Source organism: Macrosteles quadrilineatus, unplaced genomic scaffold (genome assembly GCF_028750875.1).
Source record: "Macrosteles quadrilineatus isolate MER2022 unplaced genomic scaffold, UCM_ALF_1.0 Scaffold_8__2_contigs__length_117827958, whole genome shotgun sequence".
Taxonomy (NCBI): Eukaryota; Metazoa; Arthropoda; class Insecta; order Hemiptera; family Cicadellidae; genus Macrosteles; species Macrosteles quadrilineatus.
Genome location: NW_026542601.1, coordinates 77,258,889 through 77,330,977, shown reverse-complemented (window position 1 = coordinate 77,330,977; position 72,089 = coordinate 77,258,889). Strand labels below are relative to the sequence as shown.

General features: G+C 35.9%; 2 protein-coding genes and 1 long non-coding RNA gene across 3 annotated transcripts; all 3 read right to left on the bottom strand.

Annotated features, from left to right (window-relative positions):
- Positions 1-29,271: 29,271 nt before the first annotated feature.
- LOC128999866 (annulin-like) lies at positions 29,272-65,198 on the bottom strand. The gene is made up of 15 exons (XM_054426592.1): positions 65,039-65,198; positions 47,862-48,083; positions 45,113-45,240; positions 43,384-43,513; positions 42,138-42,367; positions 40,611-40,785; positions 39,550-39,688; positions 38,776-38,914; positions 37,963-38,096; positions 37,146-37,225; positions 36,730-36,874; positions 36,156-36,301; positions 31,556-31,716; positions 31,001-31,140; positions 29,272-29,773 (listed from the first exon to the last, which is right to left on the bottom strand). Exons 1-15 carry the CDS (start codon positions 65,178-65,180, stop codon positions 29,587-29,589), a joined length of 2,298 nt encoding a protein of 765 aa, XP_054282567.1. The 5' UTR covers positions 65,181-65,198; the 3' UTR covers positions 29,272-29,586.
- Positions 65,199-66,683: 1,485 nt separating this feature from the next.
- LOC129000491 (uncharacterized protein DDB_G0271670-like) lies at positions 66,684-67,875 on the bottom strand (the record flags this gene model as incomplete). Its single annotated transcript, XM_054427452.1, has 1 exon — positions 66,684-67,875. A coding segment is annotated over one exon (828 nt), but the record flags the coding sequence as incomplete, so codon positions are not given.
- Positions 67,876-67,975: 100 nt separating this feature from the next.
- LOC128999210 (uncharacterized) lies at positions 67,976-71,591 on the bottom strand. Its single transcript, XR_008491249.1, has 3 exons — positions 71,499-71,591; positions 70,777-70,879; positions 67,976-68,201 (listed from the first exon to the last, which is right to left on the bottom strand). It is a non-coding gene; the product is annotated as an uncharacterized LOC128999210 (long non-coding RNA).
- Between the last annotated feature and the right edge of the window lie 498 nt (positions 71,592-72,089).

Genomic DNA, 72,089 nt, shown 5'->3' with positions numbered 1-72,089 from the left:
TAGTATAAATCTTGCGGGGAACAAAGCTAGTCCCATTGGTGGTAGATAATGGAAAGCACATTGTAACGTAAGGAAGAGCAAAGAGTATGTTTATAGTGATTTTTAAAGTGTTTATTAGGCCTAGTGTTCCATACCTCAATCTATCAAACTTTCGTTGGTCAAATATGAAGAAATAAAGTATTAAAAGTATTGCAAGTATAACAAGTAAGTAGGTAGAGATTAATTTACCTGAACCAAAACTGGTTATAAAAAAATTATTGGGTTCCATCTAAATAATAATTGTTTTTACTGTTAACGGTTAAGCTTGGATACAGATTGTTTTGGTAGTGAACTAAAAAGTACAAGGCCATAGCATTTGTAATAAACCTTTGAGAACTTTAGCGATGTCGGTGCCTATGACGCGACGCATCGACGGGCGGTGCTGCGCTGCGCGGAAGCCTGCACCCGGTGTCTTTGCCGACAATGCCGACGCCCCACACTACATGAGTTTTTTTTCAGATGACTAATCAAATATATATTTATAAAGCTTAAGAAACATACTAAAGTTTTTGTTTGAAACATTTTGCGTATTTTATTTGGGAAAAAATATATAGAGGGTAAAACAAAATTGTGTACTCTTAAACATGAACATTGTAAAAAAAGTTTAAATGTTATATCTCTGTGGATATAGTTTTATAAGAAAATCTTTAGTACAACAGTTGTAGATAAACTAATTATAAAAAATACAAACCAAATTACACTACGATGGCATGCGTAGAATTTGAATTATATCCAGTACAGTGAGCGACTGTAATTTCCAGGTTTTGAAGGGGGGTTGGGAGGGGTGGTTGGGGGGGGGGAATCGGGAACTTTTAGAAAATACACATCTTAAGTGGTTCCATCACATATATCAATCTCAGCTTTCCACTATTTAGCTACGAAAAAAGGCAGTTGGTGCGTTTATTGGCTGGGCTAGATGCGATGACGCAGCGCAGAGATGTTCAACTAGCGCGCACGCGCTCACTTTGCCGACGCTCAGCTCATCACCCGGTCACCTAGATGACTAACCAATAATATATTTGTAAACCTTGAAAAACGTACTAAAACTTTTGTTTGAACCATATTTGCGTATTATTTATATTTAAAAGTATACATAGAGAAAAACAAGATTTTGCACTCTGAAACAAAGCTTTTAACGAAGTTTAAATTTTATATCTCCCTAAGTATTGGTTTTAGAAAAATGTTATAAATACAAAAGTTGTAGGAAAACTAATCAGAAATAAAACAAAACAAATTGCAGCTCGATAGCTTACATAACATTCGAATTATGATCAACTAAGTAAATCACTGCAATTTCTATGTTTGGAGGGGGGTGGGGGGGAAAGCTCAAGGGGTAGAAGTGGGGACTTTTGGGAAAATACACCTCTCATGTGGTTCTATCACATATAAAAAATCCAGCTTTCCACCATTTAGTTGCGAAAAAGGCTGTTTTATTGCATTCATTGACTGGGCTATTCGTTACCAACATGACAGCCCATAAGTACAATTTTTTAAGTAGTTTTTGTTATTTTAAATTCATTTTTTGTGCTTATTTTTGTGCCTATTTTAATATATTAAGGGATTCTGCAAATCTACAGGAAAATATCTTTCATTTGGTACCAATCGCGTGTAATTAGGTCCAGTAGTATGATCACTGGTCAGGCTACCTGTCATAAGTTTTGCAGAAGTTTTTTTAGTATATAAAATGACGGGTGCACAAAAACATGGAAAATGGAATAATTGTTTTCATAGTATGTTTTACTGATGTTTTAGGGAATTTAAGCAAAATATTGCAAGGTAATTTGTATAAAATATAAAGAAAAGATTTTATGTTTTCATAGTATGTTTCATTAGTATTAGTAATTTGACTAAGATGCCCAGAAGAGATTGCGAACGCAATGAAAATAATAAGACATTTAATGCAATTGTGATATAATGAGAAATAATCGTTTTCACCCTAATAAACTACATATCAAATATTACGGATTTTGAAGTCACGAAGTGACGCAGGCTGCTATCCATTAACAAGCAAATTCCAATTTTCTTTTTCTCCATAATAACATAAAAACATGAAATAGGGACATTCTAAAAATAAATGAAGCCATAAACCCCTGTAGAAAGCACTATAACCGGCGTTGTCCACGTCCCAGTGTCGTACCCACAGCGCCGCCGCCCGACGGACTACTTACTCATTACCGATTATCAATGCTGCCGGGGCAGTAGTTGCAGGGTAATTTGGCCACAATAATTAATCGGTTGGCGGCACTGTTTCCCACGCGTAGGTGTTGTCACCCGACTTGTAATCTCGGCGCCGTAATCGCCGACGCCGAGACGTGACTTGGAATTATACTTTTTGCGGGACCGAATAGACGTGCGGGCGCGCTAACTCGTGGGTCGCGCCTATAGCGGCTCAGATCTAAATACCATCCTGCTCTAGTTGGCCGTGGGGAAATGTCGAGGAATTAACCCGTGATTGGTTAATACTATGGTGCATTGACATTAACTTGTATTTCTATGTGTTTTCATGGGGATGACTAAAGTGTTAGAGTTCCATTGATTTTTAGAGACAAACTGAACTTTGAGATTGATGGGAACTCCAGTCACACTGAACTTAAGGCCATGATTCATGATGAGCAAGAAATGTAGAATCAAGATTGAGATAGTGACGTGAAAGAAATTACATTGGATTGGTATTTTATAAACACCACGATTAGATATATGAAAATATATATGAAAATAGAATTTGGTCAGTAGTTGAACTTTTGATATCTTTTACTAGTACTAGATGGAAAAATATGTATACACCTGAATACAATGCGATAAGAAACCCCCGAGGATGCATAAATTTTTGAACGTACACTACATCGATTGAGTATTTTAAAATTAGATTTCAGTCAGTAATCGAGCTTTTGAAATCTCTTACATGGGTTTATTGACAAGTATGTGGGGAAATATATGTACCCGAGGCGATAGGGAACATCTAAAGATGCAAACCAATCTTTGAACGCCACGACTTTCAAAATTACCCTCCACCACTTAAACTGCATACACAGAACAGACTAAATGCGTACCTCGATCTCGCCAGTGTTTCTGCCAGACAATAATTCTTGCCGCTTCGCCAACTCGCGCTTTGTTTATTCCCCTGGATTGTATAATTGCATGATTGCGGTTTCCGGCGTCATGAATGGAACTGCGGTTTCCTTGGAGATGAGCGTCTGTCAGCTAAAGGAGCCGCTAGGACCAACAGCTGCGAGACCTCCTGCGAACAATGCTGCAACCGAACCTGTCATAACATTCGGGAGACACTCATTGTAAAGCGTTAAAGGCAATGCGCTTGTCAAAGTCAATCGGGTTTTGTACGGTCGTCACTTAGCCAACAAAGAAGGTCGTCTCCTTGGGGAATCAGTGTAATGGAAAGATGACACTACCAAGGCTGTGGGTGTGAACTGTAGGGGGTGCGGGAAGGACTTGTAATGTTACTCGGAATCATGAAAAAATCTCTTCATACTAATAAATATGTTAAAATGAAACGCATAAAACAACTGTTTCGATCGGTTTGTTACGAGATCCTATCAGTTCCTATCAGGCGAAACTACTCTAGCTGGAGCAATGAGCTCCGATCTTCCTTTTATGAGAGGTAAACTCTATATAACCCAAAGTGACAATCAGAAGTCAACAAGAAAGTCAAGCAAGTATCTCAGATGCTAAACTTGAATTATTTTAGTGAACGTCTCAGGTAGAAACAGTTCAAATATGCCTCTCAAGCAGGCTATCCGAGAGGTAAACAACAATTCACTCTTTCCACTCTCCGTTTTTCACGAAGACACACATCACGAGTAGAATGATGAAGCCTGGAAGAGCCGTCATAAAAGTTCCAAAAAGCGTAAAGACCAGAGAAGCAGAGGCAACCGCCCACATCGTCGACCACCATAACGAAACAAATCTACACGACAACAAGAGTAAAACTGGAGATGAAGATAAGGAGACGGGGAGTCAACTCGGTAGCGGAGCGACCTTCAACAAATGTGGTCCGTAACCAGAGGGGCGATTTATCAAGATGGCGGAGGGAAGTGGTAACTAGCCTGTCCAGTCGCTACCTGTAGGTCCTGCCTCCCGCGGTGACTCGTTTAACTATGCAAATATCCAACATCAACGGCAGATAACATCACGACAGACGCTTCAATTGTTGGAAGAAGGCTAATTTGTCACTGTCCAGAGCCGAGGTGGTGGATGGAGCGAGTCGTCTAGGAATGTTGAGTAAATGTTCAGCTGCGACCAACGATTCATGAATTATTGTTGTACGCACGTGGAATACGGATAAACTTCTAGTGGGCATTAGATACTTCAGAAATGGTTGATTGGTTAGAAGATAGTCACTGAGTCAGCGACACATGAGTTGGAATCCTAGTTTAGTTTCTTTTCTGAGTGGTTATAGTGCTCATTTTATAATCAAAAGGTCGACGGTTCGATCCTGACAAAAGTCAGCAGCTTTTTGATGACTTGAAACTCGACCCAGCTGTTCCTGATCACTGGGCTTTAATTAAATGATCATGACTAATGAAACGGCTGATCTTAGTCCGTAACGCAGCTACACAGATCATCTCACTCCATTCTACAATCATACTTCACACATATTAGGGTTAAAATACTCACCAAGATGGCATCCCCATCTCTATCGATAATGAAGTGGTGGACCTACCTATCTGTAAACCATAGTTCATTTTGTATTCCTCCACAACCTGTTTTGCTTACAGTGCCATACGTGTTAGGGAGACAAAGCGAAAATACTACACAGAAACATGTATCCATTCCCAGAATTACTATTTCATGGTCCTTTTCCTAAAGGTTTCGTGTAGTTGTTTTCTTTTATTACACTTGTCATATTGGTAAACTCTTTTAGCTGAATGCATTTAAATACTGAGAACATTCCAAGCTATTCCCAACAATAGAGTATTATTGAGTTGATTGAGGTTCAGATTCAACATTTGATTTTAACTTTCAGAAATTTAACTTTTCAGAATCGTGAGGCTAATGTTGTAATAATTCTTCACCGAAAAGTAAACACTGTCGACAGCGATGGTAAATATTGTGAATATTGAGGTTACGCTTTCAACCTTGAATGAACTATTCTCCTATCTCAAGACTGAGGATTCTCCGCCAGACAGGGATGATCTTGAGCATATTTGTGCGATGCGGTCTGGGATGAAGAATGTGCGAGTCATTGTTGATAAGATCATGGTCTCCGTCACACCTCTAGCCTCGACTCCTGGCAATCAAAAATGGAAACTAGTCTCCCCGGACACGTGAGAAGAAGGCAAAAACTGCCCTGACAAACACCCAACCCATTGACGTTCATCCTTACTTTGATGATAAACAGTGGCCAACTGACAATGGAGTTGATAGTGACAAACCAGTGTTTAAAAAACAGACTTTCATGTTTAAAACTGTTTTCGTTGTTTCATCTGAGTATGTTAAGTTATATTTCAGTGAGGGCATAATCAATATTCAACAACATTCCACCACTAATAACAATATAGGTGGTGATGATTTTTTTTTTTAAGAACAAGAGTACAATCATTATCAATCGACTCAAGATTGTTCATCACCACGATTACTGTAAGTACAAGAACATAAATGTACAGTGCAACCTCAAATTAAGGTAACACAGGAGTCAGAAATAAAAAAAATATCTGTTATCTACAATTAAATCTAGTTTTAAATTTTATCCTAAATCCATAGATACCAAATATGTTATATAATAAAATTTATTTGATAGATCTTTTTGTAATTTATTATAAATCTTGCACAGCTGTTTCAGTGATCGCATGACAGCGACTAAGGCTTTATATGCGATTTACAGTAAATTTACTTTTTTCTTCGTCCGGTACATTTTTTTGACAAATTTATGAACCGATTTTAATGCAATTTTTTACAGACCTTCTGTGTATATTAACAAATAATAACAGGGAGTGAAATTACAACATTATTGATACAACCCGAGTTTTAATTATTTTTTAATTAAAAACGCGATAAAATATTTATGTTTAAAAAAAAATCACAAAAAAAAATATTTTTGACTTTAGAACAAAAGTGGTTCCTATTATCGTTGAGAAAGGTGTGTAAGACAATGTATAAAAATTTCAGGTTGCTAGGATACTTTTTAAAGAAGTTAAGTGTACCTAAAAATGATGAAATTAACATGGACGAGATAGGGACTACTGTGTTACCTTAAGACGACCCATATTTTCAGCAATGCATTTTTCTTAAAATCAACTGTTACAATTGAACACAACTAATTTTGAATGTTTGTTGATTACATTTCATTACATTTGGAACAGTTGTTGATTACATTGTCGATGGCCATACTAAAAGTTACTGTGACTCTAGTTGGCGGATTGACGGATCAGATCAAATTGAATGTTTCCAAGATGTCCCTGAACCGTTGTGATCATACTTTGATCCCCATCATTTTTTTACAAAATCTATTACTGTGTAAAATCTTGTATCTCGCATGTCTGTTATAAGCATGTTAACATGACCAGTCCCCTAAGTCCCACATGGGGGTGGGGAAGATTTGAAGGATGGAGCGTAGGTAAGTCCCATTTCACCTTAACTGAATATGAGAGGTGCACAGAGCAGAGCAGTGCCATGTCCAGTTAGAGAAGCTCCATGTCACAGCGGCACAGCAGCTAAGGGATCTTGGGCAAATCACATTATGCTGTGACTTGGCTGAAAGTCAAACATTGTTGGTACTCAGCTCTTCAAAATGTTTTATTGGAATTGCCATGAAGAGGTTTAACCACCTATGGAAGTGGAAAGTTAAGAAAGATTGACAAAGTAATGGTGTAAGAGGAATTGTGTTATTTTGTGAAAGGAGTAATATCTTATGTTCGACATTTACTGTACAGTTTGATTTACAATTTGGCAGTTTTGTAAACGTGAACGTCAACATTTTATTGATTGTAATTTCTTATTCTAAGTAAAAATTGATACATTGAAGTACAATGTCTATGTTCGAATAATTATTTCAAAGGTTTTGTACCTAGTGACCAAATTAATTTCATTCATCTGTTATACTTGAACTTATATAGCCATCGTTGAACTTAAGAAATACATATCTTAAAACAAATGTAATACCTTTCCTACAACGATACCTACTTCAAATAAATCTCTTGTAAAGAAGTGCTTTGATCCACTAAAACATGTTTTTTTAGTATACTGGAAAAAGTAGTCCTTTATCTCCGTAGTCCGTAGTCATATTTTCAAAACGTTATATACTGCTGACATCACCATTACAAATTGCAAAAATAGCCACCGTGTTATACAATACTCCTAACATCACACTCATAAACATTGCAAAAACCCCATCGATCTTTACAAAATGTTTCATGGATGCATAGAATCACCAATCAACTCTTGATGTTTTACCCAAAACAAAAGAGTCACAAAAAACTATTCAAAGTCTTTTTCACCCCTGCTACCTCCTAGGCATCGCTAGTAGAAGTAGAACGGAGTCACATTTGGCATAAGGGGTCTTTGGATTTTCATAATCATAGCAGAAACCCAACGCTGACCCTTGATTTGATAGAGTCAAGGATCTCAAGTATAACTTATTTTGGTTTGAATTCACACCCCAATAACCTGTCAACCTATGATACCCATAAGAACTGCGTCATTTCCACACTAGATGGGGCGTCTCTACGTCACGTCTGGAGCCTGGCTGCAGGTTTTGTCAAACTCAAATAGACACATCAGCACACCTGTGAGGGAAGATGCCCCAGGGGCCGGCGGCGCTGATTACAGGCCTCTCCCGTTTCAATTACCTGCCCGGTCAATTACCAAACCATTTTTTATCGCCGACGTCCGTGTAAGTGTTTTACACCAGGATGATTGTTCCACTTACATGAATACATCATTGTCATGAGCGCCTAATTGAAAAATAATCGCATCACCCGGCTATTGTGAGCCGCCGCTTTCGCAACCGTCGCCCGTTCAGCGGCCGCCGTGCGACGAATAACTGCGTGAGGGTGTAGGAGAATACAGTGATGTGTTGATGAGCTAAGGGTGGGGATATTTTGGTTGCAGATAAGTTTAAGTGGTAGATTAAAAGCATATGTTCACACCATTGATCTCTATAACTTCGATGGTACATGTGACACTCGAGTGTCTGTGATGCTGCAGTGTGTATCAAATTTGAACCTCAACAGAACACATGCAATTGTATAATCAATAGCTCACGATACGTAGACCAACATTTACAGGGTCCGTCCCTCCTTAGGTCAATTAGCAACAGTCTATGTACACTTCTGACAAAAAAATAATTCCCTTAAGTCAACTCTTAAACTGGTCAAAATAAAAGCAACTTTTAGGAAAATATTCCCTAACCTAAAATTTAAAAAAAACTTCCTTTGAAACTCTAAGCACCCTAAAGCAAGTGAAATAATCTTCATTAAATTAAGCAGGCTTCAAATCAACCACGGTTCCTATTAAAAAACCCCACTCTTTATTGCAAATTAAAAAGTACTTCCATAGAACCACCCCTTTTAATGTAGCCTGTCAATCAAAATATGTAAACTTTTAAGACCCAAGACTGTGGCTGTACCTTCCTCTACCCATGATGGGTTTTTTGCATGGATATGTGTTATCTTTAACGCTAAAACTAGTCGAAAGGAAGTAAGAGGTCATTCTTCTCTAACTTTATCATGGCGTAGAACGTTTTTAACTATGCGTTGACCAAAAGTGCCAATGACTAGCAAAAGTTGTATCTTCCTTAACCCTTGATATGATCTCTCAAATGAATTCTGAGAACCCCGGAAATCCATTCGATTACATCTGGGTGATGTACTATTAATAGCTGTCTTTTTTCTTTTATCTGTAATCACAATTACTTTGCTTGATCTTTCTCAAAGTCACCAACCAAACGTAGCCCAGGTAGTAGTACAAAGTACAATCTGCACCTTCATCCGTGGTAATAATTGCTCACAGAAATCCTCTGATGTTTCGAGACCAACCAAACGTTGCCCACACAGTAGGGAGAGTTGCCGCGCGACCTCCCGCCATAAAGCCTCTGGATGTATTGTGACTTCGGGCGTGTATGCTAATAACCCTTCACATTAGCCCATTTATATAAATTGTCCATAAGAGTGAGCACGGCCAAATGACTTCCGTTGCGGGTCTAACATCTCACAGCCACCGCTCCTCAGTCTTCGCCCCTCTCATCTTCTTACACGACGTTCTAAAACAAAACAATGTTGACTTGTCACTTAAGTTTGGACCACACATTTACCACATCTGCACCAAGGCCTCAGGCATGCTCAAAATGATCTGCTCTGCAATACACTGTTTGAACATTGAGCATGCATGCCTGCTCGATCCAGTGTAGTCCTTTGTGCGCCAACCTAGAGTACTACGGTGTAGTCTGGTCGCCTTTACTACTATGAGCTCAGCCTTATTCACTACCTTCATTTCGTCCACATAGGAAAAGAATGAGCGTGCACCTAGTTTAAAAACTGCACGTAACAAACTATTTTTAGGCACGGTAAGCACATGCCACGCCTTAGAGAAATGTTCCTAAAAACGTCTTTCAGACACTATACAACACGTTTTTATGATAGGTTAAACCAGTTAAATCCAAGCGTTGAATGAATTGAGAAACGATGCACCAGCTGATCGTAGTAGTAGTATCTTTAAGTGTTGCCAACAGAGCCAAGGTTTTTTCTAGTGGTGCCTTGACAGTGCATACACGTATCAAGTGCCTAATAAAAGCTCAATTTGTTGGGTTATTTGGTTGGAATACTCTGGTGTGTGACAAGTAAAAAGTGTGTGGCAAAGTAAGTAAATGCAGCAATTAGCAGCTTTCCGTACTATAATCAGTGCAAGGAAGCCCACTTTGTCAAGTGACCGTAGGAAAACTAATTTGTAAACAAAATGCCAACTTGGTGTGACAAATGTACAAAAATCTTGCTAAGTAGCCTGAGTAAATTCTTTACCATGAAAAATAAACGTAAAAGATTCGAAGGAACATCGTCCCTGAGGCCACAAAAGCAAATCAATCATTCTAATCCACAACTAATCCAAACTTATTATTTACAATAACACTAATCCAATAACATCATCTATCTATATATTAATAGGCAAGCATGTTTCTTTAAAACCTTTTTTCTCAGCTCGTGTGCATCGTAGGGAAAATCTACGCATACCGTTAGAAAGCTATTTTCCTGTAGGTGTGCAGAATCCCTTTATACATTTAAATAGGCTCAAAGATAAGCGCAAAAAATTAGTTTAAAAATTTGAAAAAATTTACATGGATCTTATGCGTTGCCATGCTGGTGACGAAATAACAACGAAATATAAACAGAAAATCAAAACAAATGGAAGAAACTCCAATCACATGTTTTATTTACAGTGTGGGGTGAAACATTAACATAAGTGAGTACATTACATATTTGTGGTCGAGTTTCGACCACTGGACGACCTCTCGTACTATTAAACTTGTAAAAGTACCTCTTTCAACATTTTGTTTTCAAAGAGAAAAAAATTATTTTCATTTTGCAATCGTAACAATACAAATAACAGTTGAACCATCGGACCATTACTCACGATCTTGGTTCGAAGCGCAAATCGAACGCGCATTACCGAGACTGGACGGACCATCAATAAACCAACTAGAGGCTGAGGCTGGGTCGGAAATGGTTAAACAGATTTGTAGGGTGGTGTGAACCACGCCGACTCATTGTTATTTGATGTTAACCCTGTTAGTAGATGGATCGCCTTCTCCCCAGCGTCCGTTTGTTCAACTGTTTAATGTTTAACACGCTTCCTTTAACCCAATCTCTGGGAGAAAAGTTTAGGGATCTTTAAAACTTGGACGAATCGAGAACGAAATTGTATCACAGGTTTGTGAAAGTTTTGCGCTGTGCAAAGTTGTGAATGTGTTAATGTTTTCGAGCTGTGGATAGGAAATTATTCATTTTGGATTCATATGTATAATCAAACTCATTTAGGCGTGGAGTTGATGAATTTGCTAATCAAAGGAAGGATGAGTATTGATAGTGATGATTAGGTCATATATGGATAAACACACACTCACATATAAGGATAAACTACATACTAAGGACCATTTACTAATCTTATCACTGTCACGGTTATAGGATTTTTGTCGTAAAAGTTACTGATGCCGTTTAAGATTAAACTTTAGCTATTTAAGCTAATCCTTCGTGGAAACCGTTTCATCTTCTTAAAACATTGTCTATACACGTATATCTGATATTTTTGTGTTTGAAGTTCACTATTGGTGAAGTTAGGTTTATGTTGGTTAAAGGGTTGCTGCGGACACTATTAATCTCAATTAGTAAACCACGAACTTTGTATGACCTTCCTTTCAAGATCAGGAACCTAATCCCGTCCGCAGGGGAGCAAGTGCCTAAATAAAACATAGCAAGATTACTGCACAAATCCAGCAAAAGATGGAAAATTCCATTGAAAAATTATTTTTGTCTTAATTAGAAGAACAATAAAGTAAATTTTCGATAAAAAAAAGGAAACACTAGCAAAATACACACATAAAACGAGGATTAAAATTTAAGACGCCAACCGACCCCAGTTTCTGAGTATTCCCCATTTTACTCCCATCCCTCACCCGCCCCACTGTTTATGCTACTTCTGGACCAACAAAGCATAACATCATCAATGACTCAATCACACAATACTTCCCCACAGCAGTGTGGTAAAGCCCAGATAATTTAACGGGTTCTAACTGACCATTGACTCAGATTTATGTGGTCAAGGTTGATAGAGTCGCTGGACACTATAGGGCAGCTGCTGGACACGGGAGTGACCGGTCCTGGAGGACATCTGCCGGGCGCCGCCCCACTGGGTACACGCTCCGAGGAAGTGATGGTAAAGTTGAATAAAACGTTCTGAGACAATTTAGGGGTTGACTTGTGTAGTGGGACGTCTCTCCTGGAGGTCTAGATTCAAATGTTTTCACTTCCAACTTGGAAATCCTAATGGTAAACTAAACTTTTAGAACTGGGTTTGATATGTTGTTATTAATATGATTGGTGAGTCAGAAACCTGAACGTTTTACGGAAGCTGTTTTGATCCTTGAGGGGTATTTATTTTTACCTTTAGGTCCTAACTGTTTTTAAATATGTCCACACTTTGTGCATGTATTTTTGATCGTCAATGGTAAGTGGTGGTTCCAAGGAGAGAGGGCTATAGGAAATAAATCCACCCCTTCCCCCCATTCACCCCTGGAAATATATGTAACGTATACATTTCGCCCTAATGCGTAACAGAGGTTTTTGGACACAGTTGTGGACGTTGAAAATAGCTTTAAAAATACCTAATTTTGCGGGGGAGTACCCCTGGACCCCCTGCTGTATTGGGGGGGGGGGGGGGGGACGCCCCCCAATAGCCTCACTGGCAAGGTCCTAGTACCACCAATGTCAATGGTAATTGAATTTACTTAGTGCACATTATTTAGTGCATTTTAATTCATGCTTATCTTCTCAAACTTATTTCGAATCAATTTTGAAGTTAGAATAATTTTTAATTTTAATTTGGTTTCAAGACGACCACATTTTCATTAAAAAATTACATAATCTCTAAAGTGCGATAATACCTTTTTTGGGAAAAAATCCAGAAAGTAAACATTTTTATATGGAAATTTGTACACCACTCAGAGGTTCTTAAACATCATCTTGACACTATGTCAGTGCCACCCTATTGTTATTGTACAAAAAAATCAAAAAAGTAGAAATTATTACTGCTTCTCTCAATATTTTACACTATTATCAATTACATTACCTTTATGAATACATTTTCACGCCCAAAGGGTGGTGTTAATTCCTCACCTAGAGCCTCTCAAACATCACCTGGACGCCCTGTCAGTGTATGTGTGTGTGTGTGAGTGTGTGTGTCACCCTACAGCAGACAGATGGCGTCAGTTCAGGGGTCACTTGGATTGAGATATACTCTCTAATGTCACCGGCCAAATTTATGTCAGTCGCTTTTTACATGACGTTATAATCTGTGGAAAAACTTAACGGTCGGTTAATGCGAATGTAAACGCGCCATGGAGACAAAAAAATGAGTACAGATTTTATTGCATTCAAAAACATACTTCTTATTAAGACTGGCTTACTTTTATTTTTATATTAACTGGGTTCTTAAGGTTCTACCCGAAAGCTCAACAGCCTGAAGTTCAATTCAAGATGGTGGATTGTATGGATTGAGATATAGTTTCAGATTGAACATGCTTCTATTGTACAAGCTCTCAACATGCTAAAACTAATTTGTTCCCAATTAATGTGTGTTTGTTGTGCTCTTAACATATCAGAGCTTGCAATGGATGCGGAAATAGTATATTTCATTACTAGGGCCTAAAGTGACTCTTTTTGACCCGAGGTCAAGTTTTACGATGGAGGCGAAGACGAGGTCAAAAAATGAGCGAGGGTTAAAAAGTCACTAACGTCACTAAGTCATTAAAATTTGCCCGTGTGGTGAACTATATTTTTCGTCATATTACATCATTAATTAACAAACAAAGCTAGAAAACTAAATAATTTTTAAGTAAAGATAACCTCTCAAAACGACTTCCAGTTTGTTTTCAATTATGCTAATGCAAATAAGCAGCTGTTTAGCAAGTGATTCAATCATTTCGTCTATTACGATTGGTACATTATACCATCGATATGTCGGACAGTCGACAGCAATAGGCTAAAACATTATCTAAAAGATCTATCGATAAATAACTTGGATCGATACGATTGCCACAATCGAAATTTAGCTCGTATTTACTCCCTAAAGACTAAAAATGATACTACTTTAGACCCGCAACGCGTGCTTTAAAAACGGCTGTTTTGCTGCATTATGATGAAAAATTAATATTCAACTTTTATTTAGAAGCTAAAATCACATGTGAAAAAGACTAATTTACGGATCTTCAAAGTTATTTGGTAAACACTTAAAGAAGCAATTACGAAGTTCCAGTTCATCCAGGGCATAGTTTGGCTCTATGTGAATATGTTACAGTATATTTCAACTCTATAAACACTTTAATAATGCCACGAGGTTGTTTTTTGTAGCACCATGCTTACGCGGTACCCAGCAGGCGGGTGGAACCACTAAACATTAAACATGTTTAACCTATGGTGGAACCCTCTTAACAGTGGTGCTAGATAAGTGACAATGTATGTTAAGAGGCTGAGTACACCTCAACTGATTACAATTGAATTGATTCACTGAGTTGAAATGAATTGCTTTTTGAATTTGACGTGGCTCCTCTTGACCACACATACGTGGTTAGGTTATAGTAATGTTACAGCATTTACAATTTTTACTGTATAAATATTTGAATTTATGAAAAATATACTCTAAATCAGGAATTTGGAACCTATCTTAAGGTCGTCTTAGGTATATAGAAACAAATAATGAGTTCCTGAAGTAGAAACTAGTACTGTTTATCGTCCGGCATACAAAATAAAAGCTGTTTTAAGTTATAGTACACAAATATATAAAGAAAGTTTATTTATACCAACTACTGTATTTGTATTAATTTTTACCTTGACTTGAAAATTTTGTGCCTTTATAGATTTTCGATAATATTTATTTAAAATTGTCCACTCCAACTTCACTTCACGTGGATTGTTCAGTAGCCTATTATTTTGTGCTAAAATTTTTACTTTGTGTTTACATAGTTAATGAGTTATTAGTGGTTTAACATGCGCACTACAACTTCATGCTGTGCACATACACCAACAGTGTGTATATTACGTGTTTTATTTTATCTATAGTCTGTATATTGCTATGGTCATCATACATTTCTTTCTTATTTTATATAGTTTTACTCATAAGCTTTGTAGCCACAAAATGTATAACTTTTGGCACAAAAAAGCACAAATATATTACTTCACAGTCATGTACTAAATAGATTTGGTTTTTGTGCACTGAAGGTGTAGTGAGCACATTTAGTCACTATATAAGCACTATGCAAACATATGTAACCATATAGGCAACAAATTAAAAATTGCTGTGCACAAAGACAATAACGCCACTAAAACGCTTATCAACTTGATTATAGCCTCTATCAGTGTAATGCCCTACACCACAACTCGTGCTAAGCCATAGTGGTAGCCTGTAGTTTCTAGAAAAAAATACGTAGTTGGGTCAGTCGAAGAAACAACTATTTTTTATCACCATCGTGGACAATAACTCTTCTAAAACTATTTAATCTCTGCGTGTATAGAGAGTAGGGACACGGCAGTGTTCGTTCCCTAGGGACGCCGCGTTGTCCCGAAGGAGAAGGAGGATCTTCTGGAGAATCAATGCTCGCCGGAGGGGCGAAATCTCAATTACATGCTTCATATACGCAATGATCGTCTCTGTGATTGTTGATTGTTGATTGCTGATTGTGATTGTGAGTGAACTGTTATAATGGTGACTGATACGAGGACACGTAGACTGACTTCACCATGGATTTGATGTAGTTTACGCTGTTCGTGGCTTTTATCAATAAATGAGTTCATATTTCAAAAATATATTAACCTGTTTGTTGTTGGCCATAAATCTAAAGGTTTTTTAGTTATCTACTCTATTGGTAGTTTTAACGTTTTTGTAAGGGAATCAACATTTTGGGATCGAACCACCGACCTTCACATTTGAAGGTGAACACAATTGGATCCTCCAATTGACCTAGGGTTTTGTTAGTAGACTGAATGATGTATACCAAAGTGTATAAGTGGGTTTTGTAATGGGAAAATCAGAATGACAAATCTTAGGATTAAATTTTACTAGAAATTTGGCCCGAACTTAGCACGGGTGAACTTTTCAATTTCCCCGTACTTAAGTTTCGACTGTTAAACAATTCCTTTCACCCGAAACCATAGATTAAAAGAGTAAACCTTTAATCTAATATGTATACTACTTTAACTATGACATAACTTAAAGTTTTAATTTATTTTTAATTTATTTTTTGCATGGTTAACCTTACATATAATCTACGACAATGAAATTCTAAGTTTTTGTATTAGTGAACTCAATTTTGTGAAATATAGTTTTTTTTTATTCTAAATTTTACAATCTAGTGGTAAAAATTAGCTATCGGGGTAAAAGAATGATCATGCTCTTGAAATTTCAACAAATCAAACTCTAACCTCCACCAACTTACTGCTCATTAAAGTTATATGTAAAACGTTCAGTGTTACCAACACAAGGGATGATAACTGGTAACCTATACAACATATGGTATTCTATAACAGGTAATTCTTCTACTTGCACTTCTATGGCACAACACAACTGGATGACAATCTTCTGTGTGGTTTGACTATCTTGTTTACCAATTTTACAAAGATATTTTATAAATTTTTACACACATTTTACAAAGACATAACACGCTTTTATTCCGGCTTGCTAAGTCGCCCACGCTTCTGCCTCCGGTCTTGTTGTAAATTCCCAATCTATTTCCATATTCCCACTAATTGTACATGATTAGCATGGCGAGCTCCAGGCATTCTCTAATGTGCTAATGTTGGACTCTTTCTCTCCATTGGCTCCGTTTCAGATAAACCCCATTAAAACTCGCATTACAGCTCTTACCGGTGCGATAGCATTTATGCTTATGGATTCGCTAAGAGGGCGTCGCTGAGTCCGAATATAGCCTGTACTTAGTGATATGGCAGCGGATTTAACGATTCTCGTTTTTATTGTGTGTGTCACGTAATTCTGAGAAAGTCTGAATCGAGTGCTATTATTGATAGAAATTGCTGTAGCGCCTTAAATGGCTTTCGTTCGTAATTTCTAATACGAGAGTTCAAACTTGGGTTTTGGAGATAGTTATGATTGTTGTAGTCGCCATTATTCATTGTATGTTTTCAGTATTGACAAATAAATTGTCTATTTCTAAGTATTAGGCACGTATCATTTAAATGTCCAGGGTATTTAAATGTCCTAAATTTTGCTAAAAAAGGTCTGTACACGTGGTGTAACCTGTTTTGTGTTAAAAAATTTAATTCAAAAGCAACCTGCTATACATTTTCATCAAAATAACTGCAAAAGTCAAGAATCACTTTAAATGTGCTGCAGCGAAACGAAACGACGATTAACGTATATTAACCAACCACAGATAAATTTACTGATCAGAAACCTTTAATACTCAGTTATAGATGAAAATAGATTTACGTAGGCCGGAACTTGTAAAAAATTACTTTTTTTGACACCTTCAGGCCTACCTAAGTAGATTTTCATCTATAACTGATAACTGAACTTCATTATAACGTAAAACATAACGTTGTACAAATGGTTATAAGATGAAAAAAGAAAGGGCTTTTCAGCTTTGCAATCTATATAAATAAAAAATGAATCCCTTTTTTATGGTATTCCATAACTTGAGAACGAATGCACCGAATTGGATGGTTATTTTTTTGTTGTGTTTCTTAGTACCAGGGGAAGGGTGTTTATGCAAGAAAACTTATAATCCATCCAACCATCATTTAGTAATAATTTGATTTAAAAATTCCAAAAAAAAACTGCCTTTACATTAGCATTGGAAAAAATGTTTTCATTAAACTATGGGGTACAATAACATTTGTTAATTTTTAACCAAAAGGTGAGTGAGCGTAGCGAACGAACTTCAAACCCGGATCATTTGTATAAACATGAGTAACAAAATGATGATTATATCGATCTGTTATGTACATATTGAGTATTTCCATAATCCTTGAGTCGAATCTTTTAAAGTTATCAGAAATTATGGTAGTTACTAGGGGAAACCCGTCGAAATCGACGGTTACTTTCAAGGCTTACGTTAATTCATCTAACTGCGACGAATTGGGTGAAATATACATATTTTGAGCATTTAACATTGTTCAAAGAGTAAGTGTAAAAACAATAACAATATTGCGTTAGTTGCCAAATTTGGTTGTTCATTCAATGATTAAAATATTTCCTATCCTGTACGTCATCGGAGTTATTATTAGTATGTTATATGGTATCTCTTCCTTTGGTAGAACCTTTAAATAGTATTTAAATCGTATTGGTGGATCTTTTGTAGCTAAACACTTCCGTGATTTCATCAGTGTTTGAGAAAAAATATATGTTTGTTGAGAAGACACGTTCTAACTTCAAAGGGAGGTATATCCGTTACAGTGTAAGTTTGATTTTCCTTCGTCACGTCGCGTCAGTTCATATCGTACTTCTGTGCCAATGAATGAACCCTCTAGCATAGTTTTGAGAAATTGACTGTGGGGTTACTGATAAAGCTAGAATTCCTTGACATAGGGGATGTCAGTTAGTTGTCTCGGCCTCGGCCTTATCAATAACATAAAGTTGTCAATATAATCTCTCTACGGAATGTTAGGTGTAGTGGAATACATGAAGTAAAGTTGGCTTTTATTCTTGAACTGTTAGGGGCCTCCTAGTTCATATGATCTTGGCGGCTTCATTGGCAATAAATAATGCAAATGACATAGCAATTGAACATTTCCAAAAAGCAAAAATACTGTAAAATGGCTGTTACGTATATATTGACGTTTACATATTGTTAATCAACGTATATGATAAATACTTTAATCCTTTAATACGTTTTTTTTATGGCGATGGCGACCATTCATAGTAGGTAAGCCAAGTATGAATGGAGATGAGTGTAGGAAGAGTGGCGCGATCTTGAAGTCTTGTTAGTTACTAAGGCCGACATTCCTTAGATACAGCTGTTAATAGCCCATACAGCGAATGGCAACCAAGGGATCTACAGTTTATAGTTGAATTGGAACCAATTTTTACTTTCTCCCCCTATACCATAGTATATGGAGAAAGTATTGTTTTCGTCAAAATTTTCGAGTTTGAGTTTTGAGTGGATATATTCGTTTTGGGTCCCCCTGGACCCAAAAAAGTGGTTTTCGAAGTGATGTCTGTGTGTGTGTGTGTGTGCGTGTGTGTGTGTGTGTGTGTGTCTGTGTGTCTGGATGTGTACAGAGCTAGAGACCACACCTGTGGTCCGATTTCGATGAAATTTGGTATGTAGGTTCTAATCCATGGTATCTCCAGGCGTTTTTTTCATTTTTTTGAAATTTTTATTTTTAATGGGGATTTTCCCATAAAAACCCGGAAAAATCGGATTTTCTCGAAAATGGCCCGAACGATTTTGATAAAAATTTAGTATGTTGTAGCCCTTTAAATTCTAAATAAAATGGTACAAATCCCATATCTGTAAAAATTACGGTTCAAAAGTTATGGTCAAATATGTTATTTTCCCATAAAAACCCCATAAAAAAACGAAAAATAGGATTTTTGAAAAAAATCCGGTTTTGATTTAACATAGTATGTCATAGTCTTTACAGTTTTGATAGTTTTTTTTTAATTTTTTAGAAATTTTTATTTTTAATGGGGATTTTCCCATAAAACCCCATAAAATAGTGGAAAAATATGATTTTCCCAAAAATGGCCCGAACGATTTTGATAAAAAAATTAGTATGTTATAGTCCTTTATATTCTGAACAAAATGGTACAAAACCCCTTTTCTGTAAAAATTACGGTTCAAAAGTTATCGTAAATTATGTCATTTCCCCATAAAACCCCCATAAAATAACAGAAAAATCGGATTTTCCCAAAAATAGCCCGAACGATTTTGATAAAAATTTAGCATGTTATAGTCCTTTAAATTGTGAACAAAATTGTACAAATCCCATTTGCGTATATTTACTCTCACCACTTACATATGATAAAGGTTTTTGACAAACTTATGGGAGAAAGTATGTGTCAGAATGCTGATACCGTTTATTTTTTTTTGCATTGGTATTTATGAATTGGTATAATTATCAGGATAGCACTGCGGGTACCCCATTACTACTCAGGGGGTACTTAGGGGGTTTTTGGGTAGTACCCACTCGTGTGGACGTTAATCCACACCAGGGAGTATCGCATCCACAGTGCATTCCTATAAATATCCACAATTTGTGACCTCCTAGTAGCTGGATTACAGGACGACGCCACCCGTCCCAGTCAAAGGATTATGTGATCTAGTTTAAAAGGAATATGACCTTTCTGTCATGACAGTAGCTGCTTAAATAGTATTTTCTCTTTGTACCATATTTTACAGCCAAAATGTCGTGTTATTTTCAATAATGTTACTAATTCAGTGTGCCAAAGTCCGTAATATAGGCAGGTGCAAATTATTTGTCAAGATGGGTACCATTTTAGGCAATGTTTCTAAGTTTGGATTTTATTAGACACAATAAGAGCAGATATTTCTACATAAATATTAGATATTTTGTAGAATAATATGATAAAATGTAGGCAAAAGTGGCGAAAAAGGCACATACCAACCCGTACAATAGATATAAGATAGTTCAATAAGATATAATTTAAGAATTGCTGTGATAAAAGGATTTTCCACTGATTTCGTAATGGAACGTTATATTGCAAAACATGGCATGATAAAGAAGAAAATCAATTTTAAAATCAGAAAATAACATTGCAAATACTTATTTGGTAGAATTCAACTCCCAATAAATATGTGTTGTTTGAAATACAATTTAAAAATGAACAGCTGTTTCATTAAAAAGTATTATTCTCATGGCCAAAATGTAAACAACTCTGTGGAGGGATCTTTAAAGGCTTCTGGGGCAGAGTCCTAAGGGATTTTGCTTAGTTTTTCTTTTCATAACTCATCTACAGACCAAGACCTTTCTTTGGACACCTCTACCAAGTTTCTACGCCCAACCGTTCTCTCAAATTAGTGGGGACAAAGTTTCCAATCAAATATTTAGATTCCCCCATGTTAATCTTATGGGAGAAACTCCAACTTTGATGGCCTGTGGGGCAAAGCCCGAGGATTTTTACTACATGAATTGGTGAAAGGGGGTGTCTACACAAAAAATATTTTATTTTGTCACGTCGTTTGTAAAAATCCGTCCATTATTAACGGAGGAGTAGTGTTTTCAAGAAATCGCCTTCACGTATTATATATAAGGATTCCTTTTAAAATAACGCCTGTTATAATTAGCAATTGCTCGAATTCGAGCAACAGGGATACTAGTGAAATATTAAAACGTTCAACTACGATAATGTACTCTTTTATCTGTTGCTATATTGTTTTAGTTACCGATTCACAAACTGAGTCATGATTCCCTATTCCAGATCATTGACACTGCACAAAGTTGATTTTAAACAGAAACACAATCGCTTGCAACTCATTTTTGTAACAAAACTAAATTATTTTGATTTTTAGAGAATTACACGGCATTAAACGAATATCAAGTAACCTACTTAATCCGACTGGGTATGAATCATTAAGCCATCCATTGAATCAGTGGCGGCGAATTAAAAGTATGATTGCGAGATTGCGCATCATAGCAGATTATTGGGGACCAATTTATTGTGAAATCCTAAATTAATCGAGTTTCATCGGATTAGGAAAATGTAAAACTCAATTAGTTTTATAACACGTCCAGGTTTAAAATGAAACAAGCCAATTATTAGGAAATATCTGCCCAACACAATCAGCTAACCAGGTTAACCAACTGACGCTCGCCGAAAATAAAATATCCCTAATAAAATGTCTCTGTTAATATGGCAAAACTATCGATATAATTGAATTGTCTTTTATTGGCTATGACGCGATGTTTTGCAAAGCGTGGTGTAATTGTAATTTGTTTATTGTCAACTAAATGGAAAGATTGAAATTGGAAATTAAGTTATCTTTCTGTGTTTTACTAAACCACGAGAGTGTTTATCTATGGTTTTACTTTTCGAATAAGCTACTGTTTTGTTTAGTGCCAGCGTAGGCCTACGTACTAAAATGTAAAGACATTATTGTAAATCCCGAAACACTATTAACCCTTGAAATACACGTGATTAATACATTGATAAAATTAATGGAATTTTATAGGTAGTTTTTCATTCACCATAGAAGCTGAGTTGAGGTGGGACGTTTTTTTTTATATCTAAGGAAATAATAAAAAGTATTTACGTATGCATTATTACCATTCGTTTGGAAAAATACCTGCGGTTAAGGAAATTTGTGAATAATATATAGATATTCTCAGGGTATAACATGTGAGAATATGTAACAAATAAATACAAGTTTGCTTTACATTGAAACTTAACAACCATGATATAAAACTGGATATGGTTTAAAATGTGTGGAGTTTTCTCGTGTTTTTTTATACGTTTGTAGCACACACGATAAAATCTTCGATATAATATTCTGTACTGTATACAGGGTGTACAGGAAGTAAACAGCCAAACTCTGGGAAATCGTTCTTTGGGTGAAAATAAGAAGAAATCAAGAATATATATTTTCCCAAAATTGCTTTGTTAACCAAATATCCTCAATTTTTTTTTACAAAAAAACATTCATAATTTTTTTTACAAAAACATTTTAATCTGTGGATTATTTAATCAACAGTTATTGAACTTGGTAATTTTTTTTATAAACATTGTTTTAGGAATTTAAATGATAACTATTAAAATGGCTGCCATGTTTAAACTTTGTATTGGCTCAAAATAATTTTACTCATAACTCATTTATTGAACCAAAATAACAAAATACAAAATTTGCATTGGTCATGTCAAATAATAGAACTAAAATTACTACTAATACTTTTCTATCATAAGCCTTTTCTACCTTAGCATACATAACTAGTTTTACTAAGATTGATTTTAACAATTCAAAGAAAATAATGCTTATGAAAAAATACAATATGGTAAACATTGACTAACGAAGCGTTTTTAGAAAAAAAAAAACCTTCTGAATTTCTCTTTATTTCGACCCATAGAGCTATTTTGCGAAGATTGACTGTTTACTTAACGGGATCCCTGACTAGGCTTGCTAAAACATATTTTATTTGTCAATTATTAATAGGGGACTCTCTGTTTCCTATATTTAGGATAATAATTGGTTTGAATATCAAATAGTTTTAACTGAATTTTGTTAGCTGTCGATTAAATTATCAATTTATTTATAAGTTATTCTTAGATAATCACATACAAATTATTAGTGACGCAGAAATAAACTATGAGATATGAAATTTTTATTTTACTTCCTCAATTCGGCACGTATAAAGGAAGTGATGAACGTACAGAATATACATTACTTGCTATTATTTCATCTATGTTTTAGTTTATTAGTTTTGATTTAAGAACAGCGTAGTGATCATCAGCATGGGATTTCATAATCGAAATATGTTGGTTTTCTCAGGGTCGCATTTTGGTACCGAGCTAGGCAATTTGATCATCGACGTTCCTCTTTTAATATTTTTGTAATTATAATACAGTAGTTTTTTTGGTAGCCTCTATACTACCTACCATACCTAATGGGAAATATGACAGTAGATGAAGGACTTCATCTGGAACCTTGAGTTTACTTATAATTTCGTCAACATATTTTTCAACAAGTTTGCGTTTGCATTATAAGAGAATAAAGGCGGTGACACACTATCGATCTTTTCCCCGATCAAGACCCCGAACCGAGCAGGGAGAAGGGAGAAGGGAGATAAATATCAGCAAAATTTTACTCCGAACATTTCCCCGAACATGACCAAGACCAGACGAATTCTACCGAGCGCGGCAAAAGGAAGTTTGGAGAGAGATAGAGAGTGTGCGAGTGAGAGCGCGGAGGCAGTGCCGTGGAAGAGGGAGGGGGGTGCTAATTTCTATAACATAAAAATTATTGTTAAAAGTCGCATTTTGAAAACTTGTCGCAAAAATGAAATATTCTAGAAAGGATGCTTAGTTATATCTATCGATTTCTATTGGTTTTATTCATTGAAATAACGTTACAGAATGATCATTTTAATTGCCTTTAATAATATTAATGTTTATATTATTTTTGAAAGAATTTAAGTCAACATCAATTACTTAATTCAACCTTAATATTATTGATATAATTGATTTAACGGTTTCTACACTTTCAACCTTGACCAAACAAACCACAAACATTACATCTTAAATGATTATATAATATATAACGGCAACATATTACCCAACATTTATTTATTTTACCAATTAAAGAGTTTAATTGCCATATTAAATCAGAACTATCAATGCTAGCGCAGGCGGCCGCTCGGTGCGGCGCTCGCGACGATGTACGGGGCAAAAATGTACCGTGACACACTATCGTACATCGGACCGATCTTTTCTTTGATCTTTCGCCAAAAAAACCGCCTCCAGAGCGCTCGTCTCCCTGCTCGGCCTGATGTCTTGTTCGGCGTCTTGATCGGTGTACGGACCCGTGACACACTATCGAACATCCTCCCTTCGACCTCCCTTCTCCCTTCTCCCTGCTCGGTTCGGGGTCTTGTTCGGGGTAAAAGATCGATAGTGTGTCACCGTCTTAACGCGAACCAGATGCTGTAGTTACCAGATGAGCCAAGCAGTTCGTAGAACTGCCGAGCAGCAGCACCAACTAAGGTCGGCGTAGAAGAATTTCATTATAAAAGAGATAATCTACGTTACCCACGAGCTTTTCTTAGTTACCAAGACCAGTTAGTAATGGATGAATGGAACACTTTTTTCCTGTTTTCTTTCTTCACAGCGTACAATTCTTCTGTCACACTAGTTCTTCAATTTTTTTAACATCTTCTGTTAACACATACAATTAAATAATTATTACAATTGCATCAAGTAGATACTCTGTTAGTGTTTTATGTTACAAGGCTGGGAAATAGGTGTTTACCGGACGGGTGTAGTAAACACACATTGGACGAGTGACTATATTTTTTCTCATACTATTACTACTACCTAATACTACTAACTACCCTAAATAAAAATAAACTAAACTATAGGGGCGAAACGTGTGCTGGTAGGCAAGATACTCAAGATCTATAATCGACTATGTAGTTTATAAAACCGCCACAAGCTCCAGTGGCAGCAGCACTATACGGTGTCGGTAGTGTAGATCTAAGAGAAATTTATGTCCTGTACTGTATTGATCCACACGTCACAAAACAAACTCATTTTGCTATTGAGAATTTTTTTATAATATAACCTGTAAAAATAGGTTAATTTTTAATTACTTATATGCATAGACCAGTTTTTGCTAAGTTTAGCTTAAACACCTAGTGATTTATTAAGCGTTTCAGTTGGTTTGAATACGAGGCATGTTTTTTAAGTAAGTACCGTTTTTAAATTTCTCCGTTGCAGTGCTGCGATTGGCATTTTGTACACTTTCGCTGTATATGTGCATCTATTGGCAAGCCCTAGCCGGAAATTCGACAAAAATCGGCCGTGTTTACATCCGGTATCGAGCATTCAAAATGGTGCTGCCAATTGAGACTGCCGCCGACTGTGAAGTGCGCGCTGTAATTAGGCCAGGCGCACACAGGCGATTTTGAGTCGCGCAACAGTTGCCCGACTAAAATGTTCAACATTGTTTTAAATTGGAGTGCGCACACGAAGAAAACAGTCTGGGGACAGTCGCGCAACTGTTGCAACCGATGTTCCCGGACCCAATTTGCCAGCGACTGCTCTGCGACTGAATTGTTGCGGGACTATCGCTCCAGGTTTGGTATCCATTGAAACGAGTGTAGATGCGCACACATGCAACTAAATAGTCGCTGTGTCGCTCAGTCTCACCCCAGGAGTTCAACTACTCGTGGCCAGAACTGTCACTAGTGTTTGCTCACTTTTTGTGTGTGTGAAGTTTTTAGAAAATTACAAGTATGAGTGTGCGTGATGAGGATGTTGATCAATTAATTGATGAAGTTTAGAAGAGGTTGATACGAAGTTGCTGATCTCACAAGTGTTAATAGTTCATCAAAACTCCCGACACTCATTCTTGAATTTTTGAAAAACTTCTCTGGGTGTTCTCTTAAGTCATTGTACAAAATGGAACTGTCCTTTCACAAGTCGCTCACTATATATGGGATGAACCCAGTATCTTCTCTTTTTCTTTCTTGCGCGAAACTTCAGCAACAAAGCACATACTACGGCTGTATCATTGAAATCCATTCGGAACGCTGTAACGAATGTATTTCCAACACGTCTCAAGACTAGATTCACGACTAAAAAGTTGCCTGTGTGCGCACTCCAGCTCAACTGTCGCTAGACTTCAGAGTCTCCGAGTGAGTCGCGCAACAGTCCCCCGATTAGTCGGGCAACTGTTGCGCGACTCAAAATCGCCTGTGTGCGCCTGGCCTTAGAGTTTTAAGTGCTAAAGGTGTGAAAGCCATTGAAATTTATCGAAAGATTAGTGAGGTGTATGGCAAGAACATTTATGAGTGATGGGTGGGTAAGGGCCAGCGAACACAGAAGGGCATCTAAAGACGGTCCCACCAACGTCCATCATGAGCAACGCACTGGGCAGCGTCACTGTCCCCAGTACCGAGTGCGTTGCTCATCATGAACGTTGGTGGGGCCGTCTTTAGATGCCCTTACCCACTTTTGTACCATTCCGTCACTCATAAATGTTCTCGCCATACACCTCACTAAGCTGTTGACAAATTTCAATGGCTTTCACACCTTTAGAACATAAAAATCTAATTACAGCGCGCACTTCACAGTCGGCGGCAGTCTCAATTGGCGGCACCATTTTGAATGCTCGATACCGGATGTAAACACGGCCGATTGTTGTCGAATTTCCGGCTAGGGCTTGCCAATAGATGCACATATACAGCGCAAATGTCCAAAATGCCAATCGCAGCGCTGGAACGGAGAAGTTTAAAAACGGTACTTACTTTAAAAACATGCCTCGTATTATTAGAGTCACAATGAATAAATGCACAATCTTTCATAGCATAATCATCTATTTGTTTTTCTTATTGTAAGGAGAGTTCTATTATTTCAATTATTTCTAAAAAAAATAATGCCAGAAACGGTGCAAGCCCTGTGGGCTTAGGTCACATGTTGGCCTGACTTGATGTAATGTGACAAACAATTCCAGGTCTGTGTCCAACAGAGAAGAGGGGGTTTTTTAGTGAGTAGTCTGATAAACTCAGGAGTCTCAGTCTCACACTACAGGCTGGCTACCTGTGTGCGTAAAATCATTTTCCCTCCTCACCCTAAAAAAAAATTATTTCACCATAAAAAATTTAAATTTAATGGTCGTTAAATTAATATTAAACTTTTGGTTACTTGTGGTACAGTAGCACTTTCTGAAATATGACTGTTTAACTTTATAGGTCTTTACACACAATCTTGGTTCTGTTAGTAGTTTATTAGTTTGCTTGGAAACAAAAAAAAAAATACCCCTGTTGGAGATTTCCTGATTTGAACCTTCCAAGTTAACATTAGAGCTTGACAAACTACACTACACCAAACAAAATCACTCCCTTTATTTTTCTGATCTAGGGCCTATATGAGAATATTTCTAATACTAAATGGTAAAAAAAATACCTTTGGATAGTTAAATGAGAATCAATACAAATTTAGTTTGCCTTCTGTGATTAACTTCTAAATGGTCTGATGGAGGATAAAAAAAACTAGTTATGATTATTATTTTAATTACACTTACAAAAATCCATAAAATATGTAATGCAAGTACAGTTTTGGTAATGCTAAACTTAATATTGCAGACATTATTATCATAACTATTAGACAAAATAGAAAATTTTGTTAATACGATGTTTTAGGGGAAACAAACTCAAGCGTAAATAGCTTTAAACTGTGTGTTTAATGAAATTGAATTACAAAACAACGACTTTACTAGCTAAAAATAAACTCAATTTATAGGAATTTTTAACTATTAATAGCATAAGAAGAATTATTAAAATAAACTGAATTAATATGAATTATTGTTCAAATATATTGCTCTTTATTTAAACAATTATGGACGCAAATAAGTTAAAAGCTAAAAAAAATAGCTAAAGCTAATGAATGGCAGATGTAGTAAAACTAACTATACAAAGTTAACTACTACGGATGTATACAATATCGTATTATACTTGATGTAAAATAACAAGTAAAGGACTAAGACAACTAAGGAAACAAGTAAACTAAAAATTAATAACAAACTGGGGTGCATACGTAAAGCTGTAAAAAATAACACAAAGGTACAATAATAAGTATTAACATATTCATAGTTATTTTTATTCATTTAATAACAAATACAAACTTATACATTTTGTAAATACATTAAAAACTAACATAATGGTTTAGTGAATATATAAAATGTGATGGCAAAGTAAGGCCATAAGGCACTATTTATTATTTGAAAATAAAAATGAATGACAGGCATACAACAGAAGAAAATGTATTAATGAAGTTCAAAAATGCAATGATTAAGACAATTCTAATTATGGCACTAAGTATACAAGTATGATAGGTCTAGTTAATTTTATTGTTGAATGAACATAAGCTAGGCTACATTTTTACTGCTAAATACTGAAAACATTGGCTCATAATGGTAAGGACCTGGGTTAATAAACTATACTTGTTGATTCGATGACAACCATTTTCATTTTCACTATGGTCACCACTGACCTCTAGCTTACCAATGAGTCTTTCGCCACAACAATTTTTCAATGGACAAGAGATGAAGACAACAACATCAATAACGTACATCTGAATATAAAAAATACCCCCGCCGCAGCAAACCTGCAGACTAAGCGAATTTCTATTTGACTGATTGGATTTACACTGAAATGTCTACTTAAAAATATAACATTTATTCCCGATTTAAATAGAATTAGTTTAACAAGTACTTAGGTTTGCTGCATCAGGGAGGGTAAAACTGTTTTTTTTTTGTAAAATGTTAATAGTTAGTAAGAAATAAAAAAAATTTCCAAATTTGATCAAAATATGTTCATAAACAAGCAAACTACAACAGTTTACTTATTCTCCATAAGAATAACATGGGAATTTTAAATTTACAATTTTTTGGAATTTTCTCCGTAACCATTAGGCGCATAATAACGCTTCAATATACTAAATTATTTGTTTTTTTAAGCTCTACAAAATGGTTTGAAAATAAATTGCTAAATTTTATGTTTTTTGGGTCAAAAATGGGAAAAACCTATTTTTACCCCATAAAACCCCCCGTAAACACCCGTTCCCATGGTCCGATCATGCTGGATCGCGAACTCGTTCGAATAAACGTAGGTTTACACGTTTGTACCAAATTTCATCAAAATCGGATCATTTTTGCTCGAGTTATCGTGCTGACGGACACATATATATATATATATATAAATATATAAATATATAAATATATAAATATATAAATATATATATATATATGAATTTGAACGGATGGTGTTTTTGGCCTCTAGGGACCTCAAAATGAAAAAAAAAATCGGTCCCGCGTCCAGGTCTTACCATGAGTACTACGGTAATAGCTTATTCCCTATATGGGAAATTCGCTAAAACACATGGTTTTATGTTATTTATAAAACCGGTTCGGTCAGCTGTGACCCTTTTGGAATAAACATTTTAGAGTTACTACTAAAAAAAGTCATTATTTTACCTTTACTGAAATAGGGTTCCAGTATTGGTGTAAGGATTTTATTAAGGTTATTCTGATATGACAAGTCAATAAATTTATTTTTGACAACTGGTAAATCCAGGTGACATCATTTCCAGACGTCTTGTCCTAGGGATTTCTTCAGCACAATACTGTGAGCTCCTCTTCTTAGGTTATGTTGGGATGTTGTTACTAATCCCGTTCGTATCTCCCGGAGGCTTCTCTCCCACCATGAACACAGTAAACCCATCGACATCCTCCAGCTCGTTGGAGTAAAACTTGGCAGCGATCGTAGTCTTCCCTGGGAACCTTGGCCTCCCCTTGAATGTAACACTTGCGTCTGCGTTGGGCTCAACAGGGCTGTAAATCATAGGATATTAAAATTGTTTGAGAGCTGTGGTATTTGTATTTGTGTATTTTATATCAAAACAATGTGGCAATAAGTATAGTTAGAGAATGGTTCAAGCGGTCTAGTTAACTATCTAAGGTCAATCTTATTGTAGAGACCATCATGAGTGATAGCCCAAAAGAGTTACAGACAGACCAAACCAAATCAAATCAAAACACACTGTAATGTATGAAGTTATATGTATACCAGTTTTATACTCCTTTGTGAGTGCTATATTCATGGGGCCATGGTCCCCACCAATACTATTGTAACTAACGTTGATGAAAAAAGCCTTCTATGTTGAACCATCACAAGATGCACTCGTAATTATTTTGCCAAGTTCTAAGGTGATAAATTATGTATGGTATATAAAGGAAATATACAAATATTTAGACTATAAAAGGAATAGGCATACACAATACACACCATTATTATCAACTCTTTGCAGAATCAAACTAAAGAACCTTTTTATGCATAACACTCTAGCTAAGTACTTTATACCGGGTGTCCCATGCAGAGGTCTCTATTTTTTATTTGATATGACAGACGTATTGAGTGCGCTACAGACTTGAAATCCTACAGTCGTGACTAACACATATGTAAAGGTGTTGACCCCAAGTCTCAATTAATTCTGACTGATCCAAAGAAAATGGCAAAATAAAAACAACAACAAAATCGGCAATTGTATTTTAGGGTATCGAAAAGATACTATTTTTATTATATCCCGTACTTGTCATTTTGTCCTAATTTGTCAGAATTAATTGATACTCAGGGTACTTTTACATATGTGTATGTTTGGACTGTTGAGTTTCAGGTTTGTAGAGTGCTCGGTGCGTCTAATATATTAATTCAAAAAGGGGACCTCTTTGTAGAACATCCCCGGTATATTAAGCCAATTATTTGAAAACCTCTTCGTATAATTTAAAAGTGACATATCTAATTTTACATCTTCTTTTTCAAACAATGTAAAAAAACTTTTATGTGATGTTTACAAAAATAATTAGTAGTTGAATGGTAAATATTAGATAAGAGAAGAGGCGACCCTGAAGAATCAGGGTAAATCATATTTTAATGCAAAGATGAGTTTTGATGAATCAAATGAAAGACCATTTATCAATGATCAAGGAGAGTAGATCAGTGTTTCGTAGAAATGCATTCAGAAGACAATTGACAAGACAACATCGTAAGTCTATACATACCTCTCAAGTTTGATCTTGATGGGAGCCTCAAGGCTGGGACCCTCAACCACAAACCTCCCCCTGGTGAGAGCATGGGGAAGTGGATTGTGAAATGAAGCTGTGACGGAAAACTCCTTGCCTTCCGTGGGACTGCCTTCAATCTGGAATGAGGAAGTTATAGCATTGTAAGTCTATAACAACTTTGACTTGTTTTAAAATTGAATAAGACATGTATATTGAAAATCCCAAAGTTCTGAGATGTTACTTGATTGAACAAAGTTCTTTTTTATGTGACTATACTAAAAGATGCCATACCATTTTCATAGCTGTTGCTAGTTTTTGTAGTCAAAGAAAACTTAGTTGAGTAAACCTCTCTCATGAAAACCTTCTCATAGTGTGACAGTTATTTCATTAAGTTAATTACGATATTCAAGACAAGACATGTGTAAGAATCAAAACAGAATTTAATGGCCTCACTCTGTCGGTGCCCCAAAAGAACAACTATGTTTAACTCTTATTGTAACAGTCCACAGCTTTAGCATGGTAATTCAAAGTGCCACTAAGGATAATATTTACCTTAAACTTGATGTCTGGTTTTCTGACTCTGAAGTCATCCTGAGCGAAATACTCGTAGTTGGTGTCGTGCACTGTAGCCAGACAGGCGATGTTGAAGGCTCCTTGGTCCACCAGCTTATCTCTGTATTCATTGTAGGTGACGTCAATCTTTACTTCTTCCTCTGCAAATATAGATATTGTTAGAAAAGGATGTGTTTAATACAAATGAGATATCCCGTTATCACACTTTTTTATCCCAAACAAAACACTATACTTAAAATGAGATTGTTTGTCTAAAACATTAAAACAATTACATCACTGAGATATTTTTTTTATGGGTATGATGACTTAAAACAAAACTTCTGGGGTCAATTTTCAATACAAAACCCTCTTCAGAAAGGAACTGTAAATTAATACAAATCATATTTTTTGTGATGTTCTAAAGAGGAGAACCCGCTGAAGAGGCTGATGAAGGAGAAATGCAAGGGGGAACTTAGGATATTTCTATTTAATAAACTTTTCATGTTTTCTGGGGTAATCCGAAACAAGGCCCCACTAGAAAAACAGGCCATGCTGCAGCGCAAGCAGCACAACACTATGTCACAGTTGTGGATTGTTGTACTTAAGTTGTCAGACGTGAACAGCCAGCTTATTTAACTAGAAATAATGGAACATGGCAGTGAATCTATCCGGTGTCGTGCCAGAAGCGACCCGTGCCGCTAGCGACCCACCAATTTTCTACCGTGCCGCTAGCGACCCAAGAATTTGGTGCGGGAGGCGAGTAATGAATTAACGCCGATTCAACTTATATTCTTAACAAAAACTAAACAGAATTTCACTGTAAAACCATATTAAAACGATTTGCTGTCACATTAAATACATAACAAAATACTCCTGCCGCAGCAGTCCTGCAGACTAAATTTATTCCCATTTGGGGAAGAAAAAATAGTTTTTTTATGTAAATTGTATCGTATAATTCATACGAGTATACATTTACCAACACATATCCATAAATAAAATAAGCAAACTATAACAGTTTGTAGACTCCAGCTAGTTGCATTTATTGTAATAGGCCTATTTTTTTTATTCGTTCGTGTATGTGTGTGTAAAAGTTTATGGACATTAGTAAACAATGATAAGTATTTTTTTCCAACTGCAATGTTTTGACAATGGTCGATACAAGCCGAAACATGTAAACAACCTACTATTTGAGCTGTTTGTCAGATTATAAGGTATGTAACCCTATTTATCACATTTAATATAACAGCTCAGGAGCTAGAATGGAAATGAATTATAACTAAATTACTTAAATTACCAATTACATATATTTTTACGAATGGTGTTTTTGCTCTCTAGGGGCATCAAAACGAAAAATGAAATAGGTCCCGGGTCTAGGTCTTTTGCCCCCAGTACACTCTCGCCGAGACGCTCGCCGAGGCGCCTCGCCGAAGCGTTCGCCGAGTAATTCGGGCGAGAGCTTATGCGAGGTAACCGTGTACACTCTCGCTTTGTCTCGCAGTCGAAATGGAAGCAAACATCGATGTGGAAGTAGCGCTCGCCACTCGTGCAGTCTCGGGTCCTTTGACTCGTGCCAAAAAACCGACTCCAGATGGAGCGCCGGCGAGCACGAGGCTAGGCGAGGCGAGGCGAGGCGATCCGAGTCGAGGCGAGAGAAGACGAGCGCACCGAGTACACTCTCGCACTCGCCAACGCTCGCCTTGCCTCGGCGAGAGTGTACTGGGGGCATTTCAATGAGACCTACGGTAATAGCTTATTCCATATATGGAAAAGAGTATTCTAGCACAACTAAATAAAGAAGATTTTGAGGTTCCTAGTCACGGCAGCTTACAACCCCTGATGTTGTTGACCTGCTATCACAAAAAATGACTAAGACGTCTCTACTAACTCAAAAATAATAGGCCAAATATAAGGCAAGAAAAGGGTAGGAATTTATTGTATATACTGTATATATTTATAATGACGAAGCTATCTATCCAACTGATGATTTAGCTAAAAAATCCCAAAAAAATTTAAAACGCTTGTACAAATTGTGGCTTTTGTTAGGCCTATAATCCCGGTTATGTCACTACTATGTTTTGTAGGTTTTGCACCTGCTATATGTTGTGGTAATCGTACGATTTGTATATTTGTAAATAATTTCTTTTGTTAATATTTAAACCATATAGCTTATTTTTATTAATTATTTTTATATTTTTGAACTGTTATGTGTAGGTCAATATCTATTGCATTGTTATTAATTATCTGTCATAGGCTATATCATCAAACAGTTTATTGTTCTTAATTCATCTTTAAACAAATCTTGTTTTAGCGAATTTCCCATATAGGGAATAAGCTATTACCGTAGTACTCATGGTAAGACCTGGACGCGGGACCGATTTTTTTTTTTTCGTTTTGAGATCCCTAGAGGCCAAAAACACCATCCGTTCAAATTCATATATATATATATATATTTATATATTTATATATTTATATATTTATATATTTATATATTTATATATATATATATGTGTCCGTCAGCACGATAACTCGAGCAAAAATGATCCGATTTTGATGAAATTTTGTACAAACGTGTAAACTTACGTTTATTCGAACGAGTTCGCGATCCAGCATGATCGGACCATGGGAACGGGGGTTTACGGGGGATTTTATGGGGTAAAAATAGGTTTTTCCCATTTTTGACCCGAAAAACATAAAATTTAGCAATTTCTTTACAAACCATTTTGTAGAGCTTAAAAAAACAAATAATTTAGTATATTGAAGCGTTATTATGCGCCTAATGGTTACGGAGAAAATTCAACAAAATTGTAAATTTAAAATTCCCATGTTATTCTTATGGTGAATAAGTAAACTGTTGTAGTTTGCTTGTTTGTGAACATATTTTGATCAAATTTGGAAAATGTTTTCATTTCTTACTAACTATTCACATTTTACAAAAAAAAAACTGTTTTACCCTCCCTGATGCAGAAAACCTAAGTAGGCCTACTTGTTAAACTAATTCTATTTAAATCAAGAATAAATGTTATATTTTTAAGTAGACATTTCAGTGTAAATCCAATCAGTCAAATGGAAATTCGCTTAGTCTGCAGGTTTGCTGTGGCGGGGGTATTTTTTAACTCCAACTGTTATTGTCACAAAAATAAAAAAAAACTTTGTAGCCAGACTGTTGATTTTTTATTAAGAAAGTCCCTATTTGATTGGCTGTGTTTTCTGAACTGAAATGTGTATTTCCTAAATATCAATTTCAGTATTTCATTTCAGTTTCGAGATTTGGAAATACAATTACTTATCTATTATGCAGTAAATTTGGGGGAAGGGGAGGAATTATTTATAAATATCGGAGGGCCATTTTAAACGCAATGAAAAAAGAAAAAAAGAATTAAATGAAAACAAGCTGTTGTAATTATTCGTATGCTTTGCAACGGACAGGACGTTGAAGAAAGAGTCCAAGTATCTATTTCAAATAATAATCCAAACATAATTGTTAACACATCAACTTCATTAAATTCTAAGAAGCTACTATCTCCAAACAGGCTAGTAGTAAAAATCCAAAGTTTGACGATTCGAATGGTTTCTGCTTTTTGAATTTTGTCTGGATTTTATTAGTCCAAGTTGCACTAACTATCCAAATAATAAAACTTTATACCCGGTATTTTGTATACCTTTATTTTTTATTGTAGTTATTATTTATTTTTTTCTTTCAACCAAATTATTACCAATTAACTGTCATGTCATGTTTTATAAATATCTGTTTTTTTCAATTTAGAATATTTATTTACTGATAGAGGAAACTTCTCACGCACGGGCCTATGTGAGAGGGATTTCATAATTAACGACTAGGCCTATGTCAGTATGTTATTACATAACTAAGGCATAATTATTAAATTTGTACTGACAAAGTATTGTAACATAGTATTTTACCTACTGAAATAAACATTATTTTGATTGTATTTGACAAACTACCTCCATGTGAAGTTTTATTTAGATCTTTTGAGTGGTTCCCGTGCGATTAAGTAGTATACAAACACACATCCACCATCTCATATTTACATATTTAGATAATAAATTGAAAAATAAAGAAAAGATAAGTTAATTGATTATATTGGCTCTTATAAAATGATAAAAATTCAAGATAAATTGATTGATTAAGTTACCACACATAACTTGAGTCTATGCTAGCAGCTGGGAACTAGAGATGCTAAAACACCTCTTTAGGCGAATATTGGGCTCTTCCAGGTGGTACATATTACTATAACAAGAATAGGATTTGTTTATAAGCCATTAACACCGATTTGAACAAAACATTGTAAAATCCTTTATCAAACAATGGGTCGCTAGTGGCACTCACACGCTACTACCAGGGTCGCTTCTGGCACGATTTTGGCTGGGCCGCTTCTGGCACGGTCGCTTCCGGCACGTAATCATCTATCCACAAGCGTGACATCATGAGGCCTGTTTTTCCAGTGGGACCTGGATCCAAAGCTGAATATTTCCAATGAAATTTCTCCAAACAAAAACAACAAAAATTTGAAAACTCTACAAAATATTTAAAAGGTTTTTGCTTATAAAACAAACACATGTTAATTTTTGAACAATGTCTTACCTGATTTCTTCTTGACAAGAATGTCAAACTTGTCCTTCCTCACAGAGTCCTCAATCTTACCAGTGTACATGACGGCGTCCACTCGCAGGATCACAGAGATTGTGTAGTCCTTGTCCTTGCTCTTATTGGCAATCACCACAGCTGCGCTGAAATCACCGATTCATCCTCTTATTCGATTTTTCTATTAAATTACAATTCCTCCGACCTTACACTTGTGTTGCAAGCTTTTTCTTCATTCCTACCTTTCCTTCTTCTTTGAGGGTTATAGAATTTTTATATTAACGAGTTTTCAGCAGACACTGGTCATCACTGGTGATTGCTTGGATTGTTGCAACAATGTAAGTTTTCCGTGAACTCGAACTAGGTTTTCATAAGTAGAGTAAAAGTCTGTTAATAGTCTGTTAATTCTGTCTTAGGGTAGCTTTGATTGATATTCCCCTAAAATTCAATTGTATAAGTTTCTACCTTATCCTGAAGTGCCAAACCTTTAATTGTGAGGAATTGTGTTTTCATTCACCGGACATCCTTTATCTACAAATTTTATGAATAACAAATAAATTATCTTTCAACTTACCTGAATGGTGACCCTATCACAATATCATCTCGAAGTTTAAAATCAAATTTGACATCGTTGAACTCTTCGTTGAGGTAGTATCTGCTGAACAGGCTTTCACTTTGTTTCAAAGCTTTCAACATGGCTGCTCTCTCATCTTGGCTTTCTGTCGAAAAAGGACGAAACAAAAATTTATTGTTGTAGCCTATGCGTTAAAAAGTGGTAAATTTTGTGCTATACCTACAATAAATAGATTTTTTAAATGTTAAATAACATACTGTGCTTCTTTAGGGAACACAAACTTATATTTACATTTACTATTATTTTTTTAATTTTATGTAAAAAGGAGAAGCTAGTTTTTCCTAGTGTATTATAAAAACAAACAAGAACCAAGTTGGTTTAGATATCTATCACAAGTCAAACAACAATTCACTTACTTTCTGGGAACTTGTAAGAAAGTGTGATGTCTTCAATGGTCCACTTGCCAACAGCTTTCGTGCTTATCTTCTGACCAATACTGGAAAAAAAATAAAATACTGTATGTCAAAACAATTTTTGTTATTTCATTTTTATCTTCAAGTGAGTGTTGTGGAAAGCAAAGTAAAGATAACAATAACAGAAGATTTTGGGAGTCATTAGCTCGGTTGGTAATTCAAATTAATCTTTATTATCGTATAAACACAAATACAGTACATTGATATTGTCAAAAAAGAGGCAGTGCATCATGTGGTGCAGCAATAGATATAATTTTTGTAACATTTCGGAACAAGTAATATTATGAGATCAAATTAGTACTGTACCATCTATATATAAATTTCAACAATACTGTCCCTACAAGTATTTTACCACAGAAAACGTACTACTATAACCCAGAATGCCAACCGCATAGTAAAAAGCATTAAGCGGTTTGAGAGAGCTTTGCCTGTCAATCCGTAGGCAGCGCCACCAGCGTTGCCATGCAATAGCATAGCAACGCTGGTGGCGCTGCCTACGGATTGACAGGCAAAGCTCTCTCAAAACACTTAATGCTTTTTACCATGCGGTTGGCATTCTGGGTTATAGTAGTACGTTTTCTGTGATTTTACTTACTCAACACTTTTTTGTACAAACACAAATAAATCATAACTTCAATTTGTAACAAAAACTCTCTTCAAGGAGAAATACTTCACAACTTAGAACTCATCGTTTAAGCTTGGATATGAATATCGAATAAAAATGGTTTTCAAAGGATTCGATAGTTTTATTATAGCATACCCATGGACATCTTTCCCCAGTAGCTTCAGAGGCTGCGTTGGTCCAGAATACCTCCAATACACTTTGTCAGCGTTCACCTCAGCGTAAACGAATGCAGAGTCGTAAGGTTTCAGAACCTCACCACGTTTTACTCCCTATTAGATAAAAACTTTCATTAGATTGGTTAAAACATGTTTGGGAATCACTGTTAATTTGTTTGCACATTTATATAAAACAAATCAACTTATAAAACATGCTTTAAAACTGTGTATTTGTGGACTTGACTTTAAACTTCAGCGAGCAGCAGAAGACAGAATACAGTGGTAGAGGTATTTTTGGCAGAGCAGGCCTTGGTTGGTGCGGGGCCCATTCAGAGTAGGGCCCTTACTACCAAAAAACGTAGTATACAAACAAAACTAACAAAAATATCAATGTATAATGGTAGTATATATGCTCCCCTATTTTCTTCCTCATAATTGACGTAAAGTTCAAGCAGGGCCGTACTCAGACCTGTTTCTCTGGACAATTTTACCTGGGGCCCCTTAAGAGGATGGGCGGGGCCCGGCCTACTATCTTTACTGGGGCCTGGCAAAGCTGGGTACAGCCTTGAGTTCAAGGACTTCTTGAATTGTTTTGGTATTTTGCACCAAGTGCAGATCCCCGAGATGGCCCCCTGTGCGGCCGCAACTTTGGCACGTACCTAAGGCCAGCTCTGATTGTTGGTGCGGTTAAAACTACCGAGGATTTAAAGGTCCAAGAGGTAACTAACTGGTATAAGGTAAACCATTTTCATGAAGAAACATTTTACATAAATTCACATCAAGACAACTGAACCTTGACTGACGCAGGGCCGCAGCGGAACATGTCCTCGCTCATCTCCTGTGGCGTGGCGTCGATGGCGTTCCATCCATCATAGTCCCCGGGGTCAAGGTCTGGCCGCCTCATCCACACCTCGTTCCACACATGGAAGTTCCTGGAGAGGTATCAACAACTTACCATTAAATGATTAAGTGTACCCTATGTAATCATAAGCTGGTAAGTTGTTTTAATTGTAAATTGGTACAGCTATCTATGCTTAAGACATTTTATTAATGTTGAAGAAAAAATCCAAATCTGGTTCTGTTACAATCTAACTAGAAGGCACCATTGGTACACAGTGACAAATAGCAACGGCGCTTAAAAGTTTCTTCTCAGGAAAATAAAAAGGATTGAAAAAAAGAGCACTTAAAACCCTTCTCCCTTCTTCTGTTATCAGAGAAAAAGTGTTGAAGTTGAATGTTTTGTGACAGTATTACATGATATTATTCAGTGTTGTATAATCGTTTAGAATATACTATACTTAAAGTTGAGAAGCTTGCCTGTAATTGACCAACATTATGATTCAATTTGTACATATACCTGTTACTAAAAATCTTTTGGTTATGGATATTGTCAGTGATCTCACATTATTTCAAGTCCTTTTTAAATTCTTGTGAATCCCTTTAAATCATCCCATGAAAAAGTCACAGGCATAATATAAAGTTGAACAAAGGTTAGCACAACAACAGCTTTCAATGAGGTGCTTTCATTATTACTAGTAACAAATTAAATTCAGGATCATAAACTTACCAAATAGAGTCACTGGTTAGCTCTTCCATGATGTCACCTTTCTCATCCACAAAGTAGTCTACTGTCAAACTGTTTTGCGTGTCATGGGCTGAGGAGTAGGTGGTGATAGGTCTGGAGGGGATGCCAAGAGCTCTACACACTGAGGGAAACAAACATACCATTTAAACATAGCAAGAGCAGGACAGATATTGTAAAATATAGGTTCCAAAAAAGGCTGGGAGAAAACAAATTATTTATTTGACATTATATAATAGCCTGAATCATTACATAATGTATTTTGTTTTGGATCGTAGACATAGATTAAATCTACAAGGGTGGCTTCGGTTTTTTAAGTAAGGGCTGTTTTTGCGTATGAATCCAAAGTTAGCTTGTACGTTGGAACGAAGCTTCTCGCCAGTTACTCATTTGTGAACAGGTTGGCGCAATTTGTAGCTCTGAAGCTGGTATGTGCACTTCCCTGTGTGTTTAACATTTTTCACTTCACTTATCTCACACGCGACGGGAGATTCGATGGTTTGAAAAAATTCTAAAACACACAGTACATGTCAGCTACAAATTGCCCCAACCTGTTCTCAATTTACGGCAGTAAGTGGTGAGGAGGCTCACAATCAAACTACGGATTTATACCCCAAAACAGCCCTTACTTTAAAACCGCCCATGTAGCTTCAGTACCAGTAATCATGTAAATCCATCTTAAACTGTAAATCTAAGTTTGAAATATAAATCAGTACTATATATCTAGCTGTAAAATGTTTCTTTTGTGAAATAAATTTCAATTTGAATTTATTACCTTCTATCGATGACTATTCCCAAATCTTACACATATGTTTTACAGATGATGGAGTTTATTTTACCATTCAAAGGTTTTTCCTGAGCGTAGGTCAGGAAAAACAGAAGTATTTGATAAATAAAAAGCGGTGGGCACCGTAACTGCACAACAAACCTAGCGGTGGACGCCGGAACTTATGCCAACCGCACAGCTGACGGTCTATATTTATTCTATTTGTCTATGATATTACATAGATATTTAAAAGTACGATATTTTACCAAATTTAAGTTACCTGTGGTGAGGACTCCAGCAAACACCCAGCATTGGCCGTACTTTACAGGTTTCTTGGAGCTGTAAAACTTCTGCAAGATCCGGACACTGCCCACCCACTTGGTGGGAGGAGTTCCCCCGTCAAACTCGGCAGTCCAGTTGCCCATCAGGGCTCCGTTGTCATCGGGTGAGTTGACCTGAGTGTAAATTGGTAACATGAGACCTCTCTAACACCATGTCTCCTCCCTTCACACCATTTTTAAGCCTTGTTTACATTGGTCGAGTTAGAGTAGAAGGGCGGTTAGAATGGCGAGTTAGCTCTCTACAGCGAACTTGACCAGTGTAGACAATTTAACTAGTCTAATGACAGGCGAGTCGAGTGCCAGACCCAGCTGGCGGACGAGTCGAGTAGTTTCAGCCGGTGGACAGCCACTCGACCAATTTTGAGCACTTTCCCTTCGCCCACCACCCTCAGTCTGCTGTCTCAAGTCACATTTCAGCAGTATTATACGTCTTTTGGATAATTTAAAGTTTATATAAATAAAATTTTAACATGAAGTGGACAGAAGATGGAACATAAAGTTTGTTGAGTTGTATCGTTAATGAAGAATGTTTGTGGAATCTCACAAGCCCTACTTGCAAAAACAAACAAATGTGACAAACAGCAATTGACAACCTTGTAAAAGATAATGGGTAAGGATGGATAAGGGTTACAAGAAACGAAGCAGAAAATTAAAAACATGAGGTCTGCATACAACCAAGAACTAATGCAAATTTTTAAAAATCTGACAAGTTCCCAATTTTTTTTGGTTCTAAGGAACATGTTGGAGTCACTAACAAGACTACAAGATCGCACCACTCATCCTACACCCATCCTTCACTCATATTTGGGTTGAAATACGCACATAGTGGCGTCCCCATCGTATATAATTGTGATAATTGACAATAACTGGGTCTGTACGTATGTTATCTTAGCATCAGTAAACTATTACATTGAGACAGACAGACAATGTTATGTATTTGAACCTGAATGGAGTCAAAGGTAAGATTACAATTTAATTAGATGTATTTTGTAGCTTTGATCAATACTGATGAAACATCTGAAACTGGTATATTTTTTATTTCTCTATTAATATTTTTAAGTTACAAGTCCCTTTTGTCGTAATGTATTTCAACACAATATATGTCAATTTTTAAATTAATATAAAGAAAATCTATGTCCTCCTCTATACTCATATTGTGTGCATTCCTTATTAAACTCACTAATGTTGTCGTCTTCCACCCAAGCCACTGGAAGGAAGCACAATTTGTCAAGTAACTGCAGGAAAAAGATTAGTCAAGGGTAATTTATTAAAATTTCATCGATCTTACAGCTAGGTCCACTAAAAGACCTTTCTCAGGATAAAATGATTAAATCTTCCAATTTGTAGGAGAGTACTAAAACCACTTAGCTAAGCAACATATTTTACTGTAGCTTGTAACACTCAAACAACAATGATTCATGAACGAGAGCCAAAATGAATCCTCCTTCTCGACTGTTTGTACTCACAGCTGCACTCAGTGCTCTAGATATCCTGACAGGGTCGTTGCAACTGGACAGAGGGACTTTGCCTATCTTAGTCACCAGGTAGAGAGAACAGTCCAGGATGTCTTTCTCAAACTGGGCAAAGTTCCACGGACAAGGCCGCAGCTGGTTGTGACTGCCTCGCCAGATGAGGCCGGTGTCCATCTTGACATACTCCTTGCGACGATCCTCCTCCTTCATATACACTTGGTCCTCTGTAAACAGTCGTAAGGTCGATTGGGTGTTATCAATGAATACAAGCACTTTAAGAAGCAAAATGCTTATGAAGAATAGTCAGATTATTTTACCATCAAAATGAGCTTTGTGCGGCCACCGCTATGATCGCCTTTGCGGTGGCGTGCTACTCTATCTATCTCTTTAAGCCGATTCTTTGTCCCACTTTCGCTTACTCAGCTAGCCATAGTCAGCAACCAGGAACTATCCGTAATTCAAATATTCCCAGACTGAGTTTTTAACAAAGGCATTGCGCTTATTGGTTTTGTATTCATTGGTATTATAGTCTGTTCACAGAATTTTGGCGGTTTCCTAGGTTCCCCCTTTACAATATTTTAGTTTATACATCAGTATATCTGCTCTCGGCTCTTGTTTCATAGTTAGGGCTAAGTGGCGGGGATGGAATTGCTTCTCCTCAAACCGCCTAAATTTTGTGAACAGAGTATAGCAGGACAGTAGTAGCAAGATTTCAAACTCGCAGAAAGTCACAGTGAGTGAATAATTCACGGTACTAAAACCTCAAGATTTTTTTAAGAGAGTTGGTTTCGTTTAGCAAACCAACAAAGCTTACAGCAGACTCCTCTCTAACTCAATCTACTAGAACCTTGTCCAAAACAAAAATAGGTCGAACCGACAGAAGCTATGCAAAAAGATGGATACATATCAAAACCCTAAATTACACTACGGTACTTCAGAGCTGTACTAAATATAGAACAATGTCGCTTGACATACCAACTAGTTACGACTTGTTTAGTTCACTTGATTTTATGGACAAGCAACAATTCTTCATGAAAATGTGAGTCAACACCAGTTAGGTGTCCAAATCCAAGCCCAAAAGTCTGAACCAAACCGATTTGAAAAACAAAAATCTACTTTCTAAGTATGGAACTGTGCAACAACTTGTTTTACTCAGTTCTTAAACAAATGATTGGGTATATTGAAGTTAAATATGTAGTGTAACAAGGATTTTATAATTGTAAAGATCTTTTAAACTTACTTTTACACCAGGGGTTGAACAAAATGTAAATTTTGGTCTTGCAGCTGTAACTGATCGCTCCGTCATTCAACAGTTTTGTGTCGATGTCCATCTTCCAGGCACTAACGATACATGTGGCAGACGGTGTGATCTGAAACAAATTAGGTACCTGATTAATTTAAGAAGTTATAGGTATAGCGATTTCAACTTTATTTAGCTTTGGTGATTCAAATAAAAATTCTTTCATATAGTCTAAATATCCAGATAATATTATCGCCTCTATTCAGGATTGTTACCGGTACCCAACTCACTATTTACTATTGTTTTACAAATGAGAGCTGTTCTTGTTGTACTCGGCCAAAGTATTTGTATAGATTCACCTCTGACTATTGATTTGATACAATAGATTTCATCCCCATGTTAAAGTTGTCACCAGTTTGTATATCAAAATTGTTTTCCTTCCACCATGGGTATACTAGGGTGGTCTGCCGTTACAATTTAGACATAAATGAGCGAAGCATTATTTAAAGATTGTCAATGGCTAAAGCAGCTAACAACCTACAATATGTTCCCTTTCAACAGATTCACCGTTTGTTTGCCCGATATTATTTAAGTTCTAAAGAATGACATTTATAATTTATCTGATAGTTCATTTATTTAGTTAAGAATAAGAATAAGAATTGATAAAAGGTTATTAGACATGTGTTTTGACATTTCGTTTAAACGGTCAAGAGCTTCTTTCTTCTTTGCCCAAGATCCGTGTCTGTTAATTGACATCAACCGGTCTAGTGAAAATGGTGGATCCAGAAGCAGGTAAAATTTTAGTGCGTGCATCTAATTCATGTTGGAATTGATTAGCTAACTGCCTATCATTATCAGCTTCTTCCACCACTGCTTCATCTGGTTCTTCTTGTTCACGACGCCACTCTCTTACAATATTTGCATTATTGATATAATTGAACAAATATAGCAAAACTGTTACACTTCCATTGATAAACTGTTACATTCCAACTTTAACCTAGGATGAAAGTAAACATTGAAATGTAAACAAAACAGTTACAAACAATTAACATGTGTTTATCTTATTTAAATGAAACGAGATAAACCCAATATAATTTTTCTTTCAACTTCCATTAAAATAACAAGCGAAATTGTGTGACCCGTAAAATAAAATCCAGAAGGAAATTTGCAAATATTTTTACCATAAACATTGCGCTCAGTATTCTTTAACTGTTGGCCAAATTTCATATCAATTGGTCAAGCCATTACATTCTGATGCTCTTACAAAGAGAGGGAAAGTGAGCTTCGCTCAATAATATAGTACCGTACAAGTAAGTACAAAAGCAATAAATATTTTTTATGTTTCAAGTTATTAGTTTATGTTTTAAGTTAAGCAAAACTATACTGTTATCGCTAATTTACTCTTTTTCCTAAGACTAATAAAGACATCTTGAATATGAATATATCATCACTTGGTGAGATAAAAACTACACTTAATCATATAAGGTAGTGCTTGGAGTAATTTTAAAACTTACTCTCTTATAATATATAATACTCTTATACTCTTATTAATACTCTTATAATATACTAGCTGTTGTACCCGTGCTTTGCAATGGGAAGAGGACACGACACAAAATAGAAACATTTTAATCTTTATCTTTTGCATATAATAGTTACACATCTGCCAACGCTTTTAGAAACAAAATTCATCTTTTATGGCCTTAATATCAAGAAAGAACAATATACTTACATGCACGGTTATCACATTTTCTGAGGACCTCTGCAGGACAGCCGTCCAGCTCTCTCCTGTTGAAGATCCTTTGGCTAACAAGGGAACCACCATCAGCGTCCCATGGCCGTAGCTGGGCTTATCCGTCTCTGAACAGAAATTATAAAAATTACCAAGCTATACAATGTTGTTACTATTACTATATTGATAGAAGTGGGCAGCACATTCCCAAAGCGTATAGATTCTAAAACTAGAATCAAAATTAACACAGACAAATTGAGCAGATGGGAATTTGTGCTGCTCAGTCAAAAATTCGCTCAATCTTCACTAATATTGTGGTTAAAATATGTTTCTAGGTTGTGTCCTCATCTCAACTGATAATACTGTAATACCAGCTGAATTGAAAGGACTTTTTTCAAATCTATTAATTGCTGAATTTAACTATCATAGTTTAGAAACTAAAGGAGAAAATATAATGTCAATAGCATCACACTCCCTGAATCTGCAAAATTTTTTGAAAAAAAAATTTACTTTATAGTACATAATGCATATATGCAGTACTATAGGTAGATTTAGAATTTCTTATAGTACTCTAAGCGTAGCCATATTCATACAGTATTCATTAATAGAACTGTTTAGTCCCAGACAAGTCTCTGTGGTTTATTGTGTATACAGTTTGTGGTACAGCTGCAAGAGCAAGAATAGTATTTATGGCAGCTACATGTTTTGCTTTTGTGGATTTCAGTTGACTTGATTGTTTTGCATAAACAACTCATAACAAACGTGTTAATGGTTATGTTATTTCTAAATCAGAGTACATGACCACAGTTATTGTTCTTTTATATTGTTTGTTTATGAGGGTTTGGTTTCCAAAGTTTAATAATTTATTTGTAACAAGGCAATTTGAGTCACTGTTTATTATGCTACTTTTGGAAGACTGGTGTTTTTATAAGAACAGACACACATTGAAATTGGTATACTACCGTATGTCATAAGAAGTTATATTCATGTTGGTTGGAATAAGGGAGTAAACGATTAGGATTCTGTTATCCACTTTGGGGCTGCACTTTAGTATCCGTCCTACACTCATTCGAATGAATATCGACTGGGACGGGTGGCGTCGTCCTGTAATCCAGCTACTAGGAGGTCACGAATTGTGGATATTTATAGGCATGCACTGTGGATGCGATACTCCCTGGTGTGGATTAATGTCCGCATGAGTGAGTACTACGACTATCCGCAATACTATCCTGATGATTAGACCAATTCGTATAAACCAAGGTAAAAATGTGGTTCGGGTTCCACTATAAACTGTAGGTCCCTTAGTTGCCATTGGCTGTATGGGCTATTAATTAACATGTCTAAGGAATGTCGGCCTTAGTCACTAACAAGACTACAAGATTGCGCCATATTCATCCTACTCTCATCTCCATTCATACTTGGCTTAAAATACCTACTTTGTATGGTCGCCTAAGAAAGTACCTATTAAAGATACCTATATCGATTATTTAATTTAATACATCAAGTTTGGTAAGTTAGGTTAACCTAACCTATCTAACCGAAAGAAATAATCGGTTTATCAAATAATTTTTTCGATATTCTGCATTCAAATGAGTGTAGGACGTATACTTAAGTGCAGCCTCACATTGGTACTGATCAAGTTCAATGGATTTTTAGCCAGGATCCGGAATTCAAACTCAATACTTGTGAAAACAACTGCATCAAATTATAAACATTCAAAAAACAAGTTCCTAGAGACTCTCTTAGTAATGTAACCTACACCCCTACACACGACCTGTGTAAGAATATAAAAATAAACGTTGACTAAAAATCATGTTACATTAAGAGGTTTAGTAGTCCTCCTCTCTAGGTTTAGTACCGTGCCGTACACCTATACATTTTCAGACAAATTTTGTGATAATTTCTTTGTACTTTTTCCCTTTCTGGTTTGAGTAAGTGAGTCTGGAACTAAATGTGCAAGGAAATCATGGAGAATGTGTCTTACTTTACCAGACTTCCCAGACTATATAAAGATTTATTTTTCTATTTATCTCTACTGGAGATTTCTCTAACTCGAATCTATCTTGGTAGAAAAATGCTGTCAGTGACAGTAAAATATTTAATTTTAGTGATTATTTTTGTGTTTCTTGAGCCAGAGTGAAGTTTTTCTTATTTTTGTAAATCTACTGGTTTTACTTAAGTCCTTGTGCTCTAACACTGTGCTCTAAGTTATAATGTATCTGCAGTATGGAAGATATTTCACTCAGCTGCTCAACCTTGGCAGAATTTACTACTAGTTATAATAAGTAGCATTAGAAAAATCATTTTGTAACTATAACTTGTGAAATACTGTAAATCAAGAAGTTATGTTACCTAATATATTGCTACAAACCTTCAACGCTAGTTGAACTACCATGGATTTGAAGCACTTAATGATTCATGTCTAAGTTCCCACGATCTTCTTCAACAAGGAATGATTTACAGCACAGATTGGCCATGCTTTATAATGTCCGTGAAACTTGAAAATGAAGCCATCAAGAGCTTTGGAGCTGTGGTAGTTCAACAACTCTATGGAATCACTTGGCGATACACAACGTAATATTACCTATTTATTATATAAAATGTCAGCAATTCTGGCTAATCTACAATGTCAAATTTGAATGTTTACAATATGGAAGCATCTATTCCTTCATTTGTATGACGTAAACATTGGTGTAAACTTCAAATGATATTCTTCTGTGTCTAGGACTTCCTATGCCATTAGACTCACCTGCGACTGTGAAGACAAAAGATATGGCGTCAATGGCAGGATTGTATGCCCGACTCAGAACCAGGTCCACCTGGAAGGATTGTCCTCGCCTGACGACCAACTGTGGGTTGACAGGACGAGTCATCAGCTCGTAGCGGTAAGTGTGGTGATCAGCGCCGTTGGTGTTGAAGCACATGTCTACTTCTCTCACCTTCAACACCTCTGCTTCTGAGCTGGGCGGCTCTGAGAACAAGAATATAACGAATGAATAATGTTGTAATAGCTCCGTATCATACAGAAGGGTCATAAGGTTAACTGTTATGCCTTTGCACCATAAAGAAACTTGTAAAAAACATTTGAGGAAATAATCTTACTATAGGTCGGCCGGTTAGAAAGCGACCTGCGCTAAATTTTTAGCGCATGTAGGGGAGGTAACAGCGAGGGAGGGTATGTTCCACCCCTCCGCGTATTTGTTTACATTTTGATCAGCTGTATAATTTAATTGCTATTAATATTTTAGTTGAATTTAAGGGGCGTGTGTTCGGGAAGGTTTGGGCGGCAGTGGAGTGGGGGAAGAGCCATAATCTGTCTCACTCCCACAGCTCGGTATCTCTCTTTTGCACCAATGCTACGAGGAGGTCGTTTTCTAAGCGGCCGACCTATAATATTATAAATGTGAAAGTTTGTGTGTTTGTTTATTTGAAGTTCAATCACGCATTAACTACTAGACGGATTGGGCTGAAATTTGGCATGATGATAGCTCACATTCCCGATTAATATAAAGGCATATTCTTATCTCAACAATCCTTTCGGGGCTCTGCCCCAGTGGATCTGTAGTTCCCCATGTTAACTTATGAGTATTCATATTTAAAGTGAATTGAAGAATTTTGTCAGCTGTTTCAACTAAAACAATTGGTTCTATGATATCCAAAGGCATTAAAAAGTTATGTGATTTACCAACAGGATGCAGCACTATATTATTTTTTGTTTGCATTTTTATGAAAATAGCTAATATAATTTGATTTAATACAATAACTGTGATACACAATGAGAACTGTCAAAGTAGGATTGTTTGCAGTTATGTTTAGACTATGTTTTTAATTTCATGATATTTTGTGAATTTTTAATACCGTAATTTATTTTTTTATTGTTTGGATCAAGTCAACATTGTTGTTGGTCAACATTATGGCTGTGGTAGATGTGCTATACTATAGCATACCGTAAATTAAAAGAACCTAATTTTTATTAAACCGTTTCCTCCCCCATTTCAAACGTAAAGCAAGCACAAGTACGTATAACTGCAATAAGCATTTTATACTTATACGCCAACCAACCCCGTACGAAGGACGGGTACTCTGCTACTGCTAGTAATATACATAATTAAACTGAAGTTCTACCTGGTCTGAAATCTGAAATGAGACCAAAATCTTGAAGTCCATGTGGTATTATTAAGGATAAGGATCATACAGAATGCAACAAAGGTAAACTAACTCAAGATCATACTTTTTTTGTCCCTCCCACTACTGCTGGATACAACCTAATAATCTAAGCTTAATTAGGTGAAACTTTTGAAGAGGCATCATCTTTAGTGGTTGTCATTTAACTTCCGAAGGGGGTCAGGAAAAAAAAGATAAAAAAAAAGATTGAAGGGAAAGTAAAAGGTTGATTGTCACATTTTTACATCAAATTATTATTATCATCATCTCCGTACCTACTGACATTATTCCATCCAGCTCCCCAAACATCCCTTCTACACTTATTTGATTGTCTACATTTATTGTTATCTTAAATTAGACCATGGTGGAAGCAAAAAACATAGGTGTGCTATTCCCACATATTCTGACGTCACTCGGATTGCAAACAAAAGATCACCTGATTGTAACTGTCAAATTAGTATATGTATTTGTTTTGATTTGGTTGTTATTGTTTTTATTATTATAAAAACAATAACACTCAAATCAAAACAAATACATACTAATTTGACAGTTACAATCAGGTGATCTTTTGTTTGCAATCCGAGTGACGTCAGAATATGTGGGAATAGCACACCTATGTTATTTCCTTCCACCATGAAATTAGACAGTACAAGAATTATTGTGATGTGAAAAAAAAACAGATCACAGGAATCATTGTACATAACATTTGCTCCAATATGACATGACCTTCCTTAACAATGATAACAGCTGTTTCTTTTAGAATCCATGTGTGGTCAAACATTTTGTGTATTTTCAATTGGATTGGTAAACAGAACCTAGGACAACATTTTAAAGAAGAGTTTCTTTAACACATTCACTACCAGGTAATACAAGACAACTCATACAGAGTGTGACGACTGGTAGATAACGTGTTAAAGCAAATGTGTTCACCTGAAAATAAATATTAGTTAAACATTGATAGCTTGATGCGACAAACCAGACCAGTGTCAAGAACAACCAGTGACTCACGGCCGCAATCACAGAGGCATTGATATCAACCTCAAGGCTATCTACCTTACTGACACTGTTATGACATGGTACCTTAACAATAAGCCCTGATAACGTGGTCTACATTTATACTCCTATTGTTTGAAATACTAATGTGTAATTAGCAATTAACTACCTATTTTGCAATTGTTTATTTGTTTGTCAAAAGTTTCATATTACTATTGAATTTATTTCCCAAAAAAATTATTTTAACTCCTCGTCCTGGGAGGAATGGGGGCTTGTGGATAGTGGTGGAGTTAACTCCTTGGAAACCTCCTTAGAATATTAATCAGTTTTGTATATTAAAATGTTGTAAAATAATATGACATTAATAAAAAAAAATAAAAACAAAAAAACTTGACATGTTGGTAGTGCCCATAATCTATTTATACTGTAATTAGTCTGTACTGTAAATAATACTGTAATTGTAATTGGTCTTCGCTAAAGAACTGACTTAGCTTAGTCAGCAAAAAGCTATCATCTCATCCATTCCACACTTCCTCCTTCACTTATCTTCACCTTAAAATTTGCATGCTGGTGTGTCAGTGTGTTAGAAATATAATTCAATCAAAAGCAGCTGTTTAATTTAACAATTTATTTGAATTGGGAAAAGTATGCTTTAAATTATTGAAAACTTTGCTCGCTTCTTGTAAATTCCCGCAAGTAGCCGGGTTACTTTGCTTGTTTACTTATCTACATAGGAAAACTATGTAGAAAATTAAAAAAAAAAAACTGTTTCTTTACATTGCTAATTAAATTAGACCTCGAGTCCAACATGTGATTATTGCCAAATAAAAACAAAGTTTTTGTAATTTATTTTTGAAAAAGAGCACCAACATAATTTTTCAAGACTAATATTATTTTTGTCATACTGCAGCAAAAACACCCAATTTTAATACATGTGTTGGGGGTCTAAAGAAGCTCTTTTACTCCTTAGTGAGTAAAAAGCCCTTTTAGTTCCTATGGAGTAAAAGTCAGCTGTTGTAAACTTTGATTTTAAGTAATCACATGTACCCAAAATTATGTATTGATGGATTTAATTGGTTGTAGCTTATTGTTGCATTGTTTTCAATAGTTCTACACATCGATAATATGAACAGCTGCTTCTTTGCATTAGCGAAATTGAAAACAAGTTCGACGTTGTCTTGAGTACTAATCTTTACATGAAAAGAAATTTGTTTTCTAACTTAGCTTGTTGAGTAATGTTGCAATATGACAAAAAATATAGTTCACACATGGCCAAAAAATGTCTTTTCAACCCTCGCTCATTTTCCGACTTCAGCTTCTATCGTAAAACTTGAGCTCGGGTCAAAAAGAGACTTTACTTTTATTCATGAAATATGCTATAAGCAATTTTAATTTCTCTTAAGCTTTCTGGCAAAACGTCAGTCATTACTTACTCAAAGGTAAAAACACAACAAAAGGACGTTCCTCCTCCTCTGTGGGAGGGGGGCTTGTGGGTAGTGGTGGAGGCAAATCCTTCGAATCCCCCTTAGAATCTTGTACTCCTGAGTTCTGAATCTGACTCCCAGAGGTCTTTGGAGACTGTTTCTCAAACTGTTTCTGTCCAGATTTTCCATCCTCACTGAATGTAACACTTGAGGTAGGTTGTACAGAGATGTTGGTTTCGTGAGGAGTAGCATCCCATACCGAGTAGCCCTTACTCTTACAATAACGACACGGACAGCACAAACAGGCTTTGATGTGATTGAGAGCCATGCTATGTCACAACTGAGACAAGGAGTGCTAACTTGAGCCAGTCATGTCTTATCTTATTATTGTTGGGCCATTCTCACGTTTGAGCCATTCCCTTCCTTCCTGTGTTGAGTGGTTCAGATTGTTTATTAATTAGTTGAATCAATATCTGTGTATAAGTGAATGGGTTTGTACTCATAACTTAACAGGTACTTTATTTGGCCACTTGACTTCTTTATCCACTTAAAACATCACTCACTGAATATTTTAATATTATTTTCATCAAATATTTTATTCTGAATACAAATTTAGAGCGAGTCAAAAATGGGGTGATATGACTTTTGCTGTTTCACTGACTAAGATCAGCTATTATTTACATTACCGATTGAGATGAAGATGCAAACGTATATACTTTAAGAATGAAGGATGAGTGTAGAATGGAGTAAGATACGTTTCTTGTGTAGCTTTTTTGCTGACTACACTTATTAAAAGCTGAACCACATATTAAAAGCCCAATGATCGGAATCACTGGTCTCGTTTTGAACGAAAAGTTTCTGACTTTTTTCAGTATTGAATCAACAGTAACCTTTAAATTGCTCGTCCTCGCCAAGCATTATATCCACTCTGCTATCCAGCTATTCCTCAAGACTTGAATCTTTATTGAAAATATTAAAATGCTACTGGTATTTTTGACTATTAATACAACTAGACAATCCATTGCATGTAAAATTTGCTGCCAGATTTTAAAGCAAAATAGCCGAAAGATTGTTCTGATCTAAATTACAGATTTCTGTTGAATAAACAATCTTCTTTACCAATTCAAACTTATTGTGAGCTAGCAACTGTTATGACTCGTAAACTTGGCCAGCAACAAAAAATAAGGTAGGAAATAGAGTTTTGGTCACTATAGCGCATTTTGTGAGTGGCTTACATAACTATGTTCTTTTTCAACAAAAAATTGGCTACAGCTGGTCCATATAGATGGGATGTCTACTTCAGTATACAATAGTTTTTGTCAATATATAATCCAATGACTGATGTTGACAACTGGGCCCAGCTTCAAAATATCAAAAAGTTACTAACCTTTCTAGGTGTTGAACATAGGATCTTATAATTGTTGGGTTTAAACTTGACTGTTGACTGATAAATTCTTATCATAACCAGTTACAATTCAGATAGGTTTTTCAAATGGGAGGAAATTAGTTAAATAACCAATAAGTTATTTAAGATTTGAGGTCAGATTATAAGGAATACTATGTATTATTTTTACATATTTTAAATCAAATCATTCTTTCTTTCTTCTTTTTTACTTTTTCGATTCAAAAGAAGATGTTTAACTTTAAAAGTGACTTAACTTTTTAGCATGTTTCACTATTGTCTTTAATTATTTTGTAATTTTGTACTGTACTTTACTACATTCTTCATATAACAATTTATTCTTGTTCTTAAACTGATCATTTGTCTGTTTCCAATGGGACTTTCATAAATAGTTGTATGTCTAATACATCAGGAATTTCGTTGCTTTGGACAAACAAGAAATACAATCATTTTATCATTAGTCAAACCTCACGCTTAACAAAATTAAATTTACCAATTCCATTCAATCTATTTTCTCAAATTAATTGTGAATATTAAATTTAATATTTTAAAGGTTGAGCACACCTCTAACACAATTCGCAGACTTACTTGGGACTAAAGGGTGACTAGTTGAGACCTCATATTCCCCTGAATCATCATGCCACCAGCCAATAGTCGCGGAGTAACAACAACCGACACATCGACCACAGCAAGAAAAACAACGGTTCTTGAGACGCTTCACAAAAGTGCAACAGCAACCACTGGTGGACATCTTAAATGTGTCTTGGAAAATTCTACACTTAGTTTTACATTGACTAGAAAAAGTCAAACATTGACTAGAATGAGAAATATTCACTAGGACAGTCTTAAACACATTGTGAAGCAGATTCGCACACCTTCACAGTTTACACACACATTTACTACTACTCTCTGTACCACCTTGTTCACGTTATCTTTACGACTGTGATTGTAAATTCATTGTCCCTAGAAGTAATTAGTAGACTCCACCTTTCTTTAAGATTTCTGGTTTTCAAAGATGAAAAAATCATTGTTGTATTACATTTTTACCCAGCGTTTGTTGAAGGATAACTTATTAAATAAAAACAGATCATTACAGCGAACATTTAGTACAATAGGAAAAGCCAGTCAGTGTGCCATGACTTGTAATTTCAATGTTATTAACTATGTACGATCATATACAAAAAGAATTAGATATAGACTGTCAGCCGTGCTGCGATTACCTTCGGTTCTGGCGCACACCGCTGGGAGTGCCGTGTATAGTTAGGTAGCACGTTGGCGCTCCCAGCGGTGTGGGCCAGAACCTATGGTAACCGCAGCACGGTTAACGGTCTATATTTAATTCTTTTTTGTCTATATCTTTTTGGATATAGATATGTTTCATACTAGATCAAATTCCAATTTTGATATATTTATTTTAGCCAGTATGCTATACATTTGTGAAAAAACTCTTTTTGTAAACAAGTAATTTTTTTGTTGTTTTTCCACAGCTAAGGGAAAGTATCCCTTTTTTCATCCTGTTTTCAAGAACTTGAATTATTAGATTTACTTTTGTTGTTGCTTGAGTTGTTGTAGGTAAGATGTTTATGTCCCCCAATGTATTTCACCGCCTTTGTTTGACATCTTCATGAGTTTTTAGTAATCACATATAGACTATGGAGTTAGTGATAAGTGATTGAGAAGACCCCTGAAGATGCTAACTGGTTAAATGCATAGAGTGACACAAAAATCTTAACTGCAAGAACTCAGGCAACAACAAATAAGGTGCATCTAATATATATATTCCCTTCTCTGTGGTTTTGCTTAATTGGTTAAAATACCAAGCTGTAAGAAAAATCATGAAAGCGTTAATTCAATTTTCACTGGTCATAGAATCGTATACATTACAAAAAGTTTCAAACCGGTTACATAAGTTTACATAAGTACAGAGAAGCTAGTTGCTTATATGTTACAGTGTGTATGGATATTGAATAACCAGGAATATTTGTAATAGATTGTTTACATTTACAGAAGTGCCAACTAAGCAATAAACTGACTGAAACTAACAACTTTTGCCTCACCCAATGTGTGAGCGGATGTTAAATTTTATGGGCTTGTTTCTTCAAAGAATGAGATTTAAAATATTTACTGAGAACACTCAAGCTGTTGGTCATGTCTGAGCATAAGTTTATACTTTGTTTAAAAACCTCAGTATATGTGTTAAAATCTCCTGCAAATTGCCTCGAATAAAATAATTTGTATAAGTATTCACCACCATTTATAAAATAGGGGGATTTTAGAAGTATCGTTGGAGATATTTGGGCCAGTGGGAAACCCCTTTTTCTACCCACTTTTGGAAACCTCGAACTAGTCAAAATCATGACATATACATATACAGATGTATTTATATGAAAAGGTAGAGTTTTTAATCTGTCACTTTCATACCTTTTGCCATTTCGACTACCACTAACCATTGTTGAAAAACTATATTATTTTTAAACTTGGCTTACATTTTTTTATCCATCTTGGATCTGTAATATTAGAATGAGGCTTTTTGATGGACAGGTATTGTAAATTCTGTGTCAGAAATCTATTTTTCAAATGAAGCTATTAATAAGTGTGTATAGTAAAAATCAGATTCAAGAGTTGAGCTTACAGGTCCCTTTACTTAAGACCATTGTATGTTATTTCATTACAGCTGTTATCATGCTTAGCTCTGAGATTACGTCATCTATCCATGTGAGACTTGTGGAGGTGTCCAGCTGATGTAGGTTGAGTTGGAGGTCGCCCAAACCACCTTGTAAACATTGAGGTAGGAGAGAAATACGAAAGTATGTTTCAAAACATTGTGTAAAGACACCGGATGGATTAAAACAATACAAAAACTATAGATTAAACGTACTTCCTTATGAACTTGCCATTCTCGTAGAGTTGAAGACAACTTATGGTACAGTATGTTTCTGTCAAAATAAATTTTAAATTTGTTTTGGTGTTTATGCAATTAGATTTCAATAATTTCACCAACTTTAAAATTATTGACCGGTAATCTAAATAAAACAGTTCACTTAACATTTTGTGTGTATGGTTTGTCCTCTCTGGTATTTCAATTTTTAAAGTAAACATGCACAATAAAAAATTACTCTAAAATAAGTCAATAAATATTGTCTACACTCAAAAGTTGCTGACCAGATATGAAATAGAACCACCCTTCATGACAGCATTGACTATACACCTCTACCTATAGTAGGGAAAAGTTGGAAGCAGAATGGTATTGCTTCAACATGTCCGATCAGGACTAGTAGGATTACAAGAATGTGTTGAGAAACAACAACGGTAATAACAGTCACATTCAATTCAATGGTAAATAAACTGTTTCCTACCCGTCCTTGAAAAAAAGTGTACTGATACTAGATGTAAACTGTATAGGCAGTAAACTGTATAGATGTAAGATGTAAGCATGAAATTCAATTTCAATCTATAAAACCAATCAATCTATCAAAAAATATCTATCTTTATTCAATCTATCTTTGTATATTATACAAAGTGGAGGACTTTCTATGTATCGCAGAGCCGATTGAATGAAAAAAAACACACTGTGTTTGTAAAATAAGTTTACAAAAACACTAAAGACATAAAACCATAATCTATAATTACTGTACTTATTGCAACATACATATTTGCTAAAAAGGTAACAGAACAATTCTCGTCTTCAGTGCAAAACCAGTGAGACCAGTTCACTAATTTAAAATCAGTTTGGTTTTTGTTACGTTCCTTTGTCGTTTCGAAGCCCATAAACTCGATGTCGAAATTCAGCCGCAGCCGAGAGAGCGAAGCGATCGAAAGTGGGCAACCTTGGACTCCCACTAGACCTCACCACGCATCCTCAGTGCACGGCGCATCGCGTACTGTCAACAATGCGCACCTTGTGTTCATGCGCTGAGTCTTATCAGCTGATGACGCGAGGAGTATGCCATGACTGTGGTGTAATGCCAATAGGATCAGCTGTTAATGGTGATGGCATTTTATGAGATAAGCTGTTTGTAGACAGGGTTTGTTCGGGCTGCTGTGAGAGATGCAGTCAGTAAGTATTATATGTGATAACCTTTTAGAAGAAGAAAACTGGTTACTGTAAAAAAATCAAGAGAAAAACTAAGGTTTTGGGAAAGAAATTTGGTATATGAAGAATATTGCAATCAGGAGGGTCGAGACTATTATGTGAGAGAAGTACTGGTGAGAGAAGACTGCGATAACCACAGGAACGTCCTCCGTATTTCAAGACATCACTGCTGGTAAAGTTACACACAATAAAGTTGTAAGCCTCGAACTGCTCAGTTCTCGTAAAAACACATGTGAAAACCGCGTGGTTTGCAAGATGGCACCAATACATTCAAACGCCGGTCCGGATGTTGATAATATTATCAGTCACTGTACCACTCACGAGTTCTCGGAATAAACGTGCTGTGGTCGTCTGGGAGAGGGGAAGTACTCGCTGAACGCTGAACGCTGAACGCTGAACTAAACAACCGAGCACAATTAGTCATCGGAGCCTAAACAATCGCGCGTTGTAAATAACGTGTAAAGTGTGCCGCATGTTACAACGAACACGTCTCCAATATAGTTGAGTTGAAATTACTTTGTGCCTGCCACATAGGTGGATATTTATATACTAAGGATCTGAAATGCCATATAATAAAAATAGTAGTGTGTAATGGCATTACTCTTCTTTCTGTTAACATTTGCGGAATTCCTACTATGTCATTGATCAAAATTTAGTTGTAAAGCTAAGCCTAATTATTTATTTTTGTTTACAAAAATAATGATTAAACCAATAATGATTTAATCCAACTACAAAAAAATAATTTATCTGGAACTTTAGAGGGTTCAAATAATTTAATTTAAATATCACTGGAGTGGATAAGTTAAAAAATATACAAACGTGTAAACAAAAATCTTTAAAGATCGTTTATTGAATAATGTTCAAATCAAGTATATAGCTTTTTATAAATTGCTGGTATGATAATTTAAATTATATAAAGGAGTAGACAAATAGTAGAGTGTCTATCCGTTTAATCTATGTTTGAATGAAACTTTCTTATTCCTGTATATCCTTCTTACATAAAAGTATGTCCTCTTAAAATTAAACTTTAAAAATAGTAGCCCAAGTGATCTGTTTAAGTTAAAGGCAAATTCTTTTCTAACAGTTTTGAAATAGAGTTCTGTATATTTAAATTAAACATGTTTGCGTCAACTACATAGATATCAACTTTGTTGAATATGGAGGAAATCAAAACACCCTCTTACAAACTAATTGTTCAACAGCTGAACCACCAAGACATTCCAATGTAAGCTCTAAATATCGTTTATTTTAGATTGCTATTAATCAACAAAACTCAGAAAAACAATGTTTGTTTTTTTAGTTCACACTTTTAAATCTACTTTAATAGTTTTGATATACAACAGTTGTATTTCTTACTCTAAAATATGATTTTAGGATTTCCCAAATCCCGATGTAGATCAAACTAATAATTTATTTCCAGCGTATTTTCGGACCAATAACAATTTGGACAGAGTAGCAGGCCAGCAGGCACCAGGCGGAGCCTGGTATTCGATTAGCAAATCTCTTCTACTGTTAAGATATGATTTCTATATCGAAATCATAATTTACCAGCTTAGAAGGAAGGGACGTAAACAATATTAAAATCAAACCAAATATCGTGTTTATAGGTAAAATTAAATTAGTGGCGTTATTTTAATACTCGGCACTTCATATGAAACAATTAATTTCAAGCAAGAATTTATATTCAACTTAATATTGAAACCACAAAGCCCCGCAAATAATATGAATTTTGGTCAATTTTACCTATATAAAACATCACAAACATGTTTATCAATCTATGTGAAAATAAAGTTTCCAAAAGACGAAGTGTTGGTACTGTATAGGGAGACGCTGTAAATTCAAAGATAGAAAATATAAATCTAACCTGGGTCGAAGTTAACATCAGTGTTTACGTACATGTGTTTGACAACCTTTACAGTGACCACGACTCTGCAAGGCAGTAGAGTGTTATGCATTTAAGATTTTTGAGGAACCTATGTGATTTTGTTAAATTATTAAAGCTATTTTGGGACGCGTAATTAAAAATCGACCCACCGTGGTATGGATAGGTGCTGAATTTCTGCCTTGAAGGTCCCCAAAAGCAATCTAGGTATAAATTCCCCAAAAGAAATGTGCTATGTGTTCCCTGGTAGTTTGAACCATTTTCAGCAATTTCCATGTTTGGATAAAATTCAAATATACATGACCCCTAATCAGGAACCATTCCATCAACAACTGTATGATACATTTGTATAATATATGAGTCTTTCTGCAAAATAGGGGTTTTAACATTGGATGCTTCACTTTATATCCACTATTGCAATCGTATACAATTAAAGTTGGGGTAGCGGAATTTTATCCCTCTGGAATTTTACCCACTGAGCAAAACTGACGTCACAAACCAGGGGGTAAAATTCCGGCCGCGAACTTTTGAGTTGCACAACATCAGTTCAATAAATTAAAAGTGGAATTAAACTTATATTTTCACGAATGAATTTCACGGCCTTAGTCACTAACAAGACTACAAGATATGTGTGCTGTACATACACAGAATTATTGCCGACATTTTGTAACTATTCAAAGACGTGAACAACACCTACAACCTTGTAGACCTACAAGATTCAAAAAGCTTGAATATTATTTTCTGGAAATGTTTTGATTCGGTGTAGCGGTTGTTGAGCGGTGGTGGTACCACAGAGTAAAGAGTCGTAGTGCATGTAATTATGATAACTGTATTTTACCTTATTCAGCACACACTTAAATATAGTTACGTAGAAATCCAAAATTCAATTGTAGAACATTTAATTATTGATGGACATTCCATTCCCATCTTAAAAAATAAGGGAGAAAAGAAAGTTTTTGTTAGTAGCGCAAATCTCGAGTTACTTATTTAACAAAATATTAAAATAATGTACTTTTCAGCTACTTGCCAACTGGTCCATGTAAGTTAAATGTTATATCTCCTTCAGAAGGCTAAAGTCACCACAAGAATGGTAAACTAAAACGGGGTTTTCCTCCGTGTTAACCATATAAGGAGGGAATGCTCTAGTAGAGCAGCTCGATGTTCAAGAATTCTACGAAAGTCTCTGTTGTCCTTCTGCGGTTATTTGTAACAACATACTTGCAACTTGGAACTAGGCCGCTTGCTCTAAATGATTTATTCAAATAGTTGGAATCAAAGTTTTTTTCCTTATCAGAAAGCGGATGGTTATCTTTGAAATCGACATATTTCCAAAGTTATCCCTTTTACTGTTAAAATAATCATTTTTAGTACTATGGAGGACGGATCTAACAATGAATATCACAGGCTGGTTCACAGGTAAATTTAAGATGATTTCAGGTTGCAGAATAATTTTGTTTCGATCCTACTCTAACTCCTACTCTAATAATTGCAAAATCTAAAGAGCAGATTATACGTTTACCAAGTCATACTTAAACTATTCAACATCAGTGGAAAATAATTCTAGTGTAACTTTACCGAACGCCACTAGATACATTAAATCTGTGTTGAAATGTAGGAGGGTAAAGGTTTACATAATTCAATAAGCATAAACATAATGTTTCACGATCTATATATTAATAGGCAAGCATGTTTCTTTAAAACCTTTTTTCTCAGCTCATGTTCATTGTAGGAAAAATCTACGCATACCGTTAGAAAACTATTTTCCGGTAGGTGTGCAGAATCCCTTTATAAATTTAAATAGGCTCAAAGATAAGCACAAAAAATGAGTTTAAAAATTTGAAAATATTAACATGGATCTTATGCGTTGCCATGCTGGTAACGAAATAACAACGAAATATAAACAGAAAACCAAAACAAATGGAAGAAACTCAAATCACATGTTTTATTTACAGTGTGGGGTGAAAATAGATAAGTGAGTACATTACGTATGTTTGGTCGAGTTTCGACCACTGGACGACCTCTCGTAAATGTATAATCTTGTCAAGATGAACAGACAACTACACAGAAAAAAAACGTTTTAATATAGAACTACTAAGTGCACCTGTTGCTCGAATTCGAGTAATTGCAAAGTATTACAGGTGTTATTTCAAAACGAATAACCCAGTCATATAATTTCCGATGTAAAAGAGTCAACTCCAAGATAATGTAATCAATCACTCCACTCCAGTTACCGAAATTGAAAACGAACTCACTCTGAAAACGAACGCTCTTGTGTGTACAGTATTATGTGTTTACTATGAACAGCTGTAATTAATAAAAATTATTCGTCTGTTTAAGTAAACAAAATATTTTCTTCATACACACATTACATTTGGATACATTGGGATTTTGATGGTCTGTGGGGCAAAGCCCGAGGACTTTTATTACAGGAATTTGTGAAAGGGGGCGTCTACACAACAAATACTTTATTTTGACACATCGTTTGTAAAAATCCGTTTATTATTAACAGAGGAGTAGTGTTACGTATAAATCACCTTCGTGTATTATATATAAGGATTAATTCAAAATATATCTGTAATCAGTAGTAAGCTGAATAAAACGGTTTTAAAAGGATTTTTGATGCTTATTAATGCTTTGTAATACTCAGGACTGTGCGTTTATAAAATCATGAGGAACGTCTGGAAAGTCATGAGGTCTATTACTCTCCGAGCAAAACTCGGCCAACCGGTACTAGTTTTTAATTAGCCCTGAGTCTGACTTAGAACGTAACTTTATATCTAATTGCTACGTCTATTTTCACACTAATTCCCCAAGTCGAAGCTGTGAAAATATCTATGACTGAGCTATTTATAGCCACAACTTGCAATAGTTAACCAATTTTATAGAACTTGACGATATAATCTTGTTGAATAGCGGTCGACGACAAGGCAATGAGAACAGGGCTTTGGGGGAGACGACCCCTAATACTAAAATAACATTAAATGCCCTCTGGTATAGACAGAGAGAGTAATAAGAACAACAAACATAATATTTATTTATGTTACCCAGATTCAAGAACTTTAATATTTATTTGCCTTTTATTTTGTAGAATGCCTTTAGTTCTTAAAACTCTTAAAACACTGATGCACATTTCGCCACAAGTTGAGGCAGTTACTCCTACACATACAAAGTTTGTGAGTCACTGCACTATATATATATCACATCATGTTGTATATGTATTTATGTTGTATATGTTAGCCTCAAGAAAGAATGGCATTATACAAGATAAAAGGCAACTTAAACAGACGTTTACAAACATTTCTCTCCAATGCCAGGCTGTCTGATTAAAATATTAGGCCAGGCTCGGAATGACCCTGGGGGGAGAAATCAGTAGTTATTAGTTATCAGAAATCAGCTGCTGACGACCATCATCAGCCAGCCTACATAGCAGTCTCAACTTGGTACCGCTTCTAAATTTCAAGGTTTCTGTACAAGACCGTAAATCATTTCCGAGCTTTAAATTTCCCTTTGAATTTTTTAGTCAGAGTACCAATTTTGTAACGCATTTAAAGGACACAATCCTAATGTTTTCGATACTATTGGACATTGGTATTGCTCGACATTTTGCATGTTGTTCTCATGCAGTTTTAAAATGTATTGAAACCAATATTACCAGTTCATCTTGAAGATGTTCTCGGCACCAACACGAAACTCTTGTCATTTTTACCCCATAAAACCCCCTTTCCCATAGTCCGATCATGCTGGTTGAAGTTCGCGAACTCGTTCGAATATGTAGGTTTACACGTTTATACCAAATTTTATCAAAATCGGATTATTTTTGCTCGAGTTATCGTACTAACGGACACATATACCGGTATATGAATTTGAACGGATTGTATTTTTGGCCTCTAGGGACCTCAAAACGAAAAAGTAAATTGGTCCCGGGTTCAGGTCTTTCCATGAGTACTACGGTAATAGCTTATTCCCTATATGGGAAACTCTCAAATAGGAGAAAAAATGTGTTCAGCGTAAAAAAGTTTTGAACGATCATAATGGATGTGACATGACTCAATTATACTTTGCTGAAGTGACAGTGACAGTGAATCAGACTTCCCTATCCCTAGCCTGTGCTGATTGCTGATTGCTGATGTTGGTTGTGGTCGTGGGTTATAAGGCTATCAGAGTCAAGGTCGTCTGCTAGCGGCCCACATTCAGGCCTCAACACTCAAAATTACCCTACGATTTCTCTTTCACTCACAAAATAAACAATCTACGATAGATCAAATAGTGCATACATGCAACTTTTTTATTTCATAATAGGTGCATTATTGTAAAAATAGTTGCGAACAACAGTTTGAATTTTATATTATCCTTCTAAATATGAAAGTCGCTTAGGCTAACTTAATTCCTCATTTTGTAACATTTTATGTAGACAAATTATATGAAAACGAAGAAAATGGTAATTTCTTAACTGACAGCATAAAAATTACAAAATCTTCTCATGAATGTTTCTCTAAATGTCTAAATGAACATATGCAGGTTAAAAATAGTAATTAGTAATTTAACTTTAATGTAACTCATCATTTTCCTACGGCTTACTGTATAACAATAATTTACATTAATTTTGGGACCTCTAAGGCAATACTTGATTAGAGGTTAAGTTACATCCTAAAGCTTCAATTTTGGCTGGTGGTTTGATTTCTTTCAAAATGTTTAAGAATAAAAAAGCAACGACAAAGGGTGTGGTAGCAAAAGAGTGCAACAGAATTATCGCTGTGACTGGCAACGACGAAATTACCGCATATAGCCTTCACCGCTTATGTACACAGCTTCTGTACACCCAGTTCTTTAATATAAACCTGCTGAAGAAACAACTGCATAGCTGCATTGCAACTGGTGATTAATAAACAAGATTTTACTTTTTGCGCTTGTTAAAGGAGCACAGTGTAAACGCATCAGAACCAGTATTATAAATGGAAAAATAATTGGTCCACGAAAAAGTAATTTCTACTGATACATGAAAATATTAACACTAAGCTGAATGAATGGTACTGTCTGAAACTGACAGTATCCGTCAGAAAACCAGCTTCACAGGTCATCTTACTATTACATGCTATTACTACTTACTACACCTATCCTCTATATAACATTCAAGTGAAACTAAGCAGCATTGTCTCAATTTGACGATATTTATAATGGCAAGATAGTGGCGTTACCACGTCTGTGTTGGTGTTCCACTGAAGGGTGTTCGGTATGTTTAAAAACAGTTACAACCGTTTTACTTCGTATATTTTGGTTATTTGACCTAATTTAGTCAAAGCGAATATATTTTAATTGAAGGTATAATTAAATCGAAGGCAGTTTAATTAATATGTTGTGATATGAGCCAAAATCGTTTTTGAATGTGTTGTTTCAATTACAAAATAGAATAGTCAACTTTGTATCCTTAGGTACACCTAAATACATTGATTCAACACTTAAGTCAGCTTAGATAGAAAAATTAGTAATTAGCATTAGTATATTATTATAATAATTGAGAATTAAGTTAACTCTATTGAGGCAATAGGGTAAAACGGTAAAACCTATACTATAAAGGGCCAACATTATACAATGACCAAATTACCATTTACATTGTTTTATGTTTTCTATATTCAACATGATTCGTGGCTTTCAATACCTCTATTTTTGTTTCCTACAAACTGACTCTTCTTAAAGGAGAACATTTTGAAATACGATGTCACTGTATACGCAAAATAATGTATCGCAATACAAAGCGTTTAATAATGTCACCAACTGCCAATATGAATTAAATACGATCTCTAACTAAGGCTTTTACAAAACGAGATTACGTTTTAAACCATTTCCTTACAAGATCGCGAAGTGTAAAACTTCACCAACGTGAAATAATATTCTGTTTGTACAATGTACACATTAGAAAAATCCTTAAAAAATCTCAAACCCCACAATCCTTACATATTTCACAACTCACCGCTGAGGGCTAGGTTGGTGATGGCGTTCGCCTGCGGTGGCTTTGGCAGGACCATGGAGGGTTTCCTGATGGGGCGGAGTGTAGTGGAGTCATGTTTGGGGTGGAACCACGACCTGAACCTTCGTATCATCCTGGAGCACATGACCGGCGCGGCACGGCACTCACTGGACACTGACCAGCAGCCCAGCGACCAGCACCAGCGGCCCAGCGGGAATCTGCCCCCTCCACACTGCCCCGGAGGATACCAGTGTTGGGCAATGCAGTTACTCATTTTAATAGTTTTTTTAAAGAGTCGTGAAAAATTTTAAAATTTTAAAGTGATATTTTTTCTGATCAGTACACATTTTTGAATGTGTAGTATAAGTTCACAGAGCATTTATTTGTGGGATGAATCTGAACTCCTTTTAGCTAATCTGACGTAGCTCTAAACCTAGGTTAGCTCAGTATATTTTACGAATATAATAAAACTAGCAAACCCGTCTTGGCTTCACTCACGAAAATTTAAATTAAAAAGTTCAATGTTCAACCTGAGTAGGGACTATACTTCTTGTTTTGTTCATTCATTTAACTATTTTAAATGTGTTACGCAGTAAAACACTTTTCTAGCCACCAAAATAATGAATTATCATTTCATGGAAAAAATTTCTACCAGCTGTTCCATTTAATAGTGTAGATTCAAAAGTATTCATGTGTTCAAATGGAAACAAATCTTGTCTCCATAGGGATAACATAGGAACTTTAAAAGCCACTGGGGCAGAGCCCTGGTGGAATTTCTTGAGAACGCTTCTTATTGCACACCTAGAGGTTGATTGGAACCTACATGCTAATTCCTGAGTTGTTATAGCGTATAGTTTTTTTTAGATATAGTGATCAGTGAGTGAGTGGTATTTGACTTTTATAAGTATAGATAGATATAGGTCTTTCAACGTCTTACAGTTTAGTACCACACTTAAGTAGATTGACAGAATAAGAGGAGTTATACAGTGTGGAAAAATTCGTGGAAGACATTATATTCATTTAACAACATCAATGCGAAAAATACTAATCAATAAGTTATTCAATAACATTTTCTATCTCTGAAAACGATGAAACCTTCAAGAACGAACACTGAGCACTCATTTACAACATGAAAACATTTTGCTTGTTTTAGTCAATCAAGATTAAATTGAAGTTTATAGTTCATAAGTTAACACACAATTCCTTCATGGTTTCTATGATATATAAATTACAAAATGCTCTTCCAGTTATGCATTCAATCACATTTTCTGCGGCAAATTGAAATTTAAACTCTCAGACTTATTAAAGCTTTGTTAATAATGTTTACTATTGTATAACTTCAGGGACCATGAAAGTATTTAAAGTGTACTTGTTGTACTTGTAACTTGTTCCACCACAACATTTTACAACTTTCCGTGGATATTTCTGCAATGTGACCCTGTAAAATCTGCTACTCAATCACTATATCAAACTTGTGTTTGTACATTGTGTTGTAGAATTTGTGCTGGTTGTTTGTGTCGTGTGTTTTGTGCATTGTGTTTATTCACGAGAGGACTCTGGGGAAGTTTAAAGGAAATAAATCAACGCTATAATCTTAAAAAATATATATTTTACAGAAATTATTTTTATAACCAACACTATTATCGTGACGAGATCGTCGTGGGAGAAATTGTTGTTGGCCTAGTTTTTGAATATTGAAATGATTTACGGTAACTATAAATAAATAAGGTGATAAAATATAAAATCTGTAAAGGATTATGCTGCCTGCATGTATTGAATATTTACTTATACGCCCATACTCTATTATTACTCTTAAAACATAAATACAAAGTAATTATGTAAAGTATCAAAATCTTAAAATAACATATCATTTAGCCACCGGCAGTCCATAAACTCACAAAGGCATTGCATAAAGTTGTAATCATTTGTTCAAACATTCATTGCCTCTTGACATTCAAAAACTACCCTAGCTACTTAAGCAATTATCACAAGTCACAGGCTAGTAATATAAACTAAAGGTTTATTTCCCTGTAAACAAAATGCACTGTGTACAAACAGGGGCGGCAGGCTTGGGGCACCCATTGTTCTGGGAACAGGGGGATGGAGTTGTAGTAGTAGGAGGGGGAGGGGGAGGAGGTGGTGGTGGTGGTGGTGGAGGTGGTGGAGGTGGTGGAGGGGTGGTAGGAACAGGAGTTGTGACAATAATGGGAGGAACAGTTGTGGTATAACAGGGTGGTGGAGGTTGAGTTGGCCTTGGTGGTGGAGGTGGGCATGGTGGTGGTGGTGGAGGTGGGCATGGTGGTGTTGTTGGAGGAGGGGGGTAAAGTGGACATGGAATTGTTGGTGGTGGAGGAGGAGGTGGAGGTAATGTTGTTGGTGGAGGGGGGTGTGTTGGAGGAGGGGGGTGAAATGGACATGGACATTTTGTTGGTGGAGGTAATGTTGTTAGTGGAGGGGGGTGTGTAGGAGGTGGTGTTGTTGGAGCAGGAGGGTGAAGTGGACATGGAATTGTTGGTGGCGGAGGAGGAGGTGGAGGGGGGTGTGTTGGAAGTGGCGTTGTTGGAGGAGGGCGGTGAAGTGGAATTGTTGGTGGAGGGGGGTGTGTTGGAGGAGGATGAGTTGGAGGGGGATGTGTTGGAGGAGGACGTGTTGGAGGGGGGTGAGTTGGAGGGGGATGCGTTGGAGGGGGATGAGTTGGAGGGGGATGAGTTGGAGGGGGATGTGTTGGAGGAGGGTGAGTTGGAGGAGGATGAGTTGGAGGGGGATGTGTTGGAGGAGGATGTGTTGGAGGAGGATGTGTTGGAGGGGGATGTGTTGGAGGGGGATGAGTTGGAGGGGGATGTGTTGGAGGGGGATGTGTTGGAGGGGGATGAGTTGGAGGGGGATGTGTTGGAGGGGGATGAGTTGGAGGGGGGTGTGTTGTAGGAGGATGAGTTGGAGGGGGGTGTGTTGAGGTTGTAGTTGTTGGAGGTTCTGTTGTTGGAGGTTCTGTAGTGGGAGGTTCTGTTGTGGGAGGTTCTGTTGTGGGAGGTTCTGTTGTTGGTGGTGTTGTTGATGTTGTTGTTGTTATTTTATTTGGATGCTTTGTATGTTTACTTGGATGTTTCAAGATGTGATACTTCAACCAAAACGTTGAACACCACATACCTCCAAGTAGAAATAAAGCCTGAAATATAAAATAGAATGTTAAAACATAAAAACATAATGCAATTTTATATTTTATTTGGCGAAGCTCTTTTTAGCGAGTGTACTTTAATAGGGAATGAGCACTATCTGTACAGGTCTCATTGCTTCTTTATAGCCATAATTTGCTAAAATTTGGCAAATTTATTTATTTTGTACTAAGCTAATAATATTTTATTGAACCACACATTTTTACCTTTCCCGTATCAGCAAACCCAAGTACTCATAAAACATAATGTTATTTCAATAGGGAATAAACCTGATAAATTAACACGTTCCTTTCCTTACCAACCGTCATACTCCTCGATATCTGAGGGATGAGTAAAGTTGGTAAGTTGTGAGTGTAAGGAAAGATCTTGTGAAAATCCAAATAGGCAATTGGAAATTAGCTTATCAGCAGGTTTTCTGCGGAGGGGGTACTGCACAGCTAGACTACATACAATTCTTAAATCTTGGCCGAAACTAATTTTATGGGCTACTTCTTGTAACTTTTAACGTCAATAAAAGCTGGGTTTTCCTAGACGCGGAGGCGGAGCGCGGAGAGGGGACTCCTCTAGTCTTAGGTAATTTAATGTTACTGTTTTCCTAGAAGCGGAGCGGAACGCCATGTTAATCCGGGTTTTCCGCTCTCTGCGTTCCTCTCCCCGCTCTGCGCTTCCGCGCCAAGGAAAACCCAGCTTTAAACGCTTTACGCTCCCCGCGTTCCTCTCTCCGCGCTCCGCTTCCGCGCCTAGGAAAACCCAGCTTTTATTGATGTTAAAAATTACAAGAAGCAGCCCATAAAATTAGTTCGTTAAAATGCCATAAAGTTGCAAAACTATTTACATCCATAAAAATAGCGTGTAACTAGTCTTTAAAAACTATCTTAACCAACCATTGGATCATCGGATTATTCTATGGCTTTTTAAAATTTATATCACGTTGGTTCTAAAATGTTAGTATTAAATTAGACTTTTCCAACGAGTCTTTTGTTTAAAACTACTCTACTTGGTTGTGTGGTTTTAAACACAAGACACGTGACACGTGTTTTTAGAAAGAGAAGGGAATGTTTTTATGCACAGCCCTGTTTTTTTTTTTTTTTTTTTTTTTTTTTTTTTTTTAGTTTGAGACTCCTGAATTTTTCAGACTACTCACTAAAAACCCTTCAAGTCGGGCCAACTTGTGACCTTAGCCAGGGCAAACACCTTTTCTGGCTTGCCAACACAAGACACGTTGGAAAAGTCCAAATTGAATACTACCATATGGTGTTTACAGCCAGTTAAAACAAATAAGTGTAAATGGCATTTCTGCTTCAACCAAACAGTATCACAACAAGAAGGGTCGCCGGAATTTTATCCCCCTGGAATTTTACCCCCTGGGCAAAGCTGACGTCACTATGACGTAGTAACCTGAGTGGCCAAAAGTTTGTTCGCGGCCGGAATTTTACCCCCGCGGATTTGGAAGTCTAATGAAAATAGTAAGAGCGTGATTAATTAGATTAGCGATAAAAACCGGAATTTTACCCCCTGCCCATATAACTAGCGTTTAGGCAACTGAAGATGTACGGGCCGGATTTTTACCCCCGGAATTTTACCCCCCGGAATTTTACCCCCGGAATTTTACCCCCCGGAATTTTACCCCCTGGCTGAGTTTAGAAATTGAATGATTGATTTTCTTATTTCTGTTTTTAATTAATTGTAAACATTTCATTATTTAGTAGCCTATCTTTATTTATTTATTTTGTAATCTCAACTAAGTAAACAGAATTCGCTGTTTTATTTTGATCATATTAACCAACAGTTGGCTTCAAAGATCGAATCCTGACACTCGAATCTCAAAATTAATATTAAAACCCTGTTCGATTAGTTAATGTTACATATAAATTAAGATAGGCTACTTAATAATAAAATGTTTACCATTAAATTAAAACTGAATGACGATAATTAATCATTCTCACTAATTTATATCTGGCCAGGGGGTAAAATTCCGGGGGGTAAAATTCCGGGGGGTAAAATTCCGGGGGTAAAATTCCGGGGGTAAAAATCCGGGCCGTACATTCTAGGTTTTTATAATTTGATGTGTTCTGATTAAACTCACAACCGTGAAAATATATGTTTAATTCCGCGTTTAATCCATCGAGCTGATGTCGCGAAACTCAAAAGTTCGCGGCCGGAATTTTACCCCCTGGTTTGTGACGTCACGTTTGCCCAGGGGGTAAAATTCCAGGGGGATAAAAATCCGCTACCCCAACAAGAAGTCTCTAATTTAATAACTACAGTCATGTATCTCACAGTTTTAAACTTTTTCAAAATTGAATTTCTTTCATTTTGTTTGTAAAAAAATTATAATGTTCCGAAAAAACTATGCATTCTTCTTTAACATCTTGAGTTTCTAACCAACAATGTTAGCTCTAAAAATACTATTAGGCCAATAGGGTTCTACTTGGTAAGCTCAAGTCCGCAAGCTTGTGAAATATATTTGTGAATCACCAATTTTACTATTTATTTCAAAGGTTGCGTTCTTTTGACTGCCATTGAACAATGATAGTAGAACAAACCACTAATATTATAACCACTCACCAAATATTTTGTCATCTTTAAAATTGAATAAATCTTCTTTCGAATATTTTTTGATGATCGATAACTAATGGAAAAGTCATACATGTCCTAGGGCCCCAGTGTTCTGAAACCATAATGATACGTATAATTTAAACTTTGGCTACTTTTTTCATGTATTTACGATTTTTATTTGCTTTTCAATAAACTTATACTAAATGTAAAACTAAACTGTAAAAATTATAGCAACAAAGCCCAGTTTATAAATACAGATTTTCTCCTAGAGCAGATGTTTTAAGTTGTGACATCTGACGTGCGAAAAGTGATTTTTAGATGCACTTCAGTCAATGTGTGCTGAAGGGGTGCGCTAATGTCAATATAGTACTCCCTTTTACGTGTTTGTTAGCATTGAATGATTTTTGGAATTCAATCAAAATCGTCCAAACAAAATTGACTACTCTTATCGGATTTTAACCATTTAAAGTATGATCTGTGAAATATGAATATACGTGATTTATCAAAAATATTGGAGAGATACGTAGGAAACATAGAGCTATAACTTAAAACTATATACTCAACGTCCAATACATGACAGGACGAAAAAAAACAACTGATCCCGAAATTTATGATGTTTAGGGAGATGTAGACTCCTAGAAACATTTTAGATATTTGACTTTAAAAATGTTCTAAATATCAAATAAGTTATACATAAAATTATTGTGCGTAACGCAACTAAAAATACTCACAATTGACTATTTCCATTACAGCCATTACATCAGTGGTCGTTATGATGTCAGCGAGCAAACTGTTTCATTCCAGATGCTGTGGTGTGATATGCCATTGTACAGGTAATTTGTATTGTCCACAGCAATGACCTTTTCGGTATTACCTTGTAGCATCCGATCAAAAACATGGTACATTTATTTATATGACGTTCATCCAGGGTCGAACTTACGTCCGGGGAAACGTAGCCTACAATTTGGGAATCCAGGACAAAGAGTTGGCTAATTATTGGAACTAAAATATTTTCGGTCACGAACTCTAACTTTTTACACTGGAAGAAAATTTGTCAGGTTTTTCTTTGCTTTCCTGTGAGGATACACACATTCTAGCATGTCAAAAAAATTTTACTTATTTTGTTTAGGTAGGCTACTGTATCATAGTTGGATTGAACATTTATTGTTTACCATATTTTCATTGGCACATTTTAGGTAAACATTGGACTACTATTCATTATTGGGGTTTAGCGATACTGCAGCAAAAACAGCCGTGTTTAATACGTACATGCATAGCGGATCTAAAGTGGCATTAGGGAGTAAAAATCTTGTTTAGCCCCT

Bases quoted from the DNA above. Each gene is read 5' to 3' on its own strand.
- LOC128999866 (XM_054426592.1), bottom strand. From the start codon at position 65,180: ATGTGCTCCAGGATGATACGAAGGTTCAGGTCGTGGTTCCACCCCAAA. The intron at 40,786-42,137 runs GTGAGTACAAAC...ATTTACACTCAG, and splicing joins CTAGAGCACTGAGTGCAGCT to GTCAACTCACCCGATGACAA. The intron at 36,875-37,145 runs GTAAGTGAATTG...CTTTTTCGACAG, and splicing joins TTCTTACAAGTTCCCAGAAA to AAAGCCAAGATGAGAGAGCA.